This window comes from Equus asinus, chromosome 9, assembly GCF_041296235.1.
Source record: "Equus asinus isolate D_3611 breed Donkey chromosome 9, EquAss-T2T_v2, whole genome shotgun sequence".
NCBI classification, from domain to species: Eukaryota; Metazoa; Chordata; class Mammalia; order Perissodactyla; family Equidae; genus Equus; species Equus asinus.
The window spans coordinates 3185705-3257793 of NC_091798.1; the positions used below are offsets into that span (position 1 = coordinate 3185705).

At 42.9% G+C, this 72089-nt stretch overlaps 1 long non-coding RNA gene and 1 pseudogene across 1 annotated transcript; one reads left to right on the forward strand and one right to left on the reverse strand.

Moving 5' to 3' along the window:
• Positions 1-769: 769 nt before the first annotated feature.
• LOC123276705 (lon protease homolog 2, peroxisomal-like) lies at positions 770-45020 on the forward strand (annotated as a pseudogene).
• On the reverse strand, positions 19222-25319 carry LOC139046268 (uncharacterized). The gene is made up of 3 exons (XR_011506110.1): positions 25162-25319; positions 23790-23915; positions 19222-19320 (listed from the first exon to the last, which is right to left on the reverse strand). It is a non-coding gene; the product is annotated as an uncharacterized lncRNA (long non-coding RNA).
• Positions 45021-72089: the final 27069 nt, after the last annotated feature.

The following is a 72089-nucleotide window of genomic DNA, read 5'->3' on the forward strand; positions in this document are numbered from 1 at the left end:
TGCAATCTGACTTTGGGCGTGCAAAGGATTCCACGTTGAGCTCCCTCGAGGCCATTTGCTCGCTGAGGGACAACAGAGCTCCCTCTGTGAAGAGCACCAGCCCAGTGAATCCTCAACAGACACCCCTCTCTAGAGAGGAGAACAGAGGCTTTGGCATGCCAAGTGGCTTCTCTAGGTCCTGTGGCTCAGAACTGAGAACCGCCCAAAGTGAGGGCTTTGGGACATCCCCTCTAACTGCCTGAGGCTTCATCAGACCCTGACCTGGAGGGAAATGTTATTTGGCCACCTCACCCCTCCCAGGTCTGGAAACAGTGTACAGGGCAGTGACACGTTCTGAGAATCCCTTTGACTTTCAAACACGCTGATGGTTATTTCTTTTACATTAAAGGGAGTTTGGAGACCCTTGTTATCGAGTTTCATTTTCCAAAAAAGGCAAAATTCCAAGATCCTCAGGGCCTATTGGGAAGTGACAATGACATCAACGTTTTCCCTAATCTTCCTAGGAAAATGCAAAGAGTGCCCTCCTACCCTCCTATGCAGCTGGTGGGGAGGAGCAGAAGTCCAGATTCCTTTGGGAATGGGACTGTGGGACACTCATGGGGGACAGCCCTGTTAGGATCCCAGCAGAACGGCAGTTTGAGGCTGGATTCTGGGCCTGCCCTGGTCATCTCAGGGGCCTGGGTGGGAAGATCCCTCCGTGCCCACTCTCACCTCAGAGAAGCCATGGTTATTGATGGTGGCGCGGTGCAGCTGGTCCCTGTCCAGGGAGATGGAGTACCCGAAGCCATCCCTCAGCTCTTCCACCACCTCCTGCGTGCAGCTCTGCAAAGAGAGTCCCCGAGAGCCATGCCGGGAGGTCTGAGGGGCATGCCTCGACTTTGCCACCGGAGGAAACCCCAGCACAGATCAGGTACCGAGCAGCATCTGCATAGACCTCTAGCCAGGGAGGGAATGAGATGACACCCGGAGGGCTCGGGACTAACCTATGGGTAGAGGAGGTTGGTTCCCAGCACCCACTCTCCCATCCTGCTAGCCACCACCTAGGCAGGGCACACGACACACTGCCAGGCTTCCAACACAGAGCAAATGGCTCCTGCCCAGGGTGGGTCCCCGCTCAGCACCGCTGTCCATCTCTCACTCCCCTCCGACACACAAGGAGGCTCAAATTGTTGTGCGGGTGGCATCCAGTTGTGGCCTAACCCTGTTGGCTTTCCCTGTGTTACCTGAGTGCTCCTCCTGCCAATTGGACAGAGGCGGTGCAGGCGAGGGCCAAGCCAGTGTCTATAGTGACTGAAAACGCTCTTTTTCTTGGCTTTCCTGAAGCCAGAGCCTCCACAACTCGGGAGACAGCAGGAGAACATCCTCTTGTCTTCAGTGTCACCACTCAAGTGGGCTCAATAGGATGCTATGTCTAGAATGTGGGCGCCTGGAGACCAGTGTGCTAAGTTCTGTTGGGGTCTGTCTCCAAGGAAGTGAGGTCACTTCCTCAAGTTTCCCTTACCTGGGCGCCTTCTTCAATCACACCCACCAAAAACCTCTCTGGGATCTTGGCTGCTCACCCTCCTTGCCCATGTCACCTCCAGAACTGTACACAAATAGCCAGCACAGATCCCAACACAGGACCTTGAGATGGAAGCAGGGTTCCAGCTTGAGGACATGCAGCTGAGTTCCGACCTCTTTTTTCCTACAAGCTCTGTGTCCTGGAAATGCCAATGGGCCTCCCAGGGCCTCCTCAATCACCCAACCTGCATGACGGGGATGAGGCCAGAAATATCTCCCTTGGGACATCCTCAAGTGTAGAACAGACAATAGCGACAACACCTGTGGTCTGGTTTCCATGTGTCTGATGCACACACTTAGAGATGAAAGAATGACAAGAAGTGGTGGGATGTAGTGTGGAGTACCCCTCAAAACAGGACTGGGTTCCAGCTCTGTGACCTTGAGAAAGTCACTGCCCCTCTGGGCATCATTTCCAGGTCTGCACCTTTAAGAGGTGGAAATTAGGGGAAATTCAGATACTTCCATTCACTGGCATGAAACCTTGCAAGGTCTCCTGTTTGACTTAGAATCAGACCCAAGTGCCTCGTGTCGGCTTCTGTACTGGGCAGCCTCCACTATGGCTCCTGGTGCTCCCTGTCTTCTGCTGTGCTCATCCTTGTGGAACCGCAAGTGGTCAGGAACTGCCTTCTGAATAGAATGCAGCCAAGGTGATGGGATGGCCTGCAACCCAGGGTTAAGAACAAAAAGCCTGGCCCTTCCTTCTTACTCATTGGCTTTAGTCCCCTCCGTCTTTCCCTCCTTCTGTTTCCATCTCTCTGTCTCTGCATCTTATATCTCTGGAACTGGGGAGCAAGTGTGCATGTTTTCAGTTGTCCTATGAAGATGTTCCATAGGAGAGAACGGAGGGAATGATTGGCCAACAGACAGGCAGGAACTCAGACTTTCAGTCCAAACAAACCCCGTCAACATGCATGTGAGTGAACTTGGGAGCAAACCCTCCACAAGTCGAGCCGCAATATAGCCGCAGCCCCTGCTTCACAGAGACCTTGAGGCGGAGGCACCCAGCTAAGCTGTGCCCCATTCCTGGCACACAGAATTTGTGAGATGTGAAGGATTTGTATTTTCTAGGTGCAATGTCTTAGAGCAGTGTCATCAGAGAGCGACGGGAAAAGCACAGTCTGCCAGTTCCTGCCCTCTGGCCCTGCCTGTCCCCATCTACCCTCCTCTCTCTTCTCAGGCTCCTTCCAGTCCAACTCAATCCACTGTCATCTGTTCCCTGACTGGCTCACTAATCCAGGAGTGATTTACAAGGGTGATATTCGTGTTCTACCATCTTTTCGTTGATTGGCAGGAGCTAGTATTCTTTACAAAACTTGTGTATTTTTACATAGGAAAGGAAAGGTGAGTTCTGTAACAACCCTTCTTGCAAAGTTCTCACTAATGTATTGAGTCTCTAACAGAATCCACCGCTGGGAACTTCACAAAAGATCCTGACCTTTACTCTCTGGTTTTAGATCTTCCTGGTTGGTAAATTTTCTTGACTCCTGGCTCCTTTCCTGAGGTTCGTCCACTTAGAACAATGTAGGACTGCAACCTCTTGCCACTTGAGAAGTAGTGGTTCAACTCTATGATGATGTTGGTCTTGCTTTCTAAGTGTGTGTGTGTGTATGTGTGTATGAGACTGTTCTCTGCATCTCGCCACGTGGGTCAGATTGACTCCTTTCCTTGGAAAAATTGTCCCTAACCACTTTCTCTGGGCTTTATTTTCACGTCTTGAACAGTGCTGTCCAACAGCAGAATTTCACACTCTAATGAAATTTAAACTTTTTTTAAATACTGACATTTAAAAAAGTAAAAATAAACAAGTGAAACTAATTTTTAATGGTATATTTAAACCCATTATAACCAAGATATTACCATTTGTCCAGGCAATCTATATAAAAATTAATAGTGAGATAGTTCACTTTTTTTTTATTGGGATCAACAAATCCATTTACATAGTCTCCATTTGTAAGTTGAAACTTTTTACATATGTGGTTTCTGTGTCCCCCACTTAGAACCTGGGCTGACTTGTTAGAGAGGAAATAAAGCAGAACAGGCATAAGTAACGATCACTGTCAATCCAGCTCAGCGTGAACACTCACAACTGACAAAAAGGCTGTCCCTGACCAGGGAGTAGAGGTCCCTCGGGGTCACATGGTGGATCAGCTGGTTCAGCACCCAGGAATGCTGCTCTCTGTCACATGGGGTCTCTGTCACACTCTCCATCATGAGCCATGGGGTCAGGGTGGTAGGTGCAGACAGCTTCCATGCTGGAGGCTGCCCCTTCCTCCGCAGGCCCGGGGAGAGAGGAATGTGGGGACTCTAGAGAGATGTCCTGAATCCTCTGATAATGGGGGCCAGAGGGAGGGAGGAGCAAATTGGCAGTCAGTGGGAAGACTGAAAACTGGGGTGGTCACCGAAAGTGTTCATGACTCTCAAATGCTCAGAAAAGGGACTTCCCTGAGGGAGATCAGTCTACAGCCCAAGACAAGGGGCCCAGGCTGCTCTTCTTGAACAAGGATCCAAGCTGGGGAGGAGGCAGGAGGAGGACGAGCAGGAGAGACAGCAGGTGGGGTGCGGCTGGCTGGGACTCACCCTGCCAGGAGCTGCTGGCACCAGGGTCTCATCAGGTGCTGCAGGACTCTCTCAGTGGAGTTCAATGTGGCTGAGCCCTTGCTCATGTCTGTCAAATACTGGATGTTGGAGATGGTGGAGTTGAGTGTGAGGGCCTTCAGGTCGTGCCCCTTGGCTGCAAGAAGAGAGGGAGAGAGATGGCCATCACTGAGAGCTGGGCTGAGACCAGATCAGAGTCCTGAACTCAGTATCATCTGTTGCCTTTGCTCCCAGTGGAACCACCACCCAATGCTGTGCTCATCCAAGTTGAAGCCAGCATATCTCTCAGCTCCTCCTCCCTCACCTGCCAGTAACACCAATTGTACTTACAGATTGCTCCTCAATGCATTCCTTCTGTTCATTCACGTCCCAGGTAAGTCTTATCTTTTCTCACCGGAACCAACACCCTAACATGCTCACTGGATGCATTGTCTAAAGGATGTTCTCTGCCTTGAACATTAGAAGCATTTTTCTGAAATGAAGATCTCACTAGAACACTCCTGCTCTAGCATCACCCATGGCTCCCTAAGTCCTTCAGGGTTAAGTTCAAACTTCTTGACCTGGCATTCAAAGCCCTTCCACATCTGGCTCCTGCTGACTCTTCAGCCTCATTGATGCATTCACTCTGAGTTAGGCTTTGTGCTTCAGGCAAACCAAATTCCTGTCACTTCTCCCGTACACTATGCTGTTTTTGCCTACAGGGCCATTGTTCATGCAATTTCCTCTGCCAGGAACACGCTCCACACCTTATTTCCCTATATAACTCCTACTCCTTCTTAAAGACCCCAATTGGGCAAAACTCCCTCCAGAGAGCTCTTCCCACCCAAAGGATGCCAGGTGCTTCTCCTCAAAACATCCCACCTTGTATTAGAATTTTCTGTGACTTTCACAAGACCAGGGGCTCTCTGAGGGCTGCATCAGATTGAAATATTGGTATAATCCTTGTGATCAGCATGCTTGCCCTCAAAGCAGAATTGCACACCTCGGCTTCCCAGCTGCCCAGTAAGAATTGGTCAGTTGAGGTGTGGGGCTGGAGAGCTCCTCTGGGGAAGGAAGAGGGGCCCCCTAGGCTTGTGGTGTCTTCTGGTTGCTCAAGCAATGAGGAAGTAGGCAGGAACATGCTGCCCGGCTCAGGAGCTGTGGAAAGGGCTGTCGTCTGGGAGACACAGAGACCCCACACAGTGGGTGAAGCCCCACAGGCTCATCTGCACTCCAACAGTGGCTGTCCTGGGACAACCATTCACAGGTGAGCCATAAATGTGAGTGACAGAAGGAGGGATTGTGTGAGAGTAGAGGGATGTTCGAGCCTGTGAGTGAGATGAACCCAAGAGAGACAGTGTGCTTGAAGAAGAGAGAGACACGACAAAGAGACAGGTAGAGGCACAGATAGAGGGGATACCTGGATGGACAGAGGAAGAGCGGACAAATGGAGGGTCACAGGGAAAGCAGGAAGAACAAAGACAAGGAAGAGAAGTTGAGACATGGGAGGAAAGAGGATGGAAGGAGAGAAGAAGGACAAACAGGCGAACAGGCAGGAGGACAGTTGGACAGATTGATACCTGGACAGATGCTCGGGTGGATAGATGGAAGGAAGGAAGGAAAGAATGGAGGGAGGGAGGGAGGGAGGAATGAAGGATAGAAGGAAGAGAGGAAGGAAGGAGTCTGAGAGGAGGGAGAACTGGGAAAATCACCTGCCCAAGTTCAGAGGGTGCTTTAAAGGGAGGGTAAGGCTGAGAATACAGGACCCCTAACTCCCAGGCTTGTGTCCACCTGTCCCAATGCTGCCTGTTATTACTCGTAGAGATGAGCATACGGATGTAAAAGAAACCTTGAGCCCTACCCTCACAACACACAAAACTCAATTCCTGGACACTTTGACCTAAAGGGGAAAGGTAAAATAATGAAACTTCTAGAAGACAACATAAGAAAACATCCTCGGGACCACAGGGTAGAAAAAACTTCTCAAAGAAGACACACACACACTCTCCATACAAGAAATATCGGTAAACTGGGATTCATTAAAATTTAGGCTTTCGGTTCATCATAAGACACATTACAAGAAGGAATTTGCAAGTCACAGGATGCGAAGAGATTGTCCCACTTCCAATATTCAACAAAGGATTCACATGCAGAATACAGAAAATCTTCAGCATATTTATTAGATAAAATGCAGTGAAAGAGATACATATTAATGCTGCTTATTTTAATGAGCCACATTTATTTTACAAGGACAGTGAACAAAGCAATCTGAAAAGCAGGGGGTGAAAAACGAACAGTAGATAAACAGAATCCCAGGAGGGTTTGGGAAAAGCAAGAGAAGCCCCTTACATAACAGTTCATTGGCCTTAGAAAAGGAAAGTACTACTGGATTCTGTTAGGAAGTCAGAAAGATTGAAATATCTAGTGGCTTCAGTGGAAAAATAAGATAGGAAAAAATAACTATGATAGTTATTTGATTTTCCTCCAAATGACTTTATCCCTTAGAGAGCAAGGCACTTTCCTTTTCAATCATCAACACATCAAAGTTTAATTTCCCTCCATTTAGCCTTTTTCGTGGCCATAGGTTAGAAGCAGCAAAGGGGCTCAGCAGGCTGAACCAGTCTGCAGACATACTCTGTCCTGTTCCACACTGGCTCACACACGTGCAAAGTGGTCGCTTCTCACAGGGGGAAAGCCTGCAAGGCTGAGGGGCAGCCACCCCTTGGACCCTGTTTGTTAGTACCATTAGAAATTTCTCCTGAGTCCCTACTCAAAAAGGAAGTGGGTGGGGGGTAGAATAAGAAGGCCGTATATTTGAAGGAAATAGGGGAACATATTTCATTGTGAGAGTAATAAATGTTGCTTTTCAGAAGTCATGTGTATGTTGAAAGTCTATGTCTTAAGGTACCACAATGAAACAATGTACACCTCATCTTCTCCCTCTTTTATCTGAGCATTAGGTTTAAATCCAGGAAATTCCTAAGCTTAAAAAAACACACAAAAATCACAAGGAAAGTTTTGGAGGTCATGGATGTGTTCAGCACTTGGTTGTGGTGATGATATGATGGGTGTGTGCATATGTCCAAACTAATCAATCCACATATAGAAAACGTGTGCATTTTTTGTCTATTACTCATACCTCAACAGAGCTAAAAATTCAAATAAATTCCTAAGTTTACTTTTTGAGGGTGTATAAAAGTCAAAATTTCTAATAAAATTCAGATTCTTAATTTCTGAACATAAATAGCATTCCTGCTTTGATGGGTGACCCCACGACTCTCAAAAAAATCAAGAGCAATTGCTACTGTCAATCTCAGTGGAAGTTATTTTCAACACCTCACCCCCTCCTTTACACCTCATTATTTAAAAACCAAGGAAATAGTCTTCAGCTTTTAAAATGAAGGAGTAAATGAGTCAGCTTGACATTATACTTTATTCAAGATTTAATGTTAAGGAAATAACTGAGCATGAGCAGAATCCCTTCCATAACTCATCTTTTCTCCTATGCTGATAATAAAAATGACACTCTACTGAAACATAGTTTGCATGATATATTCTCAAGTAAATATACTTAACTGCTGGACATTTTATTTTGAGATTCTTATTCAATTTCTTCATATTTATCTGTAAAACTTATTTGGCATCTTTCATCTTTTTACCATTTTCATCTTTTTAACTTTCGAAGGTTTAACTTTCCAAGAGACTATTTTTTAATGACGAGCTAACTGATGAATTTGTGCACCAACTGTTTTTTTGAGACTGAATATACAAATGGACAAAGGCCAGATCATATATGACAGTATAACTCTGACCCCCAACGTGGGAAGCAAACATCCCAAGAAGCCAAATCACAGCCCCTGCAGCATTCAGCACAGAACAGTCAGCACTTGGTCAGTAACTGCCAGTTTCCAAAACTCTCGTTCTGCTTTCAACACAGGACCGCCAGAGAGAGTCACATATGCTCCCTAAACCATCACATAGGATGCCTGCCTTCTACTTAGTGAGCTCCAGCTTCCCCATGTCAACAACTTCCAATCAGGCCACCCCTCCCCCACTCCCCTGACCTCTGCCACCCTCTCCCCTCCCTTTCCCTTCTCTCCTCTTCTTGTGCATGCAACAATCCTCTCCTGTCGCATTACAGTCTCTGCAATATTTTTAACGTGTGATAGAGCAGCTCCTCCCTCAGAGTTCTTCCTGGTCCATATTTTCCTAGCTTAGCTTACGCGTTTATTTTTTCCATGTAGGATCATTTATCTAACTCAACAGAAAAGGTCGTTAAAATTTTTATTGGCATTGTATTCAATTTATAAAGTAATGGGACTGACCATTTAATGAAACTTCCTAACTTAAAACACAGACTGACTTTCCATTTGCCAACTATTTTTAATTGAAATTTATAGTGTGATCGTTGTAGATTCTACACTGCTGTAAGGAATAACTCCAAAAGTTCCAGTGTACACTTTACCCAGTTCCTTACAATGATAACATTCTGCAAAACTATAGGACGATACCTCAGCCAGCATGTTGGCATTGATGCAATCCACTATCTTATTCAGATTTCTCCAGTTTTACTTGTACTAATTTGTTCCTGTGTATTTAGTTCTGTACAATTTTATCAGATGTGCAAGTTTCTGTATCCATCACAGCTAAAATAATGACCAGTTTTATCACTACAAGGTATTCTTGTATTGCCTATTAAAAATTCAATGGATGTTATTTTTTAGAGCAGTTTTACGTTTACAGCAAAATTTAATGAAATACACAGTGTTCTCATATAGTCCTTGCCCCCACATATGCATAACCTTTCTGTTGTCAATATCCCTCGTCAGAGTAGTATACTTTTCACAATTGATGAACATACATAGGCACATCATTATCACTCAAAGTCCATAGTTTACATTAAGGTTCACTCTTGGTGTCAGAGATCACTAGGGTGTAACTCTGTGGTCCCTTTCTGGATTCTCTACTCTGTTCCATTGATTTATGTAGCTGTCCTACAATGAAAATGATGATGCTGTGATTACAGTATGTACAAGGCAATACTAAATATTGTTAAAGTGTTTACTGCCGCATTATTCTTCCTGTCATGATTGTTTTAGCTACTCTCAGCTATGTGCCTTTCTATATAAATTTTAGAAAAAGGTGTCTCTGTCTACAAACTGTGGTGGAATTTTTATTAGAATAATATTAGACCTATAGATCAATTTGGGGATAATTGAGACCTGTACTCATTATTCTATCCAGTAACATGGTGAGGACTGCAGAATTCTCAGCACATAACAACTCCTTCCAAACCCCCACACCAGGAGGAGACTCAACCAAACTCTGGTGTGGCTTCTAGCTGCATAAGTCTGTGTAACCGGAATGACTCCAGCCCACCATTAAAATGCCTTCCTGAGAGCTCAAAGCTGACAGAAAAATTTGCTATTTATTTTAGTCAACACCCAATTATAGGCCTCTGATCCCCCTTCTTAGAGTATTTACTAAAGAGGGCTTACAACTGTAGATATGTATCTCTCACAATTCTCTAAAGGACCTAAGAGCCACTCCTTTGAAATACGATCATTAAGACAGATAGAGCCTCTTTCTCTCAACTTCTGAGTGAGGATAGAATCCTAACTTTGATAACTGCAAAGTAACGAACACAGTGGGTCTAATCACAGTTACACTGACCAACCTTTGTACTTTTTCACTTCTTTGACTCTACTGAGCCCCTGAACCCTGCTCCTTCATTCCCTCTTTAAAATTCTAGATTCACCTCCGTACAAATCTGAGCGCAGCTCAGCTTCTGTCAGCTGTTACTGAATAAAATCTGCTTTCACCACTTTAACTAATTTCTGCTGCATTTGTCTCTGACAATAGTAAGGCTCTCAATTTATTTGCATCTTCTTTAATCACTGTAATCGGTATTTTATAATTTTCAGCATCAGATCCTGTACACATGTTCTTGAATTTATGCCTGAATATTTCATGTTCTTCGGAGTGGTTTTAAATAATACAGCATTTTCAAGTTTATCATCTGCAGGTTCATCATTAGTTGTAGAAATAAAATTGTCTTTTGTGTGTTGATCTTTTACTTTGTACTTGGTGAACTTTTTGTACTCATGTATTAGTTCTGATTTTTTTTTTTTTGTAGATTCCCAGAGTTTTTTTACACAGACAACAATGAAACTAGGAATGGTTACATTTTTTCCTTTCTAAACTCTATGGCTTTTATTTCCTTTACTTCTGTTATTGCCAGAAGCTTCAGTATTTTGTTGAATAAGAGTAGTGAAAGTGGTATTCCTTTCCTTGTTCCTTATTGTGGGGAGAATCATTTAGTCTTTCCCTGTTAAGCATGAAGTCAACTGTGCATTTTCTGTAGATGACCTTCAACAAGTGAAAGTAGTTTCCATCTATTTCAAACTTGCTAGAAAATTTTATGACAAACAGGAGTTGGATTGTATCAAATGTTTTCTCTACATCTCTTGCTTATTAACAAGTCTTGCCCTTAAACAAATAGACAGCCAGTTATTTCTCTGGCAAAAATTGGTTTATCTGGGATTAGCAAAGAATAGCCATTTGGAGTGTGCAACCATGGCAACATGCAGGAGCACCCAGCAAGGAAGAGAGGAGAAGCTCTTTTATCTCAGAGTGGGGAAGACTGTGGAGGCTATTGGACACAGTCTTGAGGGCAGTGGCTTTTCATCGGCAGAGTTGTGACAGTCTCTCCTTGGCTTAGTTTCTGACTGGTCAGGAAGAGAAAGTCTTTATTCTTCCTGTTGCACTGCGCCTTTGACATAGGGCATGAGAACTCCCTCTATTAGCCTTCCAACACTATTTCAACTACGTTTCCGTTTATTAACTTTCACATGTCCCCATTTTGATTGCGATCTTTCTCTGAAAGCACTGTTGATCTGCAGTCAGATTTTTCCACTTTCAGTAGCCTCTCGTCCCTCGATGCCAGGAAGGAGCTTCTTTGGGAGTCATGTCCCAGGTTGGAGGAAAAACACACAGATTGGAAACCTATTGTGGCCACATTTGAGGAACACGGAGTGAGAGGAGGGAGAACTCTCTGGCACTTTTTACCTGAAGTTTGCACGTTATCAAGATCAGAGGCATTGGAGATGATCTGAAGTGTCATGTCATCCTCAAAGGTTTGGCAGACAAACTTCCAACAGACCTGGTCCAGACACCTTGGAAACCTTCGCATCAGATACTGTCTGCTTCCATTTGGAGAAATCTTTATTTTTAAGTCACCAAATGATGTGCAGTTCCCCCCAGGGTTTGTGCTTTCTTCAGGTGTGTCGCATGAATCCAAGTCTTGAGTTTTGTGGCAAAAAGCTTGGCTAGCAGCGCCCGACTGAGGAAAATACTATCATCTTGGTTGAGTTTTGTTAGTTTGAAATTTTTGGTAAGTTGTTCCTTGTTTTCAAGTTGTTAAGTTTATGAGAATGGAGCTGTTTATATTATTTTCAATGGCTGAAGAACCTGCAGTGATCTATCCCTCTAGTGTGTCTCAGGCCTTTGAGGGTGAAGAGGCTTCCCCAAAGCTTCTTGAGGCAGAACCCTGTTTGCTGTTGGCCCCTAACAGCTTGAGTGCATCTGGGTTGGGGAGGAAACAGAGACTTCCAAGAACAAGTTGGTTCTTCTTGAAGGAATGCTGAAGATGCCCAAAGTATGGTACTTTGACATACAAATTATTTGGAGCCAAAAGCAATCGAGAGCCAGCAGATGCAGGAAAAACTCTTGATCTCCACCTTGACTGCTTTAAATGAAGGATAGACTTCCTCTTTGGAAAGGAAATTTATGTTTATAAAGGAAATTTCCATTAGTAAAAGCATCTGCACCAGAAAGAGAATGACTCTTAGAGAATTTTTTTTGAGGAAGATTAGCCCTGAGCTAACATTCCCCACCAACCCTCCTCTTTTTGCTTAAAAAGATAGGCCCTGAGCTAACATCCATGCTCATCCTCCTCTACTTTATACGTGGGATGCCTGCCACAGCATGGCTTGAGAAGTGTTGTGTAGGTCTGCGCCTGGGATCTGAACTGGTGAACCCCAGGCCATCAAAGCAGAATGTGTGAATTTAACCCGTGTGCCACCAGGCCAGCCCCTACAGAATTTTTTTTTTTGAGGAAGATTAGCCCTGAGCTAACTGCTGCCAATCCTCTTCTTTTTGCTGAGGAAGACTGGCCCTGAGCTAGCATCCACGCCCATCTTCCTCTGCTTTATGTGTGGGACACCTGCCACAGCCTGGCGTGCCAAGTAGTGCCATGTCTGCACCTGGGATCAGAACCGGCAAACCCCAGGCCACCAAAGTGGAACGTGCGCACTTAACCAGTGAACCATCAGGCCAACCCCTAGAGAATTTTTTTAACTGAGAGATTTATCTGCATAACAAGGCAAGCTTTATTTATTATACATTTTCTCCCCTCATCTTCCCATAATTTTTCTTCAGCCACTTCCTGCTGCTGCTCACCCAGATGGCTTCCTGCTTCCAAGCTCCCCCATGTGCACCCAGTGTGGACTGGACTTGCAACTGGCAGCTGGTGTGGAGCTACCTGCTCGAGGGCTGCAGAGCACCATCCTAAGTCTCATCCACAGCATGACCTACCTGGCCATCAATACTCAGGATCTGCCACCACTGCACAGGATTGGGGCAGCTGCACTGATGGTTCAGATTGTGGGCAGTACCCAGCCCAATTCCCACTCACTTTTGTTGACCACACGCCTGTGCTGTTTGCAGATGGTACAGATTTAAAAGAGAAGTCATACCCTGCTGTTAAAGTGGAACTGTTGGACTGACTTGAGGGATTTTTCAACACCTGTAAAACTAAAGAGAAGCTGGGAGAATTATCAGAAGAGTTCTACAAAAATGAACTACTATCGATTGAAATGTTGAATATACATGTCCCTGCAGTTGCTAAATTGAGATGTCTTTTAGACAGTTCTCCTAGGGAAGATTTACTAGACATTCTGACATCACTTATCCAAACAAGCAACAAAAATGCTCCAAATTTTAGATACTGTGACTCTGGAGGAAACTGTCCAAGATGATGATACCACTGCTTGTGAAACCAATGCAAGAATTGAAATTGCTTTAAAAAAAACAGAAAACTTGTGGCCTGCCTGGTGGCACAGTGGTTAGGTTTGCATGTTCTCCTTCAGTGGCCTGGAGTTTGCCGGTTCAGATCCTGGGTGCAGACCTATGCACCACTCATCAAGCCATGCTGTGGCAGGAGTCCCACATATAATGTAGAGGAAGGTGGGCATGGATGTTAGCACAGGGCCAGTCTTCCTCAGCAAAAAGAGGAGGATTGGTGGTAGATGTTAGTCAGGGCTAATTTTCCTCAAAAAAAAAAATTATAACAATAAAACAGAAAAAGCGAGAAAGATGATAATAAATGCATTATATGAATATGCCTCAATAGGATTTCACACATCCTAGGTACTTTATTTTCTGGCACATTGTTATGGGATATCATGCAGGTGATTTCGACATATCCTGTGTGTTTTCCATGCGTGTCCGACACCTGATTCTGGCGTGTCCGGCAGGTAGTTTCAGTGAATCAGGCACCTGGTTCCGGCGTATCCAACAGGTGGTCCTGGCATGTCTGGTAGGCGATTCCAGCACATGTGACATGTGGTTCCGGCATATCCGGCAGGGGATTTCGACGTGTCCGGCAGGTGGTTCCAGCATGTCCAGCACCTGGTTCTGGCATGTTTTGCAGGTGGTTCCGTCATGTCGGCACCTGGTTTTGGCATGTGCGACACCTGTGTCTGGTGTATCTGGCAGGTGGTACTCACAAGACTGGCAGGTGGTTCAGATGTGTCTGGCACCTGGTTTTGGCATGTGCGACACCTGCGTCTGGTGTATCCGGCAAGTGGTTCTCACAAGACTGACAGGTGGTTCAGGTGTGTCAAGCAGGTGGTTCTGGCATTTCAGGCACCTGGTTCTGGCCTCTGCTGTACCTGTTTCTGGTGTATCCATCACATGGTTCCAGCGTGGCTGGCACATGGTTCTGGCATATTCGGCAGGTGGCTTCAGCGTACTGGGTGCCTGGTTCCGGCGTATCTGACAGTGGGTTCCATGGTTTCTGGCCGGTGGTTCCTGCTTGTCTGGCATGTGGTTCCGGTACGCTCTGAATGTGGTTCCAGCGTGTCCGTCAGGTGGCTACCATGTGTCCAGGACCTGATTCCATCGTGTGCGGTTGGTACTTTCAGAGTGTCCAGGTGTTGGTTCCAGCATGTCTGGCCGTTGGTTCCCGCATGTCCAGGGGTGATTCCGGTGTGTCCGGCAGGTTGTTCCGGCCTTTTCCAGAAATTGCTTCTGGTGTACCCAGGACCTGGTTCTGGTGTATCCGGCAGGTGATTTTGGCGTGTCCAGCAGGTTGTTCCAATGTGTTACACTGGTGGTTCCGGCCTCCGTGGCAGGTGTTTGTGGCATGTCTGGCACCTGATTCTGGCGTATACGGCAGGTGGTTTCAGAGTATCTGGTACCTGGGTGTGGCACATCCAACAGGTGGTTCCGAAGTGTCTGGCAGGTGGTTCCGAAGTGTCTAGCATGTGGTTCTAGTACGTTCGGAAGATGGCTCAGGCGTGACCGTTGGGTGCTTCAGGCATGTGCGGGAGTTGGTTCTGGCGTGTCAGAGTCATCGTCCCAGCATGTCCGTCATTTGGTTCCAGGTGGTTCTGGCTTGTCTGGTGGGTGCTTCCAGTGTGTCTGGCGGGTCGTTCTGGCATGTCTGTGTGGTGGTTCCAGAGTGTGTGGCGGGTGGTTACGGCATGTCTACCAGGTTTTTCCAGCATCCAAGGTGCCTGGTTCCAGCGTATCAGGCAGGTGATTTTGGCGTGTCCAGCAGGTGGTTCAGGTCTGTCTGGGAGATGGTTCCGGCGTGTCCAACATGTGGTTCTGGCATATCTGAGAGGTGGCTCCGGTGTGTCCGGCAGGTGGTCCCGTTCTGTCTGGCACATGGTTACGGGGTATCATGCAGGTGATTTCAACGTGCCCCGTCGGTTGTCAAGGCCTGTCTGACACCTGGTTCTTGTGTGCCCGGCAGGTAGTTTCAGTGAATCAGGCACCTGGTTCTGGCATATCCAACAGGTGGTCCCGGCATGTCTGGTACGTGATTCCCGCCTGTGCAGCACATGGTTCTGGCGTATCCGGCAGGTGATTTCGACGTGAGCGGCAGGTGGTTCCAGCATGTCAGGCACCTGGTTCTGGCATGTCTTGCAGGTGACTCACTCGTGTCTGGGACTTGGTTCTGGCATTTCTTTAAGGTGGTTCATTCATGTCCAGCACCTGGTTTTGGCGTGTGCAACACCTGTTTCTGGAGTTCTTGGCAGGTGGTTCTCACAAGACTGGCAGGTGCTTCAGGCGTGTCCAGCAGGTGGTTCTGGCATGTCGGGCACCTGATTCTGGTGTGCCCAGCATGTGGTTCCAGACTGTCTGTCAAGTGGTTCAAGCTGGTCTAGCAGGTGTTTCAGGTGTGTCCAGCAGCTGTTTCAGGCGTGTCCTGCACCTGGTTCTGGCCTGTGCTGGACCTGTTTCTGGTGTATCCGTCACATGGTTCCAGCGTGTCTGGCACATGGTTCTGGCATATTCGGTAGGTGGCTTCAGCATTCTGGGAGCCTGGTTCCGGTGTATCTGACAGTTGGTTCCATGGTGTCTGGCAGGTGGTTCCTGTGTGTCTGGCATATGGTTCTGGTACATTCGAAAGGTGGTTCCGGCATGTCCAGCAGGTTGCAACAGTGTGTCTGGGACCTGATTCCATCCTGTCCGGTTGAGGCTTTCAGAGTGTCCTGGCTTTGGTTCCGGCCTGTCTTGCAATTAGTTCCCACATGTCCGGTGGGTGATTCTGGCGTGTCTGGCAGATTTTCCAGCCTTTTCCAGAAATTGGTACTGGCGTATCCAGGACCTGGTTCCGGTGTATCTGGCAGGTGATTTTGGCGTATCCAGCAGGTTGTTCTGGCGTGTTAGGATGGTGGTTCCAGCTTGTGTGGCAGGTGTTTGTGGCGTGTCTGGCACCTGGTTCTGGCATATTTGGGAGGTGGTTTCAGTGTATCTGGTACTTGGTTCTGGGATATCCAACAGGTGGTTCCGAAGTGTGTGGCATGTGGTTCTGGTAGGTTCAGAAGATGGTTCCGGCCTGTCCGTTAGGTGCTTCCAGCATGTCTGGAAGTTGGTTCTGGTGTGTCAGACTCATGTTTCCAGTGTGTCCAGTGGGTGGTTCCAGGTGGATCTGGTGTGTCCGGTGGGTGCTTCCAGTGAGTCTGCTGGGTCGTTATGGGATGTCTGTGTGGTGGTTCCAGAGTGTTCGGTGGGTGCTTTCGGCATGGCTGTCGGGTTTTTCCAGCCTCTAAGGTGCCTGGTTCAAGCATATCCAGCAGGTGAGTTCTTTCTCAGCTTCCTAAAGAGCTGGAAGCAAGACAGTTTGTGGCTTGTCTCTGCTTGAGGGATGGAGGCAGTGCTTTGTGCCATCCACCTCTCGAGCAATATAGGGCATGGTTGAGAGCAAATGGGCCTTTCTGACATAGGGGCTTTCTGACACTCTCTCCACAAATGCACAAGGACAGTTGGTTAAAAGCCTCTTGTCTCTATCCTCCTAAGCTTGTGGAATCACAATCATTCGGGCCTTGGCCCCATTGCTTAAGGGGAAGATGTAGCCATTACCCCTGAGCCGGGTTGGCAAGAGGGAAATGTGGCAGAAGCAGAAGTTCTAAAGCAGCGAGTTAAGGGCTGGGAGGAAATGGCGTTCAGCTGCCTGTGTATGAGAGGTTCCCAATATGCTGTAAGAGCACTGTGGAAAGCGACTTCTTTCTCAGCTTCCTAAAGAGCTGGAAGCGAGATGGTTTGTGTCTTGTCTCCCCTTGAGGGAGGGAGGCAGTGCTTTGTGCCTTCCACCTCTAGAGCAATGTAGGGCACGGCTGAGAGCAAAGGGGCCTTTCTTCCATAGGTGCTTTCTGACACTCTCTCCTCCAGTGCACAAAAGCGGTTGGTTAAAAGCCTATTGTCTCTCTCCTCCTAAGCATGTGGATGCACAATCATTCGGGCCTCAGCCTCCTTGCTTAAGGAGAAGATGTAGGCATTTTGTCTGAGCCGGGTTGGCAAGATGGAAATGCCCCAAAAGCAGAAGTTCTAAAGCAATGAGTTAAGGGCTCCAAATAAACAGCATTTCAGGTGCCTTTGTATGAGATGTTCAAGGTACACTATAAGAACAGTGTGGAAAGTGAGTTCTTTCTCAGCTTCCTAAAGAGCTGGAAGCAAGATGGATTATTGCTCATCTCCCCTTGAGGGTTGGAGGCAGTGTTTTGTGCCTTGAAATTTTAGGGCAATGTAGGACTCTGCTGAGCAAACTTGGCCTTTCTTCCATAGCTGCTTTGTGAACACTCTCTCCACCCATGCACAAGGGCGGCATGAGAGGTTGCCAGTATGCTGTAAGAGCACTGTGGAAAGCGAGTTTTTCTTAACTTCCAAAGAGTGGTTGGTTAAAATCCTATTGTCTCTCTCCTCCTAAGCATGTGGAAGGACAATCATTCGTGCCTCAGCCGAATGATTTGGGCGGGACTTGTGTGACCCACCTGCCTTAAATGCTGGAACCAACTGTTGGACACGTCAGAAGCATCATCTGGAAACGGTGGAACCACCCACTGCAGATGTGAGAATCAGGTCCAAAACGTGCCAGAAGCACCTGCAGGACACACCAGAACCATCTGACTCAAACGCCAAAATCACCTGCCGGATACACAAGAACCACTTGATGGACACTCCAGAATCACATGACGGGCATGAAAGAACCATCTCTCAGAGTGCCAGAACCATGTGCTGGAAATGCCGGAACCACATCACTGACAGACATGAACCACCTGCTGGACATGCCTGAACTACCTGCTTCACTCGCCGGAACCACCTTCTGGACAAGCCAAAATCACCTGCCGGATACACTGGAACCAGGCCCCTTAGAAGCCGGAAAAAGCCAACAGACATGCCAGAAGCACCTGCCGCACACTCTGGAACCACCATACAGACATGCCTGAATGACCCGCCATACACACCAGAAGCACCCACCAGACACGCCAGAACCACCTGGAACCACCCACCGGACACACTGGAACCATGACACTGACACGCCAGAACCACCTTGCAGACATGCCAGAAGCACCCAAAGGACATGCTGGAACCATCTTCCGAACGTACCAGAACCACATGCCAGACACACAGGAACCACCTGTCACACACTTCACAACCACCTGTTGGATATGCCGAGACCACGTGCCAGATACACTGAAACCACCTCCCGAATACGCCAGAACCAGGTGCTGGCCATGCCACAAACACCTGCCAGACAAGCCGGAACCACCAGCCTAACACGCCAGCACAACCTGCCGGACATGCCAAAATCACCTGCTGGATAAACCGGAACCAGGTCCTGGATATGCCAGAACCAATTTCCAGAAAAGGCCAGAGCAACCTGCCAGACAGCCTGGAATCCCCTGCCAGGCATGCGGGAACCAACTGTCAAACACGCCGGAACCAACACCTGGACACACTGAATGCACCAACCACACATGAAGGAATCAGGTTCTGGACACATGGTAGCCACCAGTCGGACACGCCGGAACCACCTTCAGAACATACTGGAACCATATGCCAGACACACAGGAACTACCTGCCAGACACCACGGAACCAATGGTCAGATACGATGGAACCAGGCGCCCAGTACGCTGAAGCCACCTGCTGAACATGCCCAAACACTGTGCTGGACATGCCAGATCCATATGATGGATACACCAGAAACAGGTCCAGCACAGGCCAGAACCAGGTTCCAGAAACAGCTGAAACAGCGGCTGGATACACCTGAACCACCTGTTAGACCAGCCTGAACCACTAGATGGAGAATCCTGAACCACATGCCAGGCACACTGTAACCAGGTGCCCGACACGCCAGAACCACCTTCTGGACACGTCCGAACCACCTACAAGTCTTGTGAGAACCACCTGCCGGATACACCAGATACAGGTGTCGCACACACCGAAACCAGGTGATGGACATGACTGACCACCTGCAAGGCATGCCAGAACCAGACATGCCAGATGGGGAAGAGGTGATTTTGGGGGAGAGGAGCTTTGTAGATTTCTCACTTGGGCACTTACCTGTTTTGTTCTCCATCCAGGTTTTTTCTGGGAGCAAGTTCTTGAGAAACCTATAATGAAAAGTATGAGCTATCTACATAGGGAGAACTCAGACTTCGTTCAGCAATTCCCTGGGCGTCTGGAGACTCGATAGAATACTTTTTTCTTTTTCCATTGCCAACACCCATGCCCATTCAGGCCTATGTGAGTTTTTACAATGCTCCTCCAACTGGTCTCCAAGACTCCAGCGTGCCTCATTTCTCTTCATCGTAGAGGACAATAGCAGATCAATGTTTCTGAGGCATGGCTCCACCAGTGCCCTCTCTGATGCGGAAATCTTCCTCTCACTGCCTACCTGATAGACTCCAACTCTCTGCCTTAACACTCAAGGGCCCCTCCGCCTTTCATGTATCCCACAGTCCTGCCAAACCGAACAGTACCCACTACCCAAAAACACACATTGCATTCTTCTCTTTCACCTCTGCCTGATCAGATGATGGACTTGAAACAAAGCCATCATTTGCTAGTTAAGTGACTTTTGCACAGGTCATTTCACCCCCCTGACCCTAAGTTTCTGCATATATAAGTGATGAATAGTAAGATTCACCTCATATTGTTCTTATAAAGAGTTAAAATTGACTTAGAGAGCATATGCAAAAACAGCTGGCTCCCTGCCTGACATGCTGCAGTCACCAATAATTATTCAGATCTAAATATTGGCTCATGCCATGCCCTGCTTCTTTTCCTATTAAAACCTTAGCCTTCAAAAATCGGTGTGTACCCTTTCTTGAAAACCAGCCCAAGGTGTAAACTGAAGTTCATTTTCCTAAGCTGCTCAGTAACATTTATAATGCAAAGTCTAATGCGTTAGATCGGTTTTTTTTTTTAAGCAAAAGAAGCTAACTCTGGCTAACTTCAGTTTTCTTATTAAAGAAATTGACTAGAAGGATTTACGGTAACTCACATAACTGAAGGGAGTTTTTGAAAAAATCAACAAACCAAAAGCAAAAATAAGCTTTGGAAGACACAATAGAGCACAGTGTATAGTTCTTATTACTGCCATTCACCAAATATTGTCGGCTCTTCTCTGGCACACAGAAGGGATGTATCTTCTTGGCCCCTTAAAGTCAAATGTGACTTTGTGAGCCTTTGGCAAATGAAACTTGAGCAAAAATGAGGCTGTCTCTTCCAGACAAACCTTTGGCAAACAGTAGGAGTGTGTTTTTCCTGCCTGGCAGTTGTGCAAGAAGTTGGATCGAGCATCTTTTAGCTGCCATCTACTCAATCCTCCAGACTGAGCAAGGATAATACAGAGCCAGCCCCTGATGACATGGAGCATGTTCGAGAAATAAACCTTGGTTATTTTTAGCTGAGACTTAGGAGTTTGTTGTGAATACAGCACAACATGGACTATCTGACTGATGAAAACATGTAGGGGAGGAAGACATTTCCTCTTCCCAAATGTGGGTTCGTCTGGCTGGAGAACGAATTAAATTCACATGAGACAGAAAAGCAAGAGAAAATTAAACAAAGCTTTATGAGGAACCGTGGCCCGGTGCCTTTCTTCCTGAAGGAAGAAAGGGCACCAAAGAAGTGGGGTGCACATAGTGGTTATATACCGCCAAATGGGGTGTTTCACATGTGATTGAAATGTCCCTCCCACAATAGTCACAAGATTGCCCTGTCGGCACTTGATGGACACAGCAGGTAGTGGGTCTGCTATCTCAGTGGGCATAGCAGGACTCAAGTCGATTGTCTGGAGCTGGGCGGTCACAGGTGAGCTCAGCAATCAGTTCCTAGCCTAAGGAAAGATGCTTAACCCTTAAGAAATACCAACGTTGGGAGGGGGAGGAAAGTCAGTTACAGGAGGTTACCAGACTAGCACAATAAAATGCAGATTTAAGTCCTTGCCTTTGGTATTGATTAAGAGTTTTTAGAGAGAAGGTCATCTCCTTTCTTCTTCCTGGTACAGAGAGGGAGGCAACTTTTACAGATAGAGATTTACCTTACAAATGTAAATGTGCCCTAACAAAGGGCAAGTTCCATTCCTCCTTCCCTGTCCCAGTTTATCAAAAGCAATCAGCCTCAAATAATCCTGATGCCAAAGAGACATATCTTGGCGTGGCCATTTCCAGGTCCCCACACATACATATTACCAATTTCCTGTGCTGTTGACCAAAATGACTTCAGTGAGCCAATATTAGAATTCCTTTTCACAAAGGTGGATAAGTGACAGATTAGCAGTCTACACTGTCCCAGGAGTGTAGACAGATACCATGCTTATATATAGCAAAAATATTTCCTCATTTTGTCCTTTACCTGTCAATAAAAAAGTATATCTATAGAAATCTGGAGGTAAAGCTCCAGACAAAACCAACATGGTGACAAGGAGGAACATTACATACTTGTAAAAGGAGCGACAGATGAGAAAATAATAATAATGGCTGGGAACTTATAGAACCTTGCATTGAAAGGGATCTCATATGGAACTCAGGAAATATTTATAGCTGAAAGCACTACATGACAAAATCTGGTGCATGGAATTAAACAATACTTAGAAGAAAGATACCTTCAACATACGTATCTAAAAAAAATTAGAAACCAATGAGCTACTTGTTCAAGAAGCTAGACAAAGAGCAAGACAGTAAAGTCAGGAAGAAAGGAAATGAGGAAGAGAAATGCCAAACCTTTGTTTCTATTTATTTGCTCTTTATTTATTGCTATGGACTGAATTCTCTCTCCCCACCATTCATATATGGAAGCCCTGACCCCCCCTTGTGACCATGTCCAGACACAAGGTCTTTAGGAAGTAATTATGGTGAAAATGAAGTCATAATGGTGGAACCTAAATCAGATAGGACTGTGGCCTCATCAGAAGTGGAAGAGATCTCTCTTTCTGTTTCTTCACACGCATACACACACCCCACCATCTGAGAACTCAGTGAGAAGGGGACCTTACGCAAGCTGAGGAGAGAGCCCTCGCCAGAACCTGACCATGCTGGCATCCTGATCTCAGGCTTCCAGCCCCCAGAATGGTGAGAAAATAAATTTCTGTTGTTTAAGTCACCCACGCTATGGCATTTTGTTATGGGAACCCAAGCTAAGACGCTTATCTTTCACAGTTTGTTCCTAGGTTCTGGTACCAATTCCAATGTGTGTGGGGTTGTGGGTCGGGGGAGTCCCCCCCACCAACAAGCAATTCTTGGGACACCAGCTGGGTGTCCTACAATTCAACTCAATTCTGACACTATGCACCCAGAGACAGCATCACACCCCACAGGTTAAGGGTTCAGCCCCACAAGACTGCCCCCACTGCAGGTGCCAAGAGCAAGTCTAGGTTGTCGCCTATGCTTCTGAGCAACTGGCTGTCAGTAGGAGGTTCCCAAGACTCTCTACTCCGGTTTGACGAATTTGCTAGGGCGGCTCACAGAACTCAGAGAAACCTCTTACTTACTAGATCACCTGTTTATTAGAAAAGGATATGACTCGGGAATAGCTCGATGGAACAGGCGCACAGGGCAAGACATGGGGAAAGGGCACTGAGCTTCCACGCCCTCTCCAGGTAACCACTCTCCCAGAACCTGCACATGGTCACCAACCTGGATGCTCTTGGAAATCTGTCCTTTTGGGTTTTTATGCATAAGCCGTTTATTTATTCTCTTACCCTCAGCTGCTGTTTTTCCTTCCCCATTTATAGCCCAAAGCCAATCAAAGAAGGACATGTGCAGTGTGAGGCTGTTCCTGTACATTTTTAAAGTGCGTAACAATGTAAGAATTTGTTAACGGAGACATACACATGTATGTCTTGACTATGCATAAAAATGTAATCTTTTGTTAATGGAGCCATGCACATGTATATTCTTGGAATCATAAAGAATGTAATTAATTTTAGGATATTGATACCTATGATGAGGGAGGGAGGACAACGGGATGGAAATGTGAATTTTAGGTGTGACGGCAACATTTTGCTTCTTAAAAACAGAGATATCGTTGTGGGCTGAATCATGTCCCTGAAAATTCATATGTTGAAGTCCTAACTCCAGGACCTCAAAATAGGGCTGTATTTGGAGAGAGGGCCTCTAAAGAGGTAATTAAGGTAAAGTGAGGTCACATGGGTAGGCTCCAATCCAATGTGACTGATAGTCACGTAAGAAGAGAAGATTAGAACTCAGACACACACAGAGGGAAGACCATGTGAGGACACAGGGAGAAGCGGCCGGGGAGAGAGGCCTCAGAAGAGACTATACCGGCCAACGCCTTGATCTTGAACTTCAGCCTCCAGAACCGTGAGAAAATAAATTTCTATTGTTTAAGCCACCCTACGTGTGGTATTTTGTCATGGCAGCCCCAGCAAATGAATGCAACATCGGAAGCAAATAGGGCAGAATTTAACGTCTGTTCTTTCTGGGTATTGGGGCCGGAGATAGAGGTCATACTATGTACTCTTCTGCATATTTGAAATATTTCCATAATAGTTAAGAAAATAACAAGCAGATCCCGAAAAAGAATAACCAGAGAGTAGAAATTTATGTGTGATTACCTTACAGGCCAAGGTGGGTTTCGTGTTGGGCAGGTGGTTCTCTTCCACAGGGTGTGTCAGTCACCCATGAATTCCCGTCTCTTGGCTCCGCCATTCCTGACGCCTGTATCATTGTCTGCAACCAATCTGCACAAGGAGAAAGAAGGAACACGGAGAAGATACACCTGCTTTCAAAAGTTCCAACCTGGAAATGGCACACACCACTTCCACTCCCATTGCATTGGCTGAAACATAGTCACACGCCACACCTCACTGCAAGTTGCTGGGTGACTGCCTTCCTGGGCACCCAGGACAAGGATGTGGACAAACAGCCAGTAGTCCCACCCACAATGTCATCAGGTTGACCCTGGTCTTCATGCTGCTGCTCAGTCTACAGCGTGTCTGCCAGGTCTATGGTTAGGGTTTAGATATTTTACAAAGGCGCGGGGTTGGGGGTCATGGTTTGGGACTTCAAAGAGGAGGAAGCCAATTCACAAGGAGACAGAAAACCAAATGTTTGCTGGGCCATCTCTAAACAAATGAGAGAGAACTTGTGTAAAATGGGCCCGGCTAGGTACCTTCTTCTCTACCACATCTAGAGTTCCCTACGTTGACAGCTCTTTCCTGGAACAGGCCTTCTGTCTTAAATTCTTTTAGGCAGTTAGGGGCGAGGCCAAAGTTTCTTTTATATATAAATTTTATGTGTATATATGTAATTTATAGAACTAAATAAATGAATTTAAATATAGATACAAGGGATTATATATTCTATTATATATCAATATTAATATATATTATATATAGATAGATAATCTCCTTGGTTCTCCAGAGAACCCTGACAAATACAGGAGGAGTTAATATTCTTTTATCGATGGCATTTACATTTAATCATTTGAAATTCTTAGTTATGACATTGTTATGGCTTGCAAGGAAGTGTCCTTTTCAGTGTTTCATTTAGAGGCCTCAAGATACCAATTTTAAAAAGTTTCCCATTTTATTTGATGGTTTGATAGGCTTTTTCCAATTGAGTGCACAGATAAACCAATTTAGGAATTTCAAAGGAGCCCCATTTAGGCCAGTGAAGCCTTAAATCACCCTGAGTAATCTGAGCCCAGTGGGACAAAAATCTACCTGTAGAAGGTCTGTATTCTTTAAAGACAAAACCAGCAGGAGTCCCAGAGTGGGGCTGTTCTTTGGTGGTCCTCTTAGAAAATGGATTTCTCATTTGTATGAACTTACCAAAGGATCAAAGGCCCAAAAAAGGAGTGAAAGAAACAGAAGTTTCTAACAAAGCTGACAATGGAAGGATGGCCAGAACCACTATCAAAGGATGCCTACATAAAGAGTCTGGACCTCTACCAAAAATGGGAGGCCCAGACCCAGGAGGACTTACCACCAGGAACCAGAGCCACCAGGAGGAGACGACAGAGCACAAAAGATTCTTTGCAGGCACCTTGCTTGTGTCTGTGAAGTGGCACCAGAATTGAAGGTCAGTAGCTAGGGATCCCACTTCTGTCACCATGTAAAGTCAGCAAATAAGAGGCATAAACTGCAAAAGAACCAAAAAGTTTATTTGGGGTCTCAAGAATTGCAATTCAGGAGATGTAGATTCGAGTAGAAGCTCAAATGTGCTCCTAGGAAGACAAAGGAGGCAGGGGTAGATAAAAGGAAAGGACACAGGCTTACAAAGGTCTACAGTGAACAGTTAATGACTGGTTCTGGCATGGGGTGAGCTGACTTGCCAGAACATAGTTGGTCCTAGGCAGACTGCCCCTTCTTGGAATGAGGAAACACTTCAAGATGTGACCTCTGCTGTCAGGTAAAGCTCAAAAGTTCAGTTAACATCTGGTGGTGGATGTGGTGTACAAGCATAAGCCCCACTTCCTTAATGGCCTCCCAGCTCCATTTTAGAAGCCTTGAAAATGGTACTCCATTTTGTCATTGTCATCCACCACAGTCACGCACCACGTAACAATATTAATGATGTTTCGGTCACTAATGGACCACATATATGACAGTGGTCCCATACGGGTAGCACCACATAGCCTGGGTGTGTAGTAGGCTCTACCACTTAGGTTTGTGTAAGTACACTGTGTGATGTTCACACAACAGTGAAAGTGCCTAATGATGCATTTCTCAAAACATGTCCCTTTCATTAAGTGAGGTATGCCCGTACTGATTTTAGTCTTGTGAATGTTGAATAATGAATCATTCATTTCAATTATTTGAGTCAGCCCCACTGGCTGAAGACGGTAAAGGGTGACTGAAGCAAAAAACTAAAATTTGTTATTCAACATTCACAAAACCAAATGAGTAAAGAACTTTAAGTTCTATATCAGGGTTCATGTAAGGCAAAAACATTCTAAAGGAAAGATGGATTTGAGGACATATATGATTCTGAGTGTAAATGTCTGGGTACAAGCAAAAATTCCAGGGAGCATTTCAGACTTTTGAGGCAGTGGAATTGGTGAAACCAAAGTCAAGCTCTCCAAACAGTAAAGGGGGCCCAGGTAATATCTGGAGTACAGGTGGAACAGGCAGAAAATTCCATTAATGTAATTGTATGATATGATGAACGGACAGAGTTGGAAAATAGGATGGCAGGGTAGGGCAGAGGGACCTGGAGGGCCCAGGATGGATGGAGAGATCAGCTGGGCTGGTGGGGGGAAGGGGCCATGGGCACACCCTCTTCATGTCCCCTCCCCCACCCTCTGAAACCCTTTGTGACTCTTCAGTGCTCTGTGATGCAGGCCTGGGATTATAGGCAAGTGTGGACACTCTCATAGCTCAGTTGCCTCAGGCAGCCTTGTGATTCAGAAAATGGAGTTCAGTCAATGGAATGTTCTCTCATTTCTGAATAGCCATATTGAGTTGTTTTTGAGCATCTGCTCAACATTCTTAGATAGTGACCACAACCTCACCATCGTGTGTGGGTTGTGGTTGCTTCTTCTGTTCCTGTGCTTCCTGGTGGGGATTCCATCTTTACCAACCTTCTGGAAAACCAAAATCTACCAAAAGGTAAGGATCCCTGGGCAAGCCACCAACAGGGATTTTTTATTGTTGTTTCCATTTCTAGTCCCACATTTTTAAATGAGTTGGTCCAGAGAGACTCCTAAGATGGCAAGTCTGAATAGAGGATAGAACATCATCCTTCTAGGGGAATAGGCCAGGCAGGACTAGGGGTTCAGCTGGGACTGTTTCCCATTTAAAACTCACAGACCATCTGGGTGTGGTGGAGGATTCCTGGATAAAATCCCATGACTGATTTCATGGCCCTGCATTAGGTTATTTAGAGAGTTTGGGATCTGTGTAGGAGAACACTGTTCCCAACACTGGATCATGAGTCACATTCCCATGTCGGGAGTCATTCGACCAAACCGTCCTTTGTATTGGGCAGATCAGGAGAGTAGGGCTGAGCCTCTGAGCAGACACTGGAGTGTGAGCTCTGTCCCAGGATACAGGGTCCTATCTGAGGAAGCACAGATGTGACTGTGGGCCTCAGAGTCTATGCCTTCCTTGAGCAGAGGACTTCTGACTGAGAATATCAAGTGTGGACTCTAGCCAAAAATCCTCCTTCGAGTTTTTCAAAGAAGGAAAAATTGATAGTATCTTATCACCTTTAGCAATTCAGAAAGGGAAAGAACACAAAGTGCTAGTAATAAAAATGGAGAGTGACATTAATCTTGGATGAATATCTGAGTTTCCTAGAGAGAGGAGCAAGCCAACTAAGTCCTCGCTCCTCATTCTTTTCTTTTTGTTCTCAGCATCAGGGCAGAGCCAAGAGGAGAAGAAGAGGTGGAACATCAAGTGGTAAGGTTCCACCTATCCTACCTGAGCTCTCCAAGGGTGACCCTTCCTGTCCTCTCCATGAGGTCCCAGGTCCATGGTCTCTGAGGGTGTCAGTCGCTAGATAGAGTCCCTCTCAGAAGATAGAGGCCTCAGAGGAAAGGCTCATGGGAAGGTAGTCAGAACCCGAGACATTTCTCAGATTCCTGCTCTGCCCAGCTCTGGGCATGAAGCAGTGATGGGCCTGGACAATGGGTGTTGCCCAGTGGGTGGCCGTGGGAGACGTCAAGAGACAGAACTTCTGTCTTCTGACCTTGTGAAACTACGTTGACTTCCTGGATGATCAGACTCCTCTTTGAGGTAACCACTGACCTATGTTCCTCACATGGTGGTTTTGAACATCCCATGGGATAATGTATGTGACAGTACTTTATAAATGAAGCAACAAACACATGTGAACCTTATTAATATTATCATTGACCGTTTGACCACATCTACTGATTCTTGGGGCTTTCAGAGTTAACAGCCCGTTAATATCCCAAGGGTCTCCCATAAAGGGACTCCTGTGTAACACCTATGCTTCTACCTTTATTACATGTAATTCGCTCTTCTGGTTTCCCAGGTTGGAGAAACTACCAGAGGGAAACAGAGGAGAAAAGGAGGCTAATTTCTATTCTGAAAAGGTGACTAGTCTTTTCTTTCCTGATCCCTCTTTAACATGTTCTCTGCAATTCCAGGGATTCAGTACAGCCTGCAGTAGTCATGGGAGGGGTTTGCCATAGGAGCGGGTAGGTGAATGAAGGCCTTGGGGTGAGGGCTGCTGAGTGTATGGTGAAGTCATAGACGTGGGGCGTTGTGAAGGGGCAGCAGGCTTCAGGTGGCCCCTCCCCTGACAGGCCAGCAGGTCCTCCTTTCCTTGTTCTGGTCCTGGCTACAGTTTTCTACTTCCTGTCTCCCGCAGGCCCCTAGGCCGGCCTCTCGATACCACCCGCTTTCGTCAACTATTATGCCCAGACCCCTCCTGTGAGGTGTGTAATAGCACAACTGCTGAGATCAATCGGCTCCTGGAGGACCTGGAAGATGATACCGCCTCTGTGTCCTCTGTGGCTTCCACAGCTTCTGGGACTGAGTCATCATTCACTCTGTCCTCTGCCTTCTCAGAAGTCCCTCCAGGAGACCTAACACCATCCCCTCCACCTGACCCTTCCCCACTGCCCCCCTCCGTCCTCTCACCTAACCCAACGACACCCTTAGCTGACTTTCTTTCACCCTCACCACCGGGTCACTCTATGCCACCAGAGCCTTTTCCTCCCTTGGAGTCCAAATTCCCAGCAGACCGTTCCCCACCCCAACCCCTTGCCCTTCCCCCTCTCCCACCACATGACACCCAGGCAACGGGTCCTATTCTCCAACCAGAGGCCACTCTGTCTCTGAATACGATCTTCTCTCTTGACCGCACCCTTTCCCAAGATATTAACCCCTTACCAAATTTGTCCCAGATAATCAATCCCACTGATTCACTGGCTTGTCATCACACACCACCAAGCCTGTCTGTCTCACCACCGACAGACCACCCTTTAACTGTGACTCAATCTAAATCGGTTTCCATCTTATTGAAGTCTGTTCCAGAGAACTCATCTCCAGATAGCCCTGGTGGGTTGTCCACTTATGTCCCAACAGTCAGAGGCACTGACCATTCAAGCCTGTCAATTTCAGAATTATCCTGGTGGCAAGCTTGTGCCAAAGACTTGTTCTTAGCACCTTCTACCTTGGCACCATGTGATTTTAATCGAGAGTTTCTTGCCCTCCATTCTTCAGAGTCCTCTCTGGAGAGACACCCTACAGCTAACCTTATAGAGCCTGGTAACCTCTCATTTCTCAGCCCTCATGTCCTGGCACTCCTGGAGAGACAAGTCCGAAAGAGGAGTGATTTCCTGATGTGGAAGGAAAAGGAGAAGGAGAAGGGTTCTTTTCCAAAAAAGCTTAGGCCAAACTACCAACTAAATCCTTCGGGGAAAATGCTAGAGTCAAATGCTGATGAGTGTGACTCAGCATTCTCCCTTCCTTTTTGGAGCAGTGCAGGCAAACCAAAGGAGCTGCACATGCATGAGCAGCCCCCATATCCTAAAATCTTGGAGGACCATTTACAGGAAGAATGTATGCAGCTCTTCTGGGGTCTCCCATCTCTGCACAGCGAGTCCTTGCCCTCTGCTATCCGTGACTCAAGTGACTGCACCACAATCTTCCTTTTCAATACCATCTCAAATGCCTCCATGGGCCAAGAATCCCCAGTACCTCTCCATCGCCCACCTCCATCCTTGCCTGAGATCCAGCCCCAACCCTTGCCTCAAACCCTGCCCCAATCCCAGCCCCTACCTTTCACTCAGGTCAAGTCCCAGGCCCACCTTAAATCCCCACTCCCAATCCTACCATCTGGTCCTCTACCCCAGATAAGGATCTGTGGAGTGTGTCACCATAGACCCCAGGATGAATCAGAGTCTCTCACCTCATCTGAAATTCAACAACTGGAATGGAAAGTGTTGCAGAAGCAACAGGAAAGTTTGTGGGGTTCCCCCTCTGTAGTCCAAAGATCTCAGGAAGAATTTTGTTCTTCAGCTCCCAACTTTCCTTACCATCAGGCCTCCCAGGCCCATGCCTCCATCTCCATCCTTCCCGTAGAGTTTCCTCTCAGTGATGAGCTGAGGAAGAAACTAGAACATCACCTTCGAAAGAGGCTCATCCAACACCGGTGGGGCCTGCCCCGCAGGATCTGTGAGTGTCTGTCACTGATGATGCCTCCAAGAGATTTCTCAGAGATAGCTAAGTCAGAGAGCAATCGTGGACTCTCACGGATCTCGGTGAACAAAGATCTAAATGTTGGATTGAGCCAATCCAAAAGCTTCCATGAGAGGGGTTCAGAACTGCTTCAGGTAGAGAAGGAGATGGGGAAGGATCGGGGGCACAGCCCAGAGAACGGCCCCAAAGCTCATCTGTTGAGTGACCCAGAGAGCTCTTCAGATAAGGATCCGGCATATGACTCTGAGAAAGACCTAAATAGTCACGTGGCAATTCTGTCAGGGAAAAATTCAAGGGCCTTGGAGGAAAGTCTAGATCAGAAACAACTTGAAAATGTCCTGAAAGCACATTTGAGCAAGAAGTTTGAGGAAATCAGTGAGGCTCGGCTCCCTGGGACGGTGCGCAGTTCATGGCATGCCAGCAAGCAGACATTGCTGCTTTCTGACAAATCCCGCACCCAAATAACACAGAGGAGTTTGCCACCTTCAGTGGGTGGGGACTCCTCCCTGAATACCTTCCAGGAGCTTTGCTTCATTGATTCCAGTGCACAACAGATGATGGAAACCCATATTAAAAGCTTTCGTATGAGAATGGAGTGGGGCCTTCCCTGCAGGGTCCTTGAATCCATACAGGCGTTTAAATTGGAAGATGCTGCATCCCAGTCCTTGACCTATTTCTACTGTCCCCCCTCAAATAACCCAACTTTGGAAGTGGACTCCAAATCCGAGGGCTTCGAGCCCCATAGAGGAAGCTCTAAATCTGTTCTTCAAGAAAAAGCGGAGACAACAAATTCAGCCCTGGTCCTGGATCGTCTTTGCCCTGCTACTTCACCTATGGGCAGGCAAGGACAAGGGGTGCCGAGACAATCACCCTCTGGTATCAACCAAGAGATTGCAGAGGTTGTTCAGAGGAGGAAGGGTGCCAGGCAGACTCATCTGCCTGTCACATGTGGCATCACAGGCAAAGCGAGTCAGAAATTTACTCAGCTAGGCAACAGATGCCCCCCAGAGCTGCCTGCAAGGCAAGCTGGTGCCAAACATGAGACAAAGGATGAGAGAGTGAGTCCCAGTGATAGAAGAGAAGGGCGACAGGACAAAAAGATGAAGTCGGAACCCTTTTCCGTGCACAGCACGGCCAGGGACATATTCAGGGCCAAGGAGCTCAACGCTCTGCAGTCAAAAACTGGTAATGTGTTGACAACCAGCAAGCCAGGAAGCTCCCAAAGGATACGTGAGAATCACAGTAAAATAGAAATTACTGGGACCATTGAAAGCCCTGCACCAAAAAGACAAGTTCCCCAAGACCCGAAGTCATCGGATCTTAAGGAACATCTGTTTAGGGAATTAAAGTCGAAACTAGAGAAGAGGAATCAGAGCCAGGTCCAAGGCCAACACACTGACAGGTCCCCTGCCTCAGAGAGCTTGACTTACAAGGCCTCACCGACTCATGCCCACTGTGTCTCCAGTGGGGACATGGGAGCTTCCCAGGTGCTGCATGTCCATCTGGAGGACACTGGGATCAGCAGGAAGCAGCGGCAGGAGCCTTGGGTCCCTAAGAAAGACCGAAAGAGGTACGAGGATAAGAAATTCCCACCAGCTACAATGAGAGTGAGCCCTCCGGGCACCAACAAAGAAGAGCTTGGTGGAGGGGATGCAGGGTTGGGGACATCCCAACCTACAAGAAAGAGTTTCCCTACTCAGATCACAGCATCAGAGGAGACGCTTGGGAGCAAGTCTTCCCAGACCTCATCACAGAAGGCACAGCCTCCTCCTGAAAGTCTGTTCAGAAAAAAGATGAACCACATTTTTCAATGGCTTCGTCCTGGGACAAAAGGCAAAAACCAAGAACATCCCCAGGAAAAGGGCAGCCCCATATCATCTGCACAGAGCAGAGGCCTGCTTAAAGGGAGAGCTGCCGTTACTGGGACCACCACGGCTCAGAAGACCAGGACGGTCCCTGGGAAGTTCCCAGTGGAGAAACTGGGGCAGCGGTGTGCAGCAGAGGTCACCCGCCCTCAAGAGCCCCTTCGTTCCCTGAGGAAGTTTGTGAAAACTGACCAGAAGGCAGAAGAGCAGGCCCAGGCAGAGCCCATCCAGGGGCATCCTTCCAACTACAGGGCTCCCTCCTGTAAAGTGCCAAGCACCAAGTCCTGCCACCAAGAAGTTGTCTTTGCTGGCCAGAATTATCCTACATGTTCTAGATGGATCAGAGACCAGAACAGACACCCTCAGAAAGTCATGGCGTTTAAAGATCAGCTATTGGATCAGAAGCGTCCCTTATCTGTGCCCCGCAGGGAGCATGTGCCCCATCCAAGCTCCACCTGCAGGCGTCAAGCCGGCCCAGGGGCCTCCAGCTGTTCTCACCACTGCCAAAGGCACTATGTTTAGGGATCCGTCTCTATGTCAACAGAAAACGCTTTTCCAGCGTTTCGAGAGCGGAAAATTTCCCACCGCAAAATAATTCCTTCTTGTGGAGAATATTAATTCTCCCCAATAAATGAGTCTCTAATAATAGTGATGTCTTTTCTGTGTCCTGTGTTGGGGGCATGGGTTTCAGGTAACTCAGGACTTGTGCTTAGGGAAAAGGAGGAGTGAGTTCAGCTCTTACTGATTGCTTCCTCTGGCTTCTAAAAGGTCACCAGTGCTCTGGAGCTCTTGTTGACAAAGAGATATCACGTGCCCCCAAAAGCCCATTTCCTCCCTGATGAAGTTTGAGGAGGTGGGCTCTGCCTCCTGCCTCTTCGCTTAGCCTTAACGAAAGTGTAGAGCAGCTCACACCTTCCGCTCACTGAATGTTTTACATCCTTCAGAGAGTAGGGAAGACAGGTGTTCTCTATCCGAAGAGGGTCAAGAATAGGTATGCAATTCATAAAACAACAATGAAGAAAAAACAGTGGCTTCATCATGATTTAGAGGTCAGTGACCAGAGGACCCCACAGGTGGGTGAACCCTGAATGGGATTTGGGGGGTGGGGGAGGGTATTGCTGCAGTGGATCCTGGGCTGGTGGGGGAGGGGCTAGGAACAGCACAGACGCGCTTTAAGAATCTGTCATGCGAGTCATATTAATGTGTTAGGGAAGAATACTTTAAACTTTACATTGAGGTTTCCCTACTGGAAAGGCACCTGGGGGAAGTGGTTCCCCTCTGTAGGTATTTCTTCAGACTGCCAAATGATATTTTGTTGCAGAGCAAAAGCATCACTCAGCTGCCAGTAGTAACAATGTTGACCAGGTAGCCACCTACCTCCCATGATAAAATAAAGCTGAGAGTAAGGAAAAGATGACTTGGAGTAAGCGAGGAGGGAAGAAAAAATGAAGAGGGGAAAGAAGGACCTTGCTGGTAGAACAAAGCTTTATGCCTCATCATCCATATGGTGACCCTGTCCTGTTCCCCCCGCCCCCTCCTCAATCTGATCCAGGCATCACCACCTTGAGGCTGATCCAGGCACTGCACAGCACACTGATGTCTTATTCCAAAAAGGCACTGGGCTGTTCTTTGAATACTAAACAATATCTGCAGGGAGGTCATCAGGCATGGCATCCCCCTCTTTGGGGAAGGTGATCTTGCTGCCTTCCTTCCATCTATGCTTAATAGGAATATACAAGATCTTGCCCTTAGTGTGTACAGTTCACCTATCAGGATGGAAGTGCCGCCTCTGATATTCACGGCCTTGGTGGAGCCATGGCTGGTCTCCCCCAGAACACCTGCAGCTCATGAACCAGAGGTGAGTCCCAGACTATGCACCAGGTTACAGATATATGGGGGTCTCACCATGGACTGCACACATACCCACCCTTACAATAGGGGTTTGGAGGAAAGGCAACTGCACTTAGACAGACTGGGACTCAAAAATTGGCTGAGTGTCAACTGGGGCAAAATTCAAAAAGCATTATGATGGTGAGCGTTAAATACATTAAGTTGTAGACGTCTAAGTAAAATAAAGATGGCTACAAGGGTGGAAAAATAAAATACCAATTTTGTTTTCTAAAAACAACATGATTTTAAAAATGGAAGGGAGGAGAAAAAGGGAAAAATAGAATAAAATGATTGTTCTATAAGTAATAAGAGGGGGTCAAGATATAGGTGACAAACGAAATAAGACTCCGAGTAAGGGAAAGGAATTTGAGGACATTAGAAAAGATACAAGTATAATGGTAACTATTGTAACAAAACCGAACACGCACGAACGCACACACACACACACACACTACACAAATGGGGTGAGTATCCCAGAGGGCACTGGAGGTAGTTTTCCCAGAAAGGCTTGTGAACGCTAGGTGTTAAAACAAAAACCAAAAACAAAACCGGTGTCCACTACAGCCTCTCTCACTCCACACTTGTATCTTCTTGTCCAGAGTTATGCCATTGAACCCACAATGTCTGAAACTTGAGGTCAAAGAAAGAATGCAGATTCTGTGGAGGTCCTGGGAGGGGGATGGGGCCCAGGGCAGGAGACTTGAAGAGGTGAGGAGGCCATGGAGGGCTCTACCATCGATGTGGATAGACCAGCCAAAGACCAGCCTCTCAGTTTCTACATCATCTCATCTTAGGGTCCTTTACTTCCATTCCAGTGTAGTTACTGCCACACTCCAGAGCTTATCACCAGGAACACTTCAGCCATCCAGATTATTACAGTCGGACATTCCACCCCTTGGCCTCGTCTCTCATTCTTCTGATTCATATGCCCCTTGTTAACTTTTCAACTCCAGGCCCTTCATTTTTCCACTTACTCCTTGTCTGTCGGTCAAGCTCTTGTTTACATTTCCTCCCTCTCCGGGGTAGACTTGATGGTCTGTCAGGTAACCAACATTTAAAAAGCTCCGCTACTAATGGGCCCCATCCAATCCCTTTTAATCCTTCCTGTCTGGCAAAATCCCATCTCTCTGCCTTTCCCAGAAATGCCTTCCTATAACTAATTGATCACTATTGGATTAAATCTCACAATGGAGTCTACCGATGCCACAGTAAATTCAGCCCCAGCACTAGCTGGAAATCACTCACTCATTCCACAAAGAATTATCCCATGCTTACTAACATGAAAACAAAACAAATGGAGCTTAGGTCGCTGTTTCCTTACTCCATTCTCTCTCCAGGGACACTCAAATGTATTTCAAATCTCCTCCACTTTCCTCAAATTTAGGCTGTCTCCATTTGCTCAGTAGATGTGCTGGACCACTGATCACAGAGGAACTAGAAGTCATGAGACAGGAACTTTCCGTCAATAAAGCTTCACAAAAACCTTTTCCCGTTCCTCCTTTCCTTATTTCCTGTTATATGAAAAGAGGTTTCCTTCCTAACCTCAATGATTACACTTCCTGAAATGTCCCTATTGAGAGAGCTAAACCCTCGTCTTGACGGACTGAGCCCCCTTGCCAGGTATCCTCTCGTCCCCTCCCTCTCTTTAGGAGGCACCCAGCTTCTTTCATTATTTTAAGCTTTCTATTACAGAAATGTTTAAACATGCACGAGAGCAGTGGAACTTCCCATGTACCCGTTACCCCACTTTCACAGTTATCATCTGGCACGTGTGATACGGCCTGTCTCCTACACTACGGTTAAGGGGCAAAAGCCCATGGGAACATCCTGCCATCCGTCTCTCAGGTGTATGTCTTTGTGCCCATGTCACAGCTCTCACGTTTCTTTGACATTTACTACCTGTGGAGCTCACTGATCCAAAACAGATGGACAGAGCCATGGGGAGGAAACGCACTGAGCTTCAGATGCTCTGGCCATCAGTTCTGCTCAGCCCTGTAGTCAAGCCTGAGAAGTCACTGAGTTAACTCCTCCCTCCACCCCACGCAGAAAGGAATCTTCCTAAGCAAATGCAGTGCACGGTGTTGCAGTCCCTCAGTCACACAGTGACTGCAGCACGTAGAGAGCACAGAAGAAGAAAACTGTACATGTGATAAGGACTTCACATCACCATGCAAGTGTTTTCAAAGATTTAGAAGAAAGTTTCTTTCCTGTAATACATTTAAAACGAGCTACTGTATGATGAGTTAAACACAGGAGATCAAACACTTTTTTATCTCCTCTCCTTCCCCAAAAGTAAAATATTACATGAAAAGATGCTCCACATCATTAGTCACCAGGGAAATGCAAATCAAAACCACTGTGAGATAGCACTTCACACACAGGATGGCTAGAATCAAAAAGTTAGATAATAGCAAGTGTTAGAAGGCCGAGAAACTGAAACCCTTCTATGCTGCTGGTGGGTATGAAAAATGGTGCAGCTGTTTTGGAAAACCGTCTGGCAGTTCCTCAAAAGTTAAACACAGAATTACCATATTACCTAGAAATTCCACTTCTAGCTATACACTCAAGAGAAATGAAAACATATGTCCACACAAGAACTTGTACACAAATGTCCATAGCAGTATTATTCATAACAGTCAAAAGACGGAAACAACCTAAACGTCCATCAACTGACGAATGGGTAAATAAATTACGGTATATCCACACAATGTAATATTTTTTGGCAATAAAAAGTACTGATACATGCTACAATATGCACAAACCCTGACAACATTATGCAGAAGTGAAAGAGGCCAGTCACAAATAACCTCATATGATTCCATTCATACGAAATGTCCAGAACAGGGAAATCTAGAGAGAGAGGAAGTAGACTAGTGGTTGCTTAGGGCTGGGAGGATGAGAGGACAGGGGCATGACAGCTAAAGGTTATGAAGTTTCTTTTTGAAGTCATGAAAATGCTTTAAAATTGACTGTGGTGATGGTTACCCATCTGTGAATATACTAAAAATCATGGAATTATACACTTTAAATGGGTAAGTTGTATAGTATGTGAACCATATTTCAATAAAGCTGCTAAAACAAGTAAAGGATTTAAAAAGAATAAGGCCCTTGAGGATGACAAGAAGGGGAGAAGATATGACAAAAGATGTCAACACAATTTTTGAAGACGGAAATCCGGTGCAGGAGTGGTAACTGACTAGCAGAGCAGAGGAAGTGCCGGCAAACCAACTCACACCACAAAACCCCAGAAGACGGACGACCCAGTGGCACCAGATAAGGAAGAAATTAAGGGTTTCATGCTGTATACATGTTGAATATTTTGTTCTTTCCTTTGGTTCTTGTTTTATATTATGTGTAATTTTTTTAAAAAAAATTTTGGGGGGATGCTCTTTTCCAGTATTTTGTGAAACCCTGTTGAAATGTTAGCACACTTTAAATGTGCAAAGAGGATCCAGGGTTTCTTGCCTGGGACAGAACCTGCGACAACTGTTTTAAAGTCACCATTGCACACTTCTGGGGTCTGGGTAGGCTAGCGATGGCAGGTGCGGGAATCAAAGCCAGAAATTTCAAAGGTTAGGCAAAATTTGGGACAACAGCCAACGGTCCATTTTTAAAATGTATTTATTTAAAGATAAACTTGTGGAAAAGTTGCATGGATGGTAAACAACCATATACCCTTTATCCAGGTGTACCCATTAGTATTTTGACCCATTTTCGATATCTCTCCACTTTGTCTCTGTCTCCGCTCCCTCCCTCCCCTTTCTCTCTATATCAGCACACACACACACACATGGATGTCCATGAATGTGCCATGTCCGCGCCTGGGATCCAAACCGGTGAAACGCTGGGCCACCAAAGCGGAGTGTGCAAACTTAACCACTCGACCATGGGGCCGGCCCCACCTGAAACTATTGTTGGTGGAGCTTATCTTGCTCAGACTTTAAAGGATGATTTTACAATCATGAGTCCTGGGCACCTTAGGGGCAGTCAGGACCAGACTTGCTATAAAAAAAACAATGCCAGAGAAGCAATGATACATAGAGGGATTTGTCTGAACAGAGACCTCCTGCAGTCGAGGGAGGGTACATGAGAGGGGTGGGCTTGAAGTGTACCTTCCTTTTGGGTAGAGACGATGGTGAAGCTGTGGATGAGGGAGAAGACAGGGAAAGAAAGGAGCTGTCATTACTGGTAAACCCTCTCACATGGGAGGGAAAGGATTGGGTGTCTGCGGCCAAGATAGATTCATCAGACTCAGCGAGGGAATGCGGGCAGGCAAAGGGAGGACATGACACAGGGCTTCATTCCAGCAGTTTAGCACTGAACAATGAAGCTGTAAAAGTTATAACTATTAAATGACTAGCTAGCGTGGGGGGAGATGAAATAAACATATATACACCATCAACAAAAATGACATTATTGTTTAAAAAGGTACAGAGAGGTCAATGGGAATTTTGGGGAAAAGATAGAAAGTAGATGGGGAAAAAAATCATAAAACCTTTCATGGAAGAAGTAACCATAGGTGTGATTCAAAAAAAATCTAAAGGTACTGTCAAATATGATTACAACTGTGCTCACTAGAAGTTATGCTAAAGAGAAGCCTAGTCCCTAAATCAAGATGAGTTTGACCCTGCAGGTCATGGTCCAGCACAATTGCTCTGTAAAATAATGGAAAAGTTTAAAATTTTGCTGGGAGGAGGGGATTTGGCAGAGAAAAAGAGGGAGCAGCAGGGTGAGACACCGTATGGGTGGAGGGGGCCAGATTTGAGAACCTTTAGAGGCTGACTAGCCTAAGAGGGATTCGGGGAAAAGAAGAACTACCAAACATTTTCAAGTTGTTTGCCCTGGGTCCACGGATGTGCCACGCCCTTGTGGCCCTCTTTCTCATGCTTTCTGTTGGTTGATACAGGCTACTCTGTTCTCTCATGCTTTTTGGTGATAGTGGATTCTTTTGAGGAGATAATGGGAGGTGGGGCTGCTGCTGAGTGTATTTCTGGTTTCATACAGGTAAAAACACATTATGTATGAGGGGAAGTTTTAGTTCAAGGCCGAGTAGATCTTGGGGATGTAAATCCCTGGGCACAGGACCGACTTTCAAAGATGACGTGGGGGTCCAAAAGGAGATCACCAAGCAATAAAACGCTCTTAGGTAATAGCTGGGTAACAGAATAAATAGAAAATTTCACCAAGGTGAAATATACGCTATGGTGAATATGTGGAGTTGGAAGGTAAGTTGGAAGGATCTAAAGGGCCTCAGAGGGGTGGACTGATTTGCTGGCCTGGATGGTGGGGGAAGGGTTGTGGGTTCATCACTTCTGTGTTTTCCCCTCCCCGACCATCAAGAACCTTTGGTGTCTATGCTAAAGCTCTGTGACGTGGGCCTGGAACTCTAGTCTAGAATGTGCACTCTTAACGCCCAGCTGCCTGAGGTGGCAGTGCACTTCTGGTGATGCAGATCACCCTCTTTGTCTGAGGAATGTTAATGCACCATGGCTGAGCTCCAGCTTGAGTTCCTAGGTATTCCCATCCCTGCCTTCCTGTGTGGGGTGGGGCTCCTTCTTCTGTCACTCTGCTACCTAAAGAGGAGTCCATGTTTCCCAATATTTCGGAAAGAGAGAGACATCAATCAGGTAAGTAAATCAGGTCCCTCAGAAATATCAAATCTTTCTTTTCAAATAGATGCATTCAATGCTATCAGTTTCCCCCTAAGTACTGCTTTTGCTATACCTTATAAATTTTAATAAGTTCTATTTTAATTTTCATTTAGTTTAAAATACTTTGAGACTTCTTCCTTGACCAATGTGTTTAGTAGCGTGTTGTTTAATCTCCAAACATTTTAGGATTTCCAGCTATCCTTCTGTAATTGATTCCTAGTTTAATTCCATTATGGTCTGAAAACATACTTTGTACAATCTCTATTTATTTTTGTTAAAGTGTGTTTTGTGGCCAAGAACGTGGTCTATCTTGGTGAATGTTCCATGAGAGTTTGAGAAGAATGTGTATTATCAGATGAAGTACTCTACAAAATGTCAATTAGATCACGTTGACTGATGGTGCTGTTCAGGTCAACTGCATCTATACTGATTTTCTGCCTGCTGAATCTGTCCATTTCTGAGAGAGAGGGTGAAATCTCCAAACATAACAATGGATTCAACTATTTCTCTTTGCAGTTCTACCAGTTTTTGTCTCATATTTTGACACTATGTTGTTCGATGTATACATGTTGAGGACTGTGTGTCTTGTTGGAGCATGGACCCTTTATGGTTATGTAATACCCCTCTTTATCCCTGATAGTTTTCCTTGTTCTGAAGTCTGCTTTGTCTGAAATTAATATAGTTACTCCTGTTTTCTTTTGGTTAGTGTTAGCAGGGTACATTTTTCTCTGTCTTTATTTGTAATCTATCTGTATCTTTATTTTTAAAGTGGGCATTTTGTATACAACATTTAATTGGGTCTTGTTTTTTTATCCACTGACAGTCTCTGTTTTTTAATTGGTGAATTTACACGATTTATATTTAGTGATTTTTTAAAAATACGGTAGGACTCATATCTACAATGTCTATAACTGTTTACTATTCATTATATCTATTCTTTTTTCTTCTCTTTTTCTGCGTTTTCTGGTTTTAGACAAGCATTTTCTATGATTCCATTTTCTCTCATCTCTTACTATATCAATTGTTCTTTAAAAAAAATTTCAGAGGTTGCTGTAGAGTTTGTAATATACGTTTATAAGTAATGTAAGTCCTCTGTAACATTGTTTTCATTCCTTTCACTTATCCATATACTATAATCACCCAATACATTGTCACTATTATTATTAGCTCAATTGAGAATAAGAAAAATAAAAGTTTCATTTTACCTTAATTTATTCCTTCTCTTCCTCTTTTTAATGAAGATCCAAGTTATCATTTTCCTTCTCCCTGAGGAACTTTTAAAAAATATTTATTGCAGAGCAGGTCTGCTGCTGATGAATTCCCTCAGTTTTTGTTTGTCTGAGAAAGGTTTTATTTCTCCTTCACTTTTGAATGATAATCTCACTAGATATAAAATTCTAGGTGGGTGGTGTTTTTTCTTCTTTCAACACTTTAAATATTTCACTCCACTCTCTTCTTGCTTGCATGGTTTATGATGAGAATCCCACAATTCTCATCCTTGTTCCTCTAGATGTAGGGTGTTTATTTTCCTCTGGATTCTTTCAAGATTTATCTTTTGGTTTCCTACAGTTTGAAGACGATATGTCCAAGTATAGACTTTTTTAGTATTTATCTTGTTGGGGTCTTTTCTGAGCTTCTACAATCTATGGTTAACCTGTCATTAATTTTGGAACATCCTTGGCCATTATTACTTCAAATATTTTTCTACTCTGTTCTTTCTCTTTTCTCCTTCTGGTATGCCAATTGCACATGCTACATATTTTGAAACTGTCTCACAGTTCTTGGATAGTCTGGGCTTTAAAATTTTTTCTCTTTTTCTCTGTGCATTTCAGTTTGCAAAGTTTCTATTGACATATATTCAAACTCACATATTCCTTCCTTGGCCGTATGCAATCTACAGATGAGCCAATCACAGGCCTTCTCCATTTCTTGTAGTGTTTTTGGTTTCTAACATTCCTTTTTGATTCTTTCTTAGAATTTCCCTCTGTCTGTTGACATTCCTCATCTGTTCTTGTGTGCCATCTATTTTTTCCATTGGAGCCCTTAACATACTAATCATGGTTATTTTGGATTCTATGTGTGATACTTCCAAAACCTGTGTCAATGTGAATGTGGATCTGATGCTTGCTTTGTCTGTTTAGACTGTTTTTTCTTGCCTTTTAGCATGCCTTGTAATTTTTGGTTGAAAGCCAGACATGCTGTATTAGGAAATAGGAACTGAAATAAATAAACCTTTAGTGTGAAGTTTTATGCTCATCTGGCTAGGTGTTGGGCTGTGTTTAATATTTACCGTAGCTGTGCATGTCAGAGGCTTCAATTTCCTCTAGTGTCCTTGTTTTTGTGTTTCTTGTGTCTTTAGGTTCCCCTAAATCTCCTCCTTAAACAGAGCCTATGCCTTGCAACTCTTTCAGCTATGATCCCATCACTATACTGCAGCCCTGGGGACGTGGTAGGAAGGTGTTAAGGGAGGGGATATAATTAAATCTTTTAGTGGGCCTGTGTCCCTGGGTTGTGACCTTCACAAGTGTTTCTAAGCTTTTTTTTTCTTTTCTTTGAACTCTTTAGATGAGACAGGAAGGCTACAGGGGGCTGCAGTTGGGTAATTGCCCTTCACCCACGTGGGATAAGGCTTGGTACTCTTTTCCCCTGCTGAGGAGGCTTCTATTATGGAGCACACTCAGGGGATATTTCAAAATCCTTTCAAAATGGTAACCTTTCTCCCCCACCCTCCCGTGCCACAAACATCAGAGTTTCTTCATGGTTCTTCACTGTGAGAACTTAGTAGGGTTCCTGGAAGTAAAACTCACGATACTCCAAATTTTAGATACTGTGACTCTGGAGGAACTGTCCAAGATGATGATACCACTGCTTGTGAAACCAATGCAAGAATTGAAATTGCTTTAAAAAAACAGAAAACTTGCGGCTGGCCTGGTGGCACAGTGGTTAGGTTTGTGTGTTCTCCTTCAGTGGCCCGGGGTTCACCAGTTCAGATCCTGGGTGCAGACCTATGCACCACTCATCAAGCCGTGCTGTGGCAGGAGTCCCACATATAAAGTAGAGGAAGATGGGCATGGATGTTAGCACAGGGCCAGTCATCCTCAGCAAAAAGAGGAGGATTGGTGGCAGATGTTAATGAGGGTAATCTTCCTAAAAATAATTATAATAATAATAATAAAACAGAAAAAGCAAGAAAGATAATAATAAATGCATTATATGAATATGCCTCAATAGGATTTCACACATCCTAGGTACTTTATTTATTTTTTTTATTTTTTGAGGAAGAAGAGTCCTGAGCTAACATCTGCTGCCAATTGTCCTCTTTTTGCTGAGGAAGACTGGCCCTGAGCTAACCTTCATGCCCATCTTCCTCCACTTTACATGTGGGATGCCTACCACAGCATGGCTTGCCAAGCGATGCCTGGGATCCGAACCTGCAAACCCTGTGCTGCTGAAGTGGAACGTGTGCACTTAACTGCTACACCACCGGGCTGGCCCGCATCCTAGGTACTTTAAAAGATGAACATGAGGAAGAATATAATCATGAAATTGTCATGCTAGAAGAAAAAGTGAGCATCCAATATGTCAGAAGAAGCCCATTAGGTCTGTGTCAAAAAGAGAAAAAGACTAAAAAGATGCTGCAAGCAATGCCAGAATATATTCAGATTAGAAATTATTTAGAATTTATGGTGGAACTTTCTGGAACAAAAGTACAACCGACCATCCAGACATTCAAGAAGCCAAAATTCTTCTGGATAATAAGCATTTTGCCTTGAAAAATTGAAGGACAGAATTTTGGAATATTAGGCTGTCAAACAGCTAAAACCCAATATGAAGGGCCCACTCTTTGCTTTGCTGACCCTCCTAGAGCTGGTAAAACAATGTTGGAAAGTCTGTGGCCAAGACTCTAGATCGAGATTTCCACAAGATTGCATTTGGATGAGAACGTGAATAGTCTGACATTTGAGGACACAGGCACACCTATGTTGGCAGTATACCTGGTCATACAATCAATGACTTGAAGACGGTTGAGGTTAACAATCTGGTGTTTCTATTAGATGAGGTTGACAAATTAGAAAAAATTGTGTCCAGGTGATCCTGCAGCAGCTCTGCTTGAGGTATTGGATCATGAACAAAACCATAGCTTCACAAATCATTCTCTAATGTGGGCTTTAACCTCTCCCAAGTTATTTTAATAACTATCGCCAATACCACTGCTACTACTCCACCTGTCCTCTTGGACAGAATGAGGACATTCAGGTGCCAGGGTATACACAAGAGAAGATAGATTTCCAGCAAGCACTTGATCCCAAAGCAACTGGAACAACATGGACTGAGTCCTCAGCAGATTCAGATCTCTCAGGTTACTCCTCTTCACATCTTCACCAGGTGTACCAGAGGGGCAGGGGGTCATTCTCTGGAGGGATAGTTTGGGGCCACTTGCCCAGCTGTTGCTGTGAAGGTGGGAAAGGAACAATATAAGGAAGTCAAGTTGGACCATTTTGATGTGAATGAGAAAGAAATTTACAGAGAAAACATCTTAGAAGACGCAAAATCTGAATCTATCAACGACAGCACTTACTTGGCCCTACCACCTGAAATGCCAATTTTGATTGATTTCGATGCTCCAAAAGACATCTTTGGGCTCCAGATAGATAAAATGGGCATTTGAGTCAACCAGGAATGGCAATAAGTTTGGCTTGGACTCCCTTAGGTGGAGAAATCATATTTGTGGAGGCAAGCTGAATGGATGGCGAAGGTCATTTAACTCTAACTGCTCAGCTAGGGGATATCATGAGAAGAGTCTGCCCATCTTGCTATTAGCAAGCTCTGCAGCAATGCCAAGAAATACCATCTGCCCTGTGCTTCTGGAAGTTTTGATCTTAACAACACAGACATCCATGTGCACTTTCCAGCTGGAGCTGTCACAAAAGATGGACCCCATGCTGGAGTTATCCCAGTGACTTGTCTTGCCTCACCTTTTAGTGGGCTGCTTTTACATTCAAATGTAGTTATGACTGGAGAAATTTCAGAGGGGTCTTGATCTTCCAGTGAATTAAAGAAAAAGTGCTGGCAGCACACAGAGCAGGATGGAAGTGAATCATCATTTCTCAGAGGAATGAAAAGGACCTTGAAGAAATCCCAGGCGATGTATGATAGCATTGAAGTTTTGTCACAGCAAACTGCCTGGATGAAGTTCTTAATGCAGCTTTTGATACTGTCTTTACTGTCAAGACCCACCTGCTCTCTTAAATAGCGTTTTGTAGGCCCAAATCTCAACTTTACAGAATTTTCAGTTATGACGTGCCAACAGCACTGACAAAATTGATTTTATTCACAGCAGTAGGGGTAAGTAAACTGTCTCTAATTTGTGAACACAATCACAAGAATGATTATGAACCTCACTCAAGTGGTGGTTAGTGTTTATTAGAGAAACATTACTTTAATAAATTGGTAAAAATTGAAAAAAATCTGAATCATCTGGCTACATTCTTGAGTGTTATATTTTACGAAATTCAAGCCATAGTTAAATTACTGTGTAATCAATTTATTTTCTTTTGTTAATTTGTCTCATGCAAACTTAATCTGCAGAGCAGCCACAGAACCTAAAAACCTAGGAGGAAGTCATTTTGTCCCCTCCAGTGGGCAAAGTCCCTCTTGCTGCTGCCCAGCAGGCTTGGTACCTCCAGGGAAAGGAGGAAAGTCTCATGGGTGACAGGGAAGGAGAATCTTCTCTTTGTTTCCTTTGTTAGTGACATTTTCCAAAGACCCCCTTGGGAGTGTTGCTGTGCTAATTTGGAAAAATTCCTAAGACTCATTACATCTGGAGGAGGACAAGCCTACCTGGGCTGAGTTCTGTTGGCAGGTCAGGATCTGAGATTACTGAATCTGGGTCTCCTTCTAAAGTTGGGGGGTAAGACACCCTGTCACTGTGTTGTTCCTCCAGTCCTGAAGTCCTAAGTCAGTTTGCCTTCTTCTTACCACCTTTCAGAGTTCTCACTAAATTTCTTCTTTTATGGTTGTCCAGGTTTTAAGGTTGAACTTAGCAGAGAGGACCATCTTGTCTCTGTGTTTGTTATGCATTTATAGGTTATTTTGTACTTTTCTGCATAGAGGTCCAGGTCATTTCTTGGTAACCTTTTTTAGTTTATCTTTCCTTATTTCTATTGTAAATAAGGTCTATTCATCTATTATATGCTGTGGCTACTGTTTGTTACATGAATGCTACTGACTTTTGCATGTTAGTTTGACATTCTGCTACCTCGTTGGATGTTTGAACTGTTGGCATTAGTTTTAACATTGATTCTCTGTGGTTTGCCATGTTTCATATCACATCATTTTTAAATGGAGCACATATAGGAGAGTTTGCCAGCCAAGGGGAAGCAGGCCTGTCATAAGGAGTCACATACAGTTCACACCTCCCTCTGTTTCCTTCACTTGTCCTCTGTAGTGTTTTCACACCCTTCAAGAGAAGGCTGAGCAGTTGCTGTGTACAATTCATTTTTTCATGGAAGAGGGGCACAGGCAATTACTTCTTGAACCAGGAGGGCCACATTTGTATGGAAAAGGGAGAGCCCTCCACTAAGTCCCTGGGGGATGGGAGGGAAGGGGTCTGGCAAGGGGTGGCCCAGATGATTGTGCAGGTGGATATGGTTGCCGACTGAATACTCTGCTTATAGCGAGCTTGAACCAGACTGGAACAGCTGGCTTGCAAAGATCCAACAACAGGAACATCCCCCCACCTATGTATCACCTTTCTCCCCCACTTCCCATTATGCCTTAGTTGATTTCATAGCCAGATTATAAGGAAGACCGAGTTGCAGTCTGCAGAATGGACTTTGAAGCAGTGTCTCCTGCTTGTTATCATACTATCTTTGTCCTGTGATGTGAGAGAGGCCAGGACAACCAGATGTTAAGCTGCTACGTGAGGTCAGAGAGCCTGTGTGGGGGGTTAGGGTCTGCCTTCTCCACTGTCTCTGGTTGGGTGTGTTTCTGAGACTAGTTTTGAAGTTGATTATGGGAGAGAAGCTTATATAAGATGCTTACCTCCCTGCATTCACCCTCCCCTCAAAACTTGAGGGAACCTTTTGTTCTTCAGAGAAGCTTTGAGGAAGAGTGAAACAAGACCATAGACAAGATTTGGATTTGGAGCTGTGCTGGAGTATACACTGAATAGTTTCCAGGTTTGTGGTGAGTTCTCCTTCATTAGCATAGGAAAGAACTTGTCTAGTGTCCCGGCATATTTGGGGCCATTATCACCAGCTTCCCCTGGTGAGCGATCAGAGAGACCTTCTCCTTATGACCCAGATGTTCCCAGCTCTGAACTGTTTCTACAGTAGGCCCCAAAGCAGCAAATTGTTGACATTGCAGAATTTCTGCATTCCACAGTTTCCCTGTCTGCACATCTACCTTGTACTGGGGGCTGTGGTCTTTTCCAACCTCTCAAAGGATACCTTCCTTGGTGTAAGTCCATTCAGCTGCTATAACAAGAATTTGCAGACTGGCTGGCTTAGAAAACATAAATTTACTTCTCACGGTTTTGGGTGCTAAAACTACAAGATCAGGTCATGCAGATCTGATGTCTGGTGAGGGTTCATCGATGACCATAGTCTTGTTGTGTCCTCACATGGAGGAAGCAGTAAGGGAGCTTTCTGGCATCTCATTTACAACAACATTAATCCCTTTTAAGAGTTGCCTCCTTATGACATAATGATCTACAAAAGTGCCTAGTGTCTCCCAATAGCATTATATTGGCAGCTAAGATTTCAACATATTCATTTGAGGGGATACAGATATCCAGTCCATAGCACTTAGTTCAACAAAAGGGCTCAGATTTGGGCAGAATCTCGACACGTGAATGGAGTACATTAGCAGGTATTCACACATGCATGCATGATCTCCCCTCTTTTTGCCACAAAAATAATTTCATCTGTGGCATTTTCCTTTAATAGTCTTCATTTTTTCCCAGGATGGAAGAACTGTCACTCTAAACCTAAAGAAGGAACTTCCACCCAGAGTGAACCTCATACGGCAGTATGCCAGAGTGTGACCAGTGAGAAGAGGGGCATGAATGAGCCCAAACTGCCAAGCTGAATTAAAATCCCTACAGAGAAGACTGGTTCAGAAGTCGGGGCTTAGTAACACAACTGGACTCCATTTCCCGTCTCACCCCCTCCCCACCACCATCTCTTTTTCAGGTCATGGTGTCTGTCCCAGGTAGGCCGAGTGATGTTTATGATGGGCTTCATGGTGCTGGCAGAGAGCTGAAGATGAGGAGGTTTTCCCTCAATATTTAAGTGCATATTAACATAATTATTGCAATCAGCAGCAATAACAACTAAGACAACATATTCAAAGTCAAAACACAAAAGACATATCGGAAGAAAATATAGACAACATATGTGATGGAAAAAGGGTTGGTATAAAGAACAAGCCTTTTAAAACTCCAAAAAATTCAATAGGAAGAGATGAATACCTAAATAAATAGGAAAAGAGAAATGGATGCGAACATGCAATTCACAGAAGAGGAAGATCAAAATGGTAGCAGACATTTTAAAAGCATGTCAAGCTCACTAGAGGTCAAGGTGATGCAAATGTGAACAAACAAGGAGGGATTCAAGTATGCCCACACATTACTTTGGCAGCAATTAAAATTCTAACACTGCTGGAGTTTGTGTAAATTGGAGAGAACTATTTTAGGGAATAATTTGCCTCAAGACTTGATACCTTGTGTACTAGATTCGACTTTTTAGTTTAATACAAGGAATAGTCCGAAACGTGCAATGGAATGTTCTATAAAATTGATAATCACAAACAGAGCAGCATTAATGAACCTAAACGAAGAACACAAACTTGAAGTTGAGTATTAAAATCAAAATATAAAAGAATATTTTATTGCCATAACATTTATCAGAAATCTCCAAACATGAAACTAAGCAGCATATAGTTTTAGCAGGGTATCTTGCAATCTGTGTTGATATTCTAGGTGATGATAAGCAAAAAGAACCATATTGGAGGCTAACAATGGGGTTACTTTGGAGTATTATTTTAACTTTGGGTTTATGCTTTTATTCTTCTGGATATATTATCAAAAGTGAAATTGCTGAATTATAATGTAGTTCTATTTCTAATTTTTTGAGAATCCTCCATACTGTTTTTCACAGTGGCTGTACCAATTTACAATCTCACCAAGAGGGCACAGGCATTCCTTTTTCTCCACATCCAGGTCAGTATCTCTTAACTGTTGTCTTTGTGACCATGGTCATTCTAACAGGCATGAGCTAATATCTCATTGTGATTTTAATTTGCATTTTCCTAATAACAAGTGAGGTTCAGCATATTTTTATGTACATTGGTCTTTCGCAGATCTTCTTGGGACAAATGTTTATTCAGATCCCTTGCCCACTTTTTAATTTCGTTGTTTGTTGCCATTGAGTTGTATGAGTTTTTATGTTTTGGATATTAACCCTTTATCAGATACCTGGTTTGCAAATATTTTTTCCAATTCCAAGTGTTGTCTTTTCACTTGGTTGATGGTTTCTTTTGTCATGCAAAAGCTTTTTTGTTTGATGTAGTCCCACTTGTTTATTTTTCATTTTGTTCCTGTGCTTTATGCGTCAAAAAAATCCATATACAAAAGTTTATTGCAAGATCCATGTCAAGGAGCTTTATTCCTAAGTTTTCTTCTAGGAATTTCATTGTTTCAGGTCCTATGTTTAAGTCTAATCCATTTCAAGTTAATTTTTGCAAGTGGTGTAAGATATGAGCTCAGTTCTATTCTTTTAAATGTAAATATGCAATCATCCCAGCACCATTGATTGAAGAGACTGTCTTTTTACCATGGAGCATTCTTAGCTCCCTTGTCAGATATTAGTTGACCACACAAGCTTGGGTGTATTTCTGGGCTCTCAATGCTCTTCTATTCGTCTGTTTTTATGCCAGTATTGTAATATTTTGGTGACTATAGCTTTCTACTATATCTTGAAATCTGGAACTGAGATTCTCCCAGCTTTGGTCTTCTTCCTCAGAATTTCTTTGGCTATTTGGGGTCTTTGGTCATTCCATGTTAACTTTAGGAGTATTATTTCTATTTCTGTAAAAATCGCCATTAGAAACTTGATAGTGATTCCACTGAATCTATAGATAGCTTTTGATAATGTTGACATTTTAACAATATTAATTCCTCCGATTCATGAACACAGAATACCTTTCCACTTGCTTTCTTTGATTTCCTTCATCAATGTTTTGTAGTTTTCAGCAGAGATCTTTCACCTCCTTAGTTAAATTTGTTCTTGAGTATTTTATTGTTTTTGATGCTATTGTGAATTGGATAAATGTCTTTATTTCTTTTTCAGAAATTTTACTGTTAGTGTAAGAAATGCTACTGATTGTTGTATATTAACTTTGTATCCTATAACTTTACTCAATTTATTGATTAGATTTAACAGATTTTTGGTTGGATCTTTAAAATATTCTCTATATAAAATTATGTCATCTGCAAGTAGGAACAATTTTATTTCGTTCTTTCCAATTCTGATAATTTTTGTGTCTTCTTCTTGCCTGGTTGCTCTAGCTAGGATTTCCAGTACTCTGTTGAATAGGAGTGGTGTGAGTGAGCACTCTAGTCCTGTTTCTAATCTTAGAGAAAAATCTTTCACCCTTTTGCTATTGAGTATGATGTTAGCTGTGGACTTGTCATATATGGCCTTTAATATGTTGAGATATGTTCCATGTTTAAATTGTTGAGTTTTTATTATGAATGGATGCTAAATTTTGTCAAATGCTTTTTCTGTGTCTATCGAGATGATTACAGGATTCTTTTCTTTCATTCTTTTAATGTGATGCACCACATTGATTGCTTTGCATATGTTGAAACACTCTTGCATCCCAGGGGTAAACCCAACTTTAACATGGTGAATGATCTTTTTAATGTGCTGCTGGATTCAATTTACTAGTATTTTATTGATAATTCATGCATCAATATTCATCAGGGATAGTGGCTTGTAATTTTCTTTTCTAGTAATATCTATTTCTGGTTTTGGTATCAGATTAATGTTGACCTTGTAAAATGAGTTTGAGAGTGTTTACTTCTCTTCAGTTTTAGGGAAGAATTTGAGAAGGATTTTTTTAAAGTTTGGTACAATTCACCAGTGAAACTATCTGATCCTGGGCTTTTCTTTGCTGGGAGATTTTTGATTACTGGTTCAATGTCCTTACTAGTAATTGGTCTATTCAGATTTTTTACTTCTTCCTGATTCGTTCTCGGTAAGTTGTATGTTTCTAAGAATTTTTTTTTATTTCTTCTAGGTTGTCCAGTTTGTTGACATATAGATATTCATAGTAGCCTGTTTTGATCCTTTGAATGTCTGTGGTATCAGTTGTAATGTCTTCTCTTTTAATTCTGATTTTAGTTATCTGAGCCTTTTTTTTTCTTGGTGAATCTAGGTTAACTCCTTTTTAATTTATAATTTTCTTGATTTGGGTTCTGTCTCTTTTCTCCTTGGTTAATCTAGCTAAGAGTTTGTTTATCTTTTTAAAGAATCAACTCAGTTTGGTTAATCTTTTCTATTGTTTTTCTGTTCTGTTTAATTTATTTCTGCTCTAATCTTTATGATTTTCTTTTTTTTCTGCTAACTTTTGGCTCAATTTGTTCTTTTTCTTGTTCCTAAATATGTAGAATTAGGTCATTTATTTGGGATCTTTCTTGCTTCTTAATGTAGGTGCTCATTGCTTTGAAGTTCCCTCTTAGAACTCTTTTTGCTGCTTCCCATAAATTCTGGTATGTTGTGTTTCCATTTTCATTTGTCTCAAGAAAATTTTTATTTCCTCTTTGATTTCTTTTTTGATCCATTGGTTCTTCAGGATAATGTTATCTAACTTCCATGTGATTTTGGATTTTCCAGTTTTCCTCTTGTTTTGATTGCTGGTTTCTTGCCATTGTGGTCAGAGAAAATAGTTGGATGATTGCAATCTTCCTAAATTTACTATGACTTATTTTGTGGCCTAACATATGATATGTTGAAAAATATTTCACGTGAGCTTGAGAAAATGTGTATTCTGCTGTTGCTGGACAAAAGGTTCATTGTATGTTTGTTAGGTCCATTTGATCTATAGTGTTGCTCAAATTTACTGTTTTCTTATTGATTCTGTCTGAATGATCCATCTGTTGTTGAGAATGTGGTATTAGAGTCCCCAATAATTATTGTATTGCTGTTTCTTTCTCTTTTTAGGTCTGTTAGTTTTTGTTTTATATATTTAGCTACTCAGATCTTGGGTGCATAAATATTTACAATTGTTATATCTTCTTGATGTGTTGATCCCTTTATCATTATGTAATAATCTTATCTCTTTTGATCATGTTTAGTTTAAAGTCTGTTTTGTCTGTGATAAGTATAGCTGCCACTTCTTTTTTTGTTTAACTTTTGCTGAAATGTCTTTTCTCATCCCTTCACTCTCAGCCTATGTGTGTCCTTAAAATTGTAATGAGTGTTTTGTAGGCAGCATATCACTGGGTCTTGTTTTTATCCATTCACCCATTCTTTATCTTTTGATTGAAGAGTTTAATTTGATTAAATTTTAAGTAATTATATATAGGTAAGACTTACTATTGCTATTTTATTAATTGTTGTCTGGCTGTTTTATATATCCATTGTTCCTTGTTTCTCTTCCTTTTCCTCCTTTCCTTTTTTTGTGTTTTCATGTTTTTGGTAACTGTATGCTTTGACTTTTTATCATGTTCTTTTGAAGAATTACTATGAGATTTTTCTTTGTGATTACCATGAGGCTTATATAAAATACCTTAAACTTATAACATCCTGTTTTGAACTGTTAACAATTTAACATCAATATATTTTACATTCTTTATATTTTGGTTTCTTCTCCTCCTCAAATTTTAGATTTTTGCTGCTACAATTGAAATTTTTTTAGTATTGTGCAACTAATGACAGATTATTGAATTTTTGGTTATTTTTGCCACGTTGACTTTTTTACCTTGTAAACTAGAGTTGTGAGTTATACACCACCATTACCATATTGCAGATTTAACTATGGCTATACATTTACCATTACCAGGGAGATTTGTGCTACTTTTTTGAGTTTTAATGATTTTTTTCTTTTGAGGAAGATTACCCCTGAGCTAACTACTGCCCATCTTCCTCTTTTTGCTGAGGAGGACTGGCCCTGAGCTAATATCCATACCCAGCTTCCTCTACTTTATATGTGGGACGCCTGCCACAGCACGGCTTGACAAGCAATGTATAGGTCCGCAACTGGGATCCTATCTGGCAAACCCCAAGCCGCTGAAGCAGAACATGTGAACTTAACTGCGGCACCACTGGACTGGCCCCTAGTAGTTGCATTTTTAATTTTTTAAGGAAACTTCATAGTGTTTCCCATAACGGCTGATCAATTACATTCCCAGCAACAGTGTTCAAGTGGTCACTTTTCTCTAGATCTTCACCAATATGATGTATTTTGACTTTTTGATGGTAGCCATCTTAACAGATTTGAGGTGATGTCTAATTGTGGTTTGGACTTTCATTTTCCCTATGATTGGTGAAATTGAGCATCTTTTCACATGTCTGTTCGCCTTTTGTGTATCTTCCTTGGAAAAATGTCTATTTATGTCTTTTGAGTGTTTTTTAATCAGGTTTTTTATTTATTTACTTAACTTTTGAGTTGTATGAGCTTCTTATATATTTTGGACAGTAATCTCTTATGGTATATACGATTCACAAATATTTTCTCCCATTCAATAGATTAACTTTTTATTTGTCGATTGTTTCTTTTGCCATGCAGAAACTTTTCACTTTGATGTAGTTCCATTTGTTTATATTTTTCTGTTTTTGCCTATACTTTTTGTGTCAAAACCACAAGGTCATGGCCAAGAACAATGTCAAGGAGTTTTTCTCTGTTTTCATCTAAGGGTTGTTAGCTTCAAGTCTGACTTGTAAGTCTTTAATCCATTTTGAGTTGATTTTTGTACATGGTATAATATGGAGTCTAATTTCATTCTTTTACATGCAGATATTGTGTTTTCTCAACATCATTTATTGAAGTGACAATCCCTTCCCCACTGTGTATTCTAAGTGCCTTTTTTTTTTAAAGATTGGCACCTGAGCTGACATCGGTTGCCAATCTTCTTTTTTTTCTCCCCAAAGCCCCCAGTACATAGTTGTATACTCTAGTTGCAGGTCCCCTGGTTGTGCTGTGTGGGCCGCCACCTCAGCATGGCCTGAGGAGTGGTGCTAGGTCTGCACCCAGGATCCAAACTGGCAAAACCCTGAGCCACCAAAGCTTAATGACTCGGCCATGGGGCCAGCCCCTTCTTAGTGCCTTTGTAAAAACGTCAGTCAGGTTTATTTCTGTTGTCTTTTTTCTTTTTTAGTGTCCTATGTCTTTTTTATGCCATTACCATATGGTTTTGATTACTATATCTTTGTAACACAGCTTGAAATCAGCTTTGTTCTTGATCAAGATTGCTGTAGCTATTTGGGGTCTTATGGGTTCCATGCAAGTTTTAAGATTTTTTTCTATTTCTTGGAAAAATGCCATTGGATGTTGATAAGCATTGCTTGGAATCTGTAGACCATTTAGGGTATAACGGACATTATAACAGCATCGATTCTTTCCGTGCTTGAGCACAAGATACCTTTCAGCTTATTTGAGTCTTCTTCAGTTTCTTTTACCAATATTTCATAGTTTTCAGTGTACAGATTTTCACCTCCTTTAGTAAATTTATTCCTAAATATTTTATTCTTTTTGATGCTATTGTAAATGAGATCTTAATTTCTTTTTCAGGTAGTATATCGTTAGTGTATAGAAATGTAACTTATTTTTGCATATTAATTTTATATCCTGCAAGTTTATTGAATTCATTTATTGGTTTTAACAGTTTTTGTGGAGTCTTTAGGGTTTACTATATGTAAGATCATGTCAACTACAAACAGAGAAAATTTTACTTCATCCTTTCTTATTCAGATGCCTTTTATTTATTTTTCTTTCCTAATTGCTTTGGCTAGGATTTTAGTACTATGTTAAGTAGAAGTGGCAAGAGTGGCAACCTTGTCTTGTTCTTAATCTCAGAGAGAAAGTGTTCAGCTTTTTCTGTTGAGTATGACGTTAGCTGTGGGCTTGTCATGCATAGTTTCTATTATGTTGAATTGCATTCTTTCTATATCTAGTTTGAGAGGTCTTTTTTCAGTTTTATTGAGATATAATTAACAGACATCACTGTATGAGTTTAAGGTGTACAGCATAAATGTTTGACTCACATATATTGAGAAGTGATCACCACAATAAATTTAGCTAACGTTCATTATCTCATACAGATACAATAAAAATACATGGAAATAAAATAATATTTTTTTCTCGTAGTCATAACTCAGAATTTACTCTCTTAACAACATTCGTATATATCATACAGCAGTGGGAAGTATAGTTATCATGTTTGATCCTGAAATGATATTAAGTGTTTTTCACATACTTTCTCTGTATCTATGGGAATGATTGTATGATTTTTATTCTTCATTTTGTTAATGTCACATTTATTGATTTCCACATATTGAAACATCCTTTCATCGCAGGGATATGTCCTACTTGATTATGGTATATGATCCTCTTAATAGGCTGTTGAATTCAGTTTGCTAATTTTTGTTTGAGACTTTTTGCATCTATGTTTATCAGCAATATTAGCCTATAATTTTCTTTTCTTCTAGTGTCCTAATCGGGCTTTGCTATCAGGATAAGTCTGGTCTTATAAAATGAGTTCGGAACTGTTCCTTTCTCTTCCGTTTTTTGAAACAGTTTGAGAAGGATTGGTGTTAATTCTTCTTTAATTGTTTAGTCAGATTCACAAGTGAAGCCATCTGATCCTGGACTTTCATTTGTTGGAGGATTTTTGATTACTAATTCAATCTTATTCCTTGATATTAGTCTGTTTGGATTTTCTACTTCTTTTTATTTCTACTTTTTTGTTCAATTCCTTTAAACGAGACAAAAACAAACAGCAATTTAACTATTTCTCCCATCTCCTTCCTCCCACCCCTGGCAACCACCAGTCTGGTCTCTGTATCCATGAGCTTGTATCTATCTATCTATCTATCGATCTATCTATAGTATATAGCATACATATCTAGCATACATATTATAGAGTATATACATGGTGTATAGTTCATAGTGTGTATAAATAGTGTGTGTTTGTATAGATATATTCCACATATAAGAGAGATCCTACAGTATTTGTCTTTCTCTGTCTGACATATTGTATTTAGCATAATGTTCTCAGGGTCCAACAACATGGTCACAAATGGCAAGATTTCACTCTTTTTTATGGCTGAATAATATTACATTGTATATGTAGATATCATTTCTGTTTCCTCATGACAGTCTTGGTAGATTTTACATTTCTAGAAATTCATCCATTTCTTCCAGATCATCTAAATTGTTAGCATGTAGTTGTTCATAATAATGTGTAATGGGCCTTTTTGTTTCTGTGGTATCATTTGTAATGTGTAATCTTTCATTTTTGATTGTATTTTTTGACCCCTCTTTCTTTTTTTTTCTTGATTAGTCCAGCCAAATTTTCGCCAATTTTGTTTACCTTTAAAAAAAAGCATTTCTCAGTTTAATTGATCTCTTTTATTGTTTTTAGTCTCAGTTTTATTTATTTCTACTACAAACTTAGGACTTAATTTATTCTTTTACTAGTTCTTTGGAAACTTCAAGGTTAGGTTGCTTATTTAAGGTTTTTTTTTTAATGCAGACATTAGCGCCTATAAAATTTCTCTTATTAACTATTTTCATTCCACCTCAAAAGTTTAGTATGTTGAAGTGTAGTTTGAGATTTTTAAATTTATTATATAAATTTATTATATTAAACAGAATAATTTCAACTAAAGCTTGCATGGTAACAAATTTATATTAGTCAACTTTCTCTTTCACCAGTCCCCTCTTTTCTAGTGTTAAAAAATATACAAGATGTTTCCATTTCCAACATAAAAACAAATTAATTAAAACTGGTCTAAGTTTTTGGAATTGTTACATTCAATGACTTGAATGAATCTCCAGACAATTATGCTCAGTGAAAAAAAGCCAATCCTGAAAAATTATATAGTATAAAACTCCTCTCATATAATATTTATGTAATATACATAAATTCATGTAATTCATGATGGAATTATAGAGTTGAGAATAAATTAATGATTTCCACGAATTAGGGGAGGGTGTGTTGGTATGGCAGTAAATGGCAAACTGATGGACTCTCATGGTAATGAACCTGATCTATATCTTGACCACAGTGGAGGACACTCTAACCTACATTCATAATAAACTTACATAGAACTAAACGCACACACCTACACACATACTTTTGAGAAAAGTAAAACTAGGAAAATCTGAGAAATATTGATAAATTTTATCAATGTCTCTGTGCTGGTTATAATTATTGTACTTTAGTTTTGTAAGATGTCATCCTTGAGGAAAGATGGGTAAAAGTCACTTAGTATCTCTCTGCATTATATCTTACAATAGCATATGACTCTAAGATTATCTCTCAAAAGAAAAGAGTTTAAACAACAACAAATCAAGTATTTATACATACAACAACATGGGTGAATCTCAAAAACATGTAGAACGACAGAACTCTTACTCAAAACTGGATGCCATAGAACTCCACTAGTATAAACGCCCAGAAAACAAACTAATCCAAGGTGGTAAAAAGTCAGAACAATGTGGAAGCTTCTGGGGTTTGGGGCAAGGATTAACGGGAATGGGCGTAGGAGGAAGAAATTTTCTGCAGGATAAATTCAACACACTACGTGGGTGTATGCATTTGCCAGAATTCATTGAGTGGTACACTTAAATTTGTGTATCTGACTGTATTTAATTAAAAATATAGCATATGTAGTTTTACATACCAATTTTTTTAATTGAAAATATAGATATAAAATTTAAAAATAAGCAAACAACTCTAGTTAGTTAATATTATATATCTATCCTCAGATGTTCAGGGGCTAAAGTGCACCAGTGTCTGAAATTCACTTTGAAACAAACAAAATAAATAAATAAAATGGACTAAATGGAGAAAGGCATTCATAAATATATAGATATGTGATAAAACAAATAAAAAACAGTTAAATGAAGATAGAAATATGAGCATTGACTGTATATAAGTCTTTCAACTTATTCATTTATAAAATAATTTTCATACTCCAATGTTGGGAGAAAAACAAAAATATCAAAGAATATATAAAAACAAAAGATGTAGCAGCGTGGGCGGGTCGCGCGGGCTGCGGAGAGGCGGGCCAGGCGCGGAGCAGGGGAGAGGGCGGCGGCAGCGGAGACTGGCCCTGGCGGCTCGGGCCCCGCATCGGAGCAGGCCTCGCGGCGTTCCCCCGGACCGGCGGGCTGGTCAGCGAGGCCCAGGCCGCCCGCCGCGGCGCGGAGAGAGATTGTTACTTTTAGCTGATGGGTGCTTATCGGACCGCCCACATGGAGAAGAGCTTCATCGCTGCAGAAAGTGCTGTTGGACAGCGCTCATCTGGACTCCTGTCTTAGCCTTGGTTGTGGATGTCATGTTCTTGAAATCATGAATCCTGTTTATAGCCCTGGTTCCTCTGGGGTTCCCTATGCAAATGCCAAAGGAATTGGTTATCCAGCTGGTTTCCCCACGGGCTACACAGCAGCGGCTCCCGCCTACTCCCCCAACATGTACACTGGAACGAACCCCACCTTCCAAACAGGTTACACTCCTGGCACACCTTACAAAGTGTCCTGTTCCCCCACCAGTGGGGCAGTGCCACCATACTCCTCCTCCCCCAACCCCTACCAGACCGCTGTTACCCCGTGCGAAGTGCCTACCCCCAGCAGAGCCCATACGCACAGCAAGGCACATACTACACACAACCCCTGTACGCAGCACCTCCTCACGTCATCCACCACACCACGGTGGTGCAGCCCAATGGCATGCCGGCGACGGTGTACCCTGCACCTACAGGCAACGGGGTCACCATGGGCATGGTGGCTGGGACCACTATGTCGATGTCAGCAGGTACCCTGCTGACTGCCCACTCCTCAACTCCTGTCGCCCCTCACCGAGTCAAGGTGCCCACATATCGGGCCCCCGGAACACCCACCTACAGCTACGTGCCCCCTCAGTGGTGATCACCCTGCAAATGTTTGAGGATGGAGCTGTGCGGTCACATAATGGAGGTTCCACAGCTGGTGCTGCAGGCCTGGCGCCTCCAGCCCGGACTTTCTTCCTAATGCTCTGACACTTAGCTAGCACTCCTGCGGCCCGCCCAGCAGGTCCCAGCGCCATGAGTCTCCAGCTGACTCTGGGTTGTTCTTACAGCAAATCCTGTTTTGTGGGCTGCCTGGCAATTTTTTAGCTAACTATAATGATAAAAAGGGAGTATTAATCTATTCAGAATCACATCTAGTTGAATGCATGTTTAAAAAAACAAACACAAAAACAAAGCTTGCTCAATCTACCTGCAGTGACTGATGCAAACCCATCATATGCAAAATCCAAAGGATTGGAAAGTGTTTTATAGCTTGTATCCCTAATGCACTGTTGTAACATATGCAAAGACTCAAAGTTGTACGGGTTAAAGTGAATTTCTTCATAGAGCAAAAAAAAAAAAAAAAAAACGAAAGATGTAAAGATTTTGAGTAACTCAGCTACACAAATACACAATTTATTAAGTGACTATTGATTACAACCCTTAAATAAGTTAAAATAAATTGAATATTTATAAGGAAAAAATAAGAAAGAATTATGCATTTAGAAATTGAGAACAAGTCTTCTAAATTGCTATAGGTTTAGGAAGATGTAAAAAGAAATATATCAAGATGTATGAAAAAGAAGGAGATACTTTTCAAACTTGTAGGATATGACTGAAGACATATTGTAGAAGGGACATAAATTGCAGCCTGCATTTAATATTTAGTCACAGAAATACATTTACAGGAATGTTAGGCAATATATCTGGGGAATTAAGAGATATCTGAGAAAAACAAACTAAAAATAAAGTAAAACAAAAGTCTTCTGCCACATAAAAAATGATTAATTTACCATAAAGTAAAATTTAAAACAAACAGTAAACAGGTTCTGGAAGTTAAGGATGAAGATTTTATAAGAAACACAAAGGGAAAAAAGTATAAGGAAAACTGGATGAAAATGCTAGATACAAAAATTAATTGTTAAAGAATATATAACTAAAACAAAGTGCTAATTAACAGAACAGACATAACCAGTTACTGATTATTCTGCTGAATTGTCACATAGTGTAACCCTCTCAGACAACATCCAGATAAACAAATTGCTTTAACATAATAAGCATCACTAAAATAAAGTAAATAAGTAAATACACAGGAGGAGATATTTGAAGAAATAATGAAATTTTTTTTCCCATTTGAAGCAAGATTATGTTTCCCCCTCAAAATTGATATGCAATGCCAAACATAATATAGTAAAAAAAATCTACACATGGGCATATTTGTAAAGTTTAAGACCATGAAAGGTAAAGAGAAAATTCTAAACTTTCTCAAAAGAATGCCTTACAAAACAAAATAATTATGGTCTCATCTGACTATTCCGTGGCAACACTGATACTATTTTAGCCTCATTTTTGCAATAAGGAAACTAAAAGCTTCAGTTATTTTCCCAAAAATACAGTAAATGGGAGAGCCTGTCAATGTTGTCAGAATTTATTCCTAAGTAGTTGGATCCCGAGTTTCCTATACTCATCACCATATACACTTGTGTGCGCTGCTCTATATACGTGACTTTTATTTATCCCTCAGCTAGTATCTACCCAGTTGAATGCAAGTACAATATGGCAAGCAATGTCCTCAGCACTTTGGATGCATCAGTGAAGAACAAAGACAAAAATGCTTATGGGCGCATTATATTTTAGGTTGAGTGCATGTGTGTGTGGGAAAGGCAGATACTAAACATAAACATAATAAATAGGTAGATTCTATTGTATGCTAGAAGATCATCAGTGCTACCGTGAAAGGAAAAGTGGGACAAAAGTGAGGCAAATCAAGAGTGACAGGGGTGATAGTGGGGAGCTCATGCTAGGCCCCACTGAGTAGCTACCTTTGGAGCACAGACTGGAAAGAAATGAGGGAATTCACCCCATAGTTTCTTGGAGAAAGAGCAGTCTAGTAAGAGAAACCTCCAAGTGCTCCAGCCCTCAGGCATGACTGTGGACAGTGTGTTCTAGAATCACATGGATGCCTGTTTGGTTGGATGGAAGAGTAGAAGGTGAGAGCAGTGAGAGATGAGGTCAGAGGGTAAGTAGGAACTACACTGGTAGGGTCCTGGAGGTCTTCATGGGGACCATGGCTTTGGCTCCAAGGTTGCTGGGAAGCTGTTGCAGGGCTTTGAGCAGGGGAGTGCCATGATTTGACTCTCACATAGGACTCGGGCTACTCTGTTGAGGGTAGGTTGCTGAGGGACACGGACTGAAGAAGGGAGATTAGGCAAACATTTCAGAAATTCGAGTGAAAGTTATGGGCAGCTCAGAGCAGAGTGGTAGCTGTGGAGGTGCTCAGATGTCACCAGATTCTGGGTGTGTTTGGAGGTAGAACCAACAGAAAACCTGGTGGACGGGACACAGAGCGTGTGCAGTGAGAACCCTCATGGGTGACCTCAAAGCTTTGGCCTTGAGGGGCTGAAAAATTCACTGCCATTCAAAGTACTGAGGAAGGAGGTGCTGGGGCCGTATGGGATGGGGGATCAGGATACAGGTTTGGACTTATGATGTCAGAGATGCTTAAGAGCCATTCAAAGGGAAAGGTCACCTAGACAGGTAGATGAGTGACTGAATCAGCAAGCAAATATATATGAAATCTTTAGGAACCATCAAAACAAAGGCAAACAACCCACTAGAAAAAAAGTGTGCAAAAGGAATGAACAATAGTGTAACAGAAATTGTGGGTGACCAATAAACATATCAAATACCACTGAGTATAATTAACAATTATGGAAATGAAAATGAAAGCATTAGGTAGTATTCCACACTTGCTATTTTTTGTCAAATACTTCAGTGAGCGAACAGACCAGGTTTGGACAATGATGTGAAGCACAGTGAACTCGGATGCATTTGGGGTAGAAGTATAAATCTGTGCAATCACTGAAAAATAATCAGGAATTACCTTGGAAAGGTTCTACAATCATTTATTTTTGTCTTAAGTGTTCACTGTAAAACAATTTCTACTTTCACAAGGAGACTTGTCCAGATACACTCATTGAACTCTTCTTTGTAATTGCAGAAAATTAGAGGAAAATGACCTGAGTAGATTGTGTTTAAACAACGTAAAACTATACAGAAGTTATTATCATTTTAAGTCATTTATAAACATCAGCACATCAGCATATCCCAGGACAAAAGGCAAGAAAAGAAAAGACAAAAAAACACTTTCAGTGTGATTCTTTGAATATAAAGCTCAAAAGAGACACACCCATATTTGAAGATACAAACACTTATGATCAGGTTATAAAGAAACCAAAGGATTGACTGAAACAAATTTAAAAATGTAGCTCTCTGGGAAATGTAGGAAGAGGCCACCAGGGGTTTGAATGGATTGCTGATGTATATTTCCTATATATGTGATGATCACTGGTTATTACATTTTATTTTAAATGTGTAAATATTAATAAGATGTATTCTCTTGTGTGTACAATATATTTTATAATAAGAATTAAAATAATTTTAATTTTAAAAGTTTCAAAAATCAGCACAAAACCACTAAGGAGACTTCACCTTATGGTTCTACTTCACCATATTAACGAGTACACTGTTGTCATCCCACTCTCGATATACTTGCAAACACAGACATGCTTCTGTTAAGCAAATGATCCACTCACTGTGTTCCAGAAATAACCTAAATATGGCAAGCACTCAATAACATTTGCACTAAAGTAGACCGGAAATCAGCAGTTGATTTGAGCATTCACAGCAACTGGAAGTCTAATGGCTAACAAATACAGGTGGAGATGATCACTTCCATACCTAATCCATAGACAGCAATAAAATATTACTTTATTCTCACCAGGATGATGACAAACTTAGCATCAGGGTTGTGGGATCCAAAACAAGCAAAAAGATGATGGAGGACATATTACTGCAGATGCGACAAAAAGTGCATAAATTTGGACCAACTTGTGGAAGAATCTTAAACAATTTCTGCTCCAGACACACACCAAGACTAATAGTATGCATATCAAATACATGCGTATTTACATGTTAGGAGAAAAGTTTTCTGTGACAAGAAACTCTAGTTAAATATATCTGCAGATCTGAAACAGGTGAAATGTTGCAGAATGGGTGGATCTGAACTACAGGCTCTGTCACTGGGGCAGAGGGCAGCAGCTTCCCAGAGATAAACACGAACTGGAGCAAGACCTTCTATGTGATGTCAGAGGACGTGGTGGGCTTTTGCCTTTTTCAAAGGGCTAATACATATTAATCAAACTGATATCTGTGGTTAAGCTTTTAGTGGGAAGTTTTGCGGTCAGGAATTTGAGGAGAAAGGCTCAGTATTACTGCAAAGGAAATAAGACAAACTGTCTTCTGGCTGTGGACCTGCTATGTCCACAATATCTGAATGGGGAACACAACTCAAGTCATGAATCATGGGAACCAGTTTTGAGTTTGAACCCCAGATGTCTGCTGAGAGGAAGTTATAAGCTGCTAGACAGAAAGGGTAAGCACAGATGGTGGGAGACAGAATATAATGTGTAAATGAGTTTGTCTGTGTATTTGTGTGATACAGAGAGAGACAGATCCACATACTTAAGTCTAATGTTAAAAAAAAAATAACCCCAAACTACCATAGAAATAGGAACTTGCTACAGGTGGAATTTATATTGCGGATAAGAAAAGTCTTGCAATATACACATGCACACTTGAAATTTAATGAAATAGAAGTATAACTTCTATTTTAAAAGAACAGGAAATTTTGAAACAAATCAGGAAGGATGAAAGGAGAAAAGTGAATGCAAAATAAACAAAACCAGAATGTTGGAAATGTAAAATATATGCACTGAAATAAAAAATAAAATAAATGGAATGCATTCTAGAATCAACACAGCCCAAGAATAATTTAGTTTACTAGAAGACAATAATGAGACATCTGCCCAATATGTGACAAAGAAAAGAAGGTAAGAAATATAAAAAGGTGTTATAATATGGGGAAAATGAAGAGCGCATGTAGGTAAGGGGTAATAAAAATTAGCTATGAATTTTCCAACCTTTAATAAGATACATAAAGACTAAGCGCCATACAGTATGTTAGAAAATTGTGACTTTCCAAATGATAATTAATTATTTGAAGTATTGTTAACATCTGTTATATAATGTTATAATAATGATAATTATGTTATTATTATCTTAAACATTTATCGGATCCAAATACTTTCTTTCAAATTAGCACAAGAAAAAATGGGGGTGCAGAGATTGTGGGAGGCCTCAAACATGTTTCAATCCAAACGCTGTCTTTAAGTAGCTGGGAAGGTAGAAGCCTACATAGAAGACGATGAATATAATCTTGCGCTGGTGCATTACCAGAGCAGCAGGAAGGAGAGACAGCTAACGGCACTTTTCTTATCCCAGAAGTTCTCCAAGATAATCAATAATTTTCCTTCCATGAGTGCTGAAATTGAAGTACTTACTGAAATAAGTCAATTCATCCTATCCTATGATTTTTGTATTTTTTACTGACTTGACTGAATGTTTTACCACATTGATACCATTTGTTGGGTTTTGTTTTTGAATAGTCTAGCCTCCATTCTTGGGCTTTATGAATAAGTGAAATGCGTGTAAACTTTAAACAATCAAATACCTTCTTATGAAGTAAATTAGTTGAATAATATGTATTTCTACATCTAATAATATACCCAAGTATATTTTTATTTCAGTGATAGTTTTGGCATAAATGCTGACATGGTCAAAATATTAAAATAAAGCTGTTATGAATCTGGAGGATGACTTCAAGATACTGAAATAAGTGGTAATGTTGGAGAACACAGTGCATCCTTGGAATGGTGAACTTATTCCAACCTCCAATCATCAACCCCTTAGGATAGATTCTCAGGCTAACAGAGTCCTCAAGACCCACACTCAGAATGGGCCAAAAAGGCTGAGAAACTTCAGAATGCCAGTGGGAGAGGCAGTGAAGGCTGCTGGGCTGTTCCAATTTCTGAGGAATTAAGCTTGGGGATTTCTGGGTGTAGGATTTTGTTTGCACTTTAAGATCTCTTAAAAATGTCAACCAGATGGTTTTCAGCTTTATTATGTAGGTTTTTTCCCAAGCAGAACTATGATTAAACTAGATACTGCAATGGGCATCATAGTTTCTCATGTATTATAGAACCCTCTGCACTATCACAAAATTTCTCAAACTTTACTCAAAGTTGTTCAAAGTTTCTCATCTGCGTCCCCCATTAGGCAGAGCAGGCGCACGTCAGCCCACTGGCTGGACAGCATTTTCTAAGCGGACATCTCTCATCGTGGTCGAGGGCTGACTTGATCTCCCACAGACCCTCTGCGGACAGTGGAGGAGGCGGCCTTGGCTGCAAGTCTTCAGCTGCTGCCCAACCTTATTTTGTGACAGCCCAGGTCTGGCTGGCAGTCTCTCACATTTATTAGCTATTTTGCCCCCAACCTAAAGAGAAATAAAATATTTATGTGTAATAAGGAGGCATTTAAAACACAGTTTCAGGCAGCATAATGCCTTTCAGCATCGTGACAAAATTCCTATGACAAAGTTATTTCACCTGAACTGTAACATCCAGTTAGAATTAATAAGTGAGTTCAGCAAGGCTGCTGGATAAAATATTAATATACAAAATCAACTGTATTTTTATACACTGCCAATGCACAATCTAAAAAAGAAATTAAAAATACAATCCCATTTACAATAGCATCAAAAATACTTTGGAATTAATTTAACAAAAGCAGGGCAAAACTTATACTCTGAAAACTATAAAACATCTTGGAAAGAGATTAATGAAGACCTAAGTAGATGGAAAGCCATCTCATGATCATGAGCCAAAATGGTTAATACTATTAAAATGACAATATTCCACGTATTGATCTACAGATTCTACGCAGTTCTTCTGAAAATCTTATCCAGCTTCTCTGCAGAAATTAACAAGCTGAAGAACTTTAAAACAGAGCACTTAGAACATGATCTTAGGGGCTGGCCCCATGGCCAAGTGGTTAAGTTTGTGCCCTCCACTCTGATGGCACAGGGGTTTTGCTGGTTTGGATCCTGGGTGCAGACATGGCACCGCTCATCAGGCCATGCTGAGGCAGTGGCCCATATAGCACAACCAGAGACACTCAAAACTAGGATATACAACTATGCACTCACGGGATTTGGGGAGAAGAAGAAAAAAAAGCAGATTGGCAACAGTTGTTATCTCAGTTGCCAATCTTTCAAAAAAGGATGCAATCTTAAAAAGTAGTTAATTATTATACATAATAAATCATAAATTAGCAAGTCTGTATCTTTTTCCTCCTGCATCCCAACAAAGACAGATAAAGGTGAGTCATTTAGGTGACTTTTTCCTACTCAATTTCTGCCTCTGTACTTTTTGTAATTTTCTGTCTTCTTGCAGAAATTCTGAAATGCCTTATAGTAATCTAAGTAATCTTATCCAGAATTGGCTCAGATATCAAGTTACTTGCTAATGAATGCACTGATAATATCAGTGTAATGATAACATCATTGTAAAGCAAGCATGCATAGTCCTGTTGGGATGGCCGCCAACACTTGCGTGGTTCCCATTGGAATAGCTTCCCCACGCACTACATCAAAGAGCACAGCTAGACACTGTTTACTCACAATATCCAATAATAAATACCTTGAGTATAATCTCTCTAGTTCTTGTTTTGACTGCATAGATAATGATAATAGTACTTTTCTAGGCAATCATCATACAACAATTATAGCAATGATTAAAATATCATATTCCATTTTTCTTAAAGCTGTACCAGTAGATGTCTACATTATCCAATCTGCGATCCTTGTCCAAAAGAGTTGAGTTCATTCTATTCATTCAGTATACATTGCCAGACATAAGGACCTTGTGAAGAATTGAGTATGGAAATAGTGTTTTGTCAATTTTTCTTCTGGGTTGACAGAGTTAATAATCCCAAGGCCACTTTCCCAGGCTGTGGTACCCCTTTCACTTAGCTAAATTGGTTTTCAGCAGCTCAGCATTTTAATTTCCAATCACACTGACAGTTGCTGATAGGAAGGTTGCAAGTCAACCACTTTATTTAGATGAAATGGAGTATATTTGAAGACCTCTCATGATTGTAAGTGTGAAGAAAAAGATAATTCACACGTGTTGTCTTTTAATTATACTGCTCTTCTTTGGTCATTATTTATTGACCAGGCTATTAAATAAACCTAAAAATGGTTGTTGCAGGTGTATTACAACAGAGAAAAAATGAATTCAAGATATAAGATTAAAAACAATCAGAGTCTTCACGGAATTTATGGTTATGGGGTGAGGGTAGGTGGTGGAGGAATTCCCAAGAAGGTAATATTACACAGATTTATGTTTAGATTATTTTAGGAAAAGTAAATGCAAACCTATCACCAACTTATTTGGTCTAACCATTGTTGAGTCTTAGCTTAGATAATGCCAGAATTTGTGTTTCAGGAAATGAATTTGCAATAACGTGGCATAAAATGCAGTTGGACAAAGCATGTAAAAGCACACCATGGGGCTCACTAATAAAATTCTCAAATTATGACTGAAGGTGAGAGTGAACACTGAGTTAGGGTGTCACTATGAGTGCTTGCATTACGGTTCTCAGGGCTGTTGTTAAAATACAGAGAGTTGGGCTACAGACAGAAAAGAGAAATATAAAAATTTAAGTTTTAGTTACATAGAAATATTTAAGCAAAAAAGGGAATTCCTGCTAAAAATAAACAAACATGTTCCAGCTTCATGGTAGGATGTAGAAAGATGATGGACAAGGCATAGCTCTCACTCTTACAACACCACCAACAAGAACACCACCACCTGACAACCTGCAAATCCACATGTCCTTGAACACACCAGTGAGCTAATGACAGGGCAGCCAACTGATCCCAAGTCTGAGAAGAACAGGTGTCTCTGAAAAATGGCATGTGAGCACTAACTTACCTGGGGCAGGTGTTGCCTGACACCAGTGGGAGGAATTGGGCTAACGCTTTTAATGACTTAGGAAGGCTGCATGTGGGCTGGTGAGGGACTACAGAAACCCAGGGCCACAGACACAGGTGATCCACATCTGCTGAAAGACTGCACTTCAGGGACCTAAGAGGTGCTCAGGGAGAGACAGGCAAGTCCTGAGGAGTCCTCTGGGTGCAGGAGAGGCAGCTACTTCAAGGCCTGACAACCCCACAGAATCCTTCTCTGCTTTTCTGCTAGGAATGAGACTGTGAACTGAGGGAGCCAGAATAAATGCACTGCCACCCCTGGAGCAGTGGAGAAGAGAGGAGACGCTCTCTTCCCCTGGTTAGGGGCAGGAAGGCACGCAGGCCCAGCTTGTTAGAGGCCTCTTGCAGCTGACCCCTGGAAGGCCACCTCTGGGACCCAGAGATAAGGTGATGACTGCCTGAGGCTGGGCTTAGACAAAACCAAAAGACTCCCTGACACACACACACAGCCAAACTAACATGCAATAGGGTCCACTCCTGGGAGGGGACAGGGCGTGCTGAGGGGCTCTCCAAGGCACAGTGCAACGGGAAGACTGAAGCTGAGGATGGAGTAGACATTGAGGAGATCCCTCTGAGAAACCAGTCAGACCATAAACACAGATGTCCCTACGGAAGCCTTGGCAGACTGAGTGTAACCAGAGCAGCCATAACAAAGAACCAAGCTGGACTCCTGGGGAGACTCACTCAGTGCCACACTGAGAAGTAGGGCAGAAGGAGAGCACGCATTTCCAGGCCTAAACCTATCTACCTCAATTCCTACCACCCTACACAATATGTCTGGGTTTGACAAAAAGTTAGGAAGCATACAAAAAACAAGAAAAAGACTCTTTTAGGAGACAAAGCAATCAACAAAAGCAGATTCAGCAAGATTTTTTGTAGAAATCGAGTAGCCCATTTTACTGTTTTCATGGAAATGCAGAGAAACCAGAACTGCCAAAAAAATTTTGAAAAGAACAAATCAGACTCGTGATCTGATTTCCAGATTCACTGTGAAGCTACCGTATGAAGACTGTGGTATCGGAGAAAGGATAGACACATAGATCGATGGAACAGAATAGAGTTCAGAGATAAGACTGCACAGGTATAGAGCAGGAGGTTCGGCCAGGTTCTAAAGCAATTCAAAGAGGGAGAGAGAGTTTATTCAGTAAGTAGTGTTGAAGTATTTTGATATGCATGTGTGAAAAATGAACCTCTTCCCACACCTTCTACATTAGACAAAAATGAACTTAAAATAGATTTTAGTCCTACATGTAAAATCTAAAACTGTAAACTTTCTAGAACAGCAGGCAGCAAACCTTGGTCCTGTGGCCTGGTCTGGCCCCAGCTTGTTTCTGTATGTCCCAAGAGCTAAGAATGATTGAACATTTTTTAAAGCATTGTAATAAAAAAAAAGACAGAGAGAGACCAACATGCAATGGAGATCGTGTATGGCCTGCAAAGCCAAACATATTTCCTATCTGGCCCATTTCAGAAAAAGTTTGCCAATCTCCATTGTAGAAGAAAATATTTATGACCTTGAGGTTGGCAAAAATTCCTTAGATATTACACCAAAATGTAATTAAAAGATAATCTTAATAGAATAAAAAACAAGCCATACATAGGGATAAAGTATTTTCAAATCATATATCCATAAAAGGAGTTGTATCTAGAATATATAAAAAACTGCCAGAGATACAGGAGGAGGGGAACCCAAAGCAGGTGAATACTGGAGGATGTGCTTCATTGGGGCACCAGGGCACAGAACTTCACACCCAGTCAACACGGTCTATGTGTGAATAACAGCAGGGGCATCAAGGGCCCAGGGGAAACCTGTGTTGCCCTGCATCTGGGCTCAGGGACCACGGGCAGCTGTGCACTGTCCATGGTCCTGAGTCAGCTCACCACAGACTGGGAAACCCAGTCCTTGACTAACTGGCTGACAGGGATCCACATTGGGACTCCCAGCGGGTAGGCACTGGGAGGGCTTCCTGGCTTCCCCAGCAGCAGCCTGGAGAGGCTGGGCGATGCTCCTGTCGGGTAAATTTTGATGAGCGGGAGGCAGTTGTTAAGTTTCTCCACCTGGAGAGACTCTCCTGCGAGGTGGCTGACTATCAGGTCTCTCTGCAAACACAGAGCAGTCAGCTGCACTCACGACCAGCTGGGCGGGTGGGTGCTGCTGTCTGTCGTTCTTGCTCTCCGTTCTCCTGCGTCTGATTTCTCCTCTCCCTCCTTCCTGACTCCCTGGGACTGCACCCCCATAAACTGTGATCACATAAACTTGCCCTAAGTTGTGTTTTCTAGGGAACCCTCACTAACACAGCTTACAAAGATAATTACTTAGATGTTTATGCATGTTTTTATATATTTAAAAAGACAGAACCAACCCAAAATGCTTAAATATTATGGGTGGGATTGTTACAAAGTAGTAGGAAGATTTTAAGTCGTTAAATGGATCAAAGCTACAGATGAGGGAGTGGGGATATACCTCCCGTAGATGCTTTGAAGGAGTTGTCCAGGGGGAATTAATGACAGAGTGATGAAGTTGGAGTTTCAGTGTGGATGTTAAGATCAGTTTTCCTGTACGAGACGGGAGTACTCTTTGGGCAAACCAGTGACTCTATAAAAATTGACCATGTTCTCACAGGGTTGGAAAATATGTTAGGGAGTGAAGACACACATTGTTACAATGAGTCACTTCTCCTTTTTTGGAAATATCCAAAAAACTAACACAATCTTTGGAGACTGTAAACCATAAGGTGCAGAAAGTGTCTCAGAATCCAACGGCCTATGTGGCCCCTAATTTCTCTCCTTCTGGGGCTGCCTACAAAACAAGAGACTCTGATTCTCACAACCAAGGCAGAAGCAAAGCTGATTCAGGAAATGAGTCTTGAAATAAAAGGCAAGGGAACACAGATGACACTGATGCATAGCAGAAGAGAGGAGAATGGCCTGAAACTCAATTGAGAAGAAAAAAATAAATAAATGGGGACGGTGAGAGAGAGGCTAGACAGCTGCAAAGCCTGAAATAGGAGCAAACTCCTAACTGTCCAATCAAGGGGCTGAATTCCACAACTGTCCCCTAAAACGAGGACTCATTGTCCCAGAAGTCCTATGAATCTCAAGATTTGAACCTGTATGTCTCCAGGGCCCAGAGGCCGTGGGTTCCAGGATGTGGTATTTGTCTGGAGACCAGAGTCACCACCTTCAGATCCTGCTCATTCTCAGGATGGAATGTCTTTGCTATCTTCTTACCATCAGACCCTCGAAAACATGGAAAATGCTTAAGACTCAGCACTATCATGGAGAAAACTCCATGTAGACTAGGTTTCCTGGGGAATAATTATGATAAGGGAGTCCAGTTACTTTCCACAACTATTCTAAACAGGAAATGCATTGATGAAGAATTCCAGAGTAATTTTATACCTTTGTGAAACAGGTGATCAAGATGAGGTAATAGGTCCCAGTGAGCTGGCAGTGATGGGAATGGGGACCTGGGCTTGTTGGGTATCTGTGTGCTTGACTTTCCCAGGGGAGAGCCACCTTGGAACCTTCCTGCTTTCCACCTTCCCAGCTTTCCTCCTCCATCCTCCCCAGCCAGCCTGTCTCACTCCACAAGAGGCTCCCTTGGGACCATCCCATGAATTAGACCCTCCTGTCACTGCGAAGACACTGCCTAGACAAGATCTTTGACTAAGAAACAGAAACGAGAGACTTTTTGCCTTGATGCCAATTTCCCAGATTCTAGTGTCTGGCTTTAGAATAACAAATGTTCTGAGAGTAATCTTGCTTCTGATTGATCTCGGGTTCCTGACAGCATCTGGCCTCTGTCCTGCTGCTGCTGTTCAGTGGACGTTTAAGAAAGGAACTAACAGTAGGCTAAGAAAACAGACGTCTCACAGTCAGGTCACCTTAGAGTAGTCATTCTTAACCTGTTGGAGTGAAAGGCTATATAAAAATCAGATTAAAATGACATTCCTTATTCTACGAAAAAAAATGAGCTTTGTTCCTGGAGACACTCACAATTTTGCATACAATTTCATAGGTTTTTAGACCCTGCCCCATGCTGATCCACCCTTTAGACACCGACGGGGCGGTTTAAATCACAGACATCAGTTGTCTCCAGTCTG